Here is a 72,089-nt window from a genome sequence, read left to right as displayed (position 1 = left end):
TTTATAAATAAGTTGATTTCTAAATGGTTCCTCTCCAGCTTCTTTCCTTCTTTTTTTTTTTTTTTTTTTAAGATTGCTGTTGACTCATCCCTTAACACTGGTGCCAATATTAGCTCTTAGACACCCTGGCTGAACTTGAGGAGAAGTTGAATTGTAGATGATTATTTCTCAGCACATGAAGCTAGCAGGGCAGTTAAATGCACATGCAAAGTTAAGTGATAGGAATCCAGTCAATATTTATTCTGCATGAAGTATGCAGTCTTATTCCAAATTTCAGCTGTTGGCTGTAGTTCTTCTCACTGATAATACCTGTAAGCTTAAGAGGAATCGGGGAGCATGCCTCTACCTGTATGGTTGGTCAGGATTTGGCCTTAAGATCACACACAAGACATACCTTTGGTTGTCTGTATGGTATTCTCCAATAACTTTTGGACCTTTTTGTTGTTTACATTTCTTTCTTCTTTCTGATGTCCCTTAATGATGACAAGAACAAAATAAAGGGCAAATATTCTGTAGACTGATTCCTACAGAAAGAGCCTTTTCCAAGCAAGAAGCCTAAAGATGAACCCTAATTATGAGTCTAGACACAGCCATACTGCTGAAGTCAGATGACAATTTTCTAACTACCTGCAGTCATTGAGGAAAATATTTCATCTGTCTTCCGTTAGAAGCAGCACTTTCCATTGCTAACATCTATGACTGTTGCCACCTGACAGACCAACTACTGGCAATGAAAGCAGAAACTACAGCTCATTTGGAAAGCAGTTCTGCAGGAGGAAAATGGTGATTTGTGAACACTTTCTATCAGATACATTTTCAATAAAGCTTTTCAAAAGAATACAACAGAACTGAAAACTTCTAGACTATTAGAGATATTGAATTTGGTGTGCTGGACAGATTACCTCTTTCTTTTAGGTATTGTAATCAGAGGTACTGGTTTTATAATCCTATGATAGGAAGGGGCAGGGATTGCTATTTTAGATTGTTCTTATAAGAGTCTGGTGCTCCTTCCTTGATTCTGTGAAAATCTTTATTGCCTGTGAGTTTTTATACAGCTGATAATACAAACATTATTGGGATCTTTTTAATAGCTAAAAAAGATATGTGGGGTTTTTTTAATACTTTTTTCATAAGATTCAAGTTCTCATGCTGCATTATTGGCTTATTATTTTCCTCATAGAAGTTACAAATCTAGATTATACAGCACATCTAGGGTTCAGTATTTGAAATTTGGGTAAATAATTACACAGGCAGTGCAATTTTTCATTCTTTCTAGTCATGTTGCATGAATGAGCCTGTATTTCTTAGTAATTCAAATGTTAATAAAATAAATAACAAACAGAATTTGAAGAAAATAATTTACTTATATTCTTCCGCTGACAAAGAATAGCAGTCACCTGATCCATGGTCACATAGCAAATGCCGAGTAATCATGAGATGGATTTCTTTTCACCCATTTTTCCTGTGAACTGTTGCAGACAGGGCAAAAGTGATGTTTTTCTAGTGCATGCCCTATGTTTGTGAGAAGACAGAGTATCAGTAGAGTAAGAAACCTGCTTTAAAAAGAAACTAATCTCTGCTTATAATAAAGCTGTCTCTTGCATTCTTTCTTCCTCAAGTTTAAATTAGGGTGGAGGTTTAGATATTACTGAGATTTCATGTTGTCTCAGAAGTTTCTGCAGCAACACAGCTTTGATCCAAATAATATTTCTCATGTGCATGTGCCATGAGGCAATGCCATGCTGACACTATTGAGCTGCTATGTTTTTTTAGTGAACTTTGCTGTGGAATGTAAGGAGATCTATATGAGGTATGTCTAGAGATCTATGTGGAAATCACCTCTGAACATGACTTATTGAAACTGTGGTGTGTGTTGCATGGATGCTTTATTTGGATAAGGACAAATTGTAGGCACAGTCCAGCTGAATAGGTGTTCATGTACATACCTGACTCTTCATCTGCCCTCCAGTCAGCATGATGAGGAGTCTTGCTTTGCCAGCCCAGCCTCACCATCTAGCCGGGAAGGCTACCGAAGGGGCCAGGAGCACACAAGCCTGGCAGGTCTCTCCTATGTCTGCCATCCAGTTCTTTCACAACTGCAGAAGCCCACAACCTGAGCACTGAGGCAGCCGAGCAGGTGGGCTGCCTGCATTTCTAATTCTGTTTGTTTCTAATTAAAAACTGTAGAAAGCACAAATTTGGAATTTAGTGCATGGATGATTCCCTCTTCTACACATTTCTGACTCTTTAACACTATTATCCAATTTCTATACACTATAAGGAGAAGAAAACTGTCTGTTTAAATCTGATAATGGAAATTTCAAATGCTTCCAGCCTCCATCTTTTATGAAAGGTTGGGTTAAAAATTCCAGACTTAAGATTCCTTTATAAGTAAAATCAGGATATTACAGGTATCCCTTTCACCATTAATGAAGGCTGACATGCTATATTTGCAAAACCTCTAGAAATAATTAATAAATCAGAGCTTTTTTTATTTTTAACAGAATATTATGGTACCTGCATACAGCAAGAGGGCTAATATAACTCAGATACTGAATCTGGAATATTGTCTTTCTTCTAGCAGTAAATACTAAAGTATGGTGTGTTTTATGGTCAGATATGTTCACACATATCTGACCATAAATCAGTGCCTCAAGCTTCCCTCAAGGAAAGTTGAAAGAGTGCATCTCACAAGAGAGGAAAATGCATTTAAAATTACTGCAGCTATAAAACAAACTGACATAACCCAAAGCAACAAATATGAGGAAGGAAATCTTCTGGGGCCACATCAGTACTCTGAGAAGATTTCCACTTTTTGGTTTTATTTCCTATCAGTGATCCAGTGTGGTTTACAAATGGAACAAAATCTATTCATTATGCTCTTTAATATTCAAACAGCTGCACCCCTTCTTTGGAGTCATTCTCCTACAGAAGCAGTGTAACACAGAGCTCAAAGAAAGCAATACTTGATCTCTTTCCTTCAAGTTTTTATCTTTTGTAGTCAGAAGTGTGTCCAGTTCAGTTTGCTCTATGGGCACTCTCATTTGCAGGTGTTACACCATTTTGGGGGTCATGAAGGAGGAAGGTGGAGAAGCTAGAAGAGTTTTACTATAAATTAAAATGGGCTTGTAAGACCTGTTTTCAGGTAAAAGAACTGAGAGAGTTTTGTTTAGTTTCTGCTAGAAATCTCTCCCAGCACCATTTTCTCATTTGAGGTTTCATTCTCAATGGTTTGCACTGCTCAGATTACATTATGATACAGCTTATTTTGTTATAACTGCATCTAATTGATGGTACTTACTTAAGATTTTATCACTTGTACTGAAACTCAGTGGCTTTTAGAGAGAAGACTGGACAATTTGAATAGAATTCATTTTTTGAATATATGTTTTAGACCCATTTATCATTTATTATGGATATCAAGGTGGTGATGTACGTAACTGAAGAAAGCTAAATCATAAACTATGGAAGAATGTCCTGAGTTTATGCTGAAATTAAAAAAAAGGTTCTAAAGTCACTTGATGCTAACTCATGGCTGTCCTTAATAGTTTAATGTGATTTTTTAATCATCACTGAATTTTAGAACCCTGGCATTTAACTTTCTGTCTTGAAGATATTGCTTCCTAATAGGATCAATACTCAGCTAACACATTCTCTAGTAGGAGTTAAAAAGAAGAAATGGTTTTGTAAAAAAGTTGTCCTTGAAGACAAGGATTTAGTAGTACTCACAAGAGAGTTAGTTGTACCTAAAGGGGGCCTACAGGAAAGCTGGAGAGAGCATGTAGTGATGGGACAAGGGGTAATCATTTTAAACTTGGAAGAAGGTAGATTTAGATTAGATAGAAGGAAGAAGTTCTTTCCTGTGAGGGTGGTGAGGCCCTGGCACAGGTTGCCCAGAGAAACTGTGGCTGCTCCCTCCCTGGAAGGGTTCAAGGCCAGGTTGGACGGGACTGTGAGCAACCTGGGCTAGTGGAAGGTGTCCCTGCCCATGGCAGGTGGGTGGAACTAGATGATCTTCAAGGTCCCTTCCAACCCAAACCATTCTGTGATTCTATGTATGTGGATAGTGAGAATTTACAAACGATATCTTAGATAATTAAAAGCTTGTGACATTACGGTGCTGGTGATTGAATAAGATTATGGCAAAACTGTATACCATATACTGTGTTGATACTGTATCTTAAAAACTGTCTCTGAAGCATAGGTATTTTAGACTTTAATGAGCCATTGTCACCAGGGTGTACATACTCATACATACAAAGGAGGAACATCACTGAGTAAAGCAGCAGAATTATAGTATGTAGCTGAATTACAGGAGCTTTTTTGTTGTGTTGGTTGTTTTTCTGCTTAAGACATTCAGTTTATTCTGATTACTTCTAAGTGACAGCTGGATCACTCTTCTACGTGAAATTTGAAGTTAGAATTTCTACTTTGTTTTCTAAATTGAAGAGCGCTCTCCTACCAGCCGCCTTCTTGTCTGGGTGGGTTTAAGTTAAGAAAGAATGTCTTGCTTTTCTTTTTCATAATTTGAGCAGACTGGAAGTTCAGGTGATGGGACATCAATTAATTCTAATATTTTTAATCTTTTGTCTCCATTTTAAACATGCTTTTTTGAAGCAGAGTCCAGTAGTGAAAAAAAAACCCAACCTAATTCAGGTCTGTGGTCATGTGTAATGACTACTAACAGAAACATATCTATTAATTAGATATAATCTTCTGCCATATAACAAAATACATATTAATGTCTTTAATACACATAATTGTATTTTCTGAAAACACAGGTAGGAAACAAGCCTTGAATTTCCTAAATTTTGTCCCTCACACTTTGTGAACCTTCCTGAGCTCAAAAGGTCTGTGAGTGCTAACTCATATTGTGTGACCAAGAGAAAGCATGGAAAGAAAACCACCACCTAATCCCAAAGCTTTACTCTTACAGAATCACAGAATCATCTTGGTTGGAAAGGACCTTGAAGATCATCTAGTCCAACCTTGAACCTAACACTGACAGTTCCCAACTACACCATATCCCCCAGTGCTATGTACCCCCCTCCAGGGATGGGGACTCCACCACCTCCCTGGGCAGCCCATTCCAATGCCCAACAACCCCTTCTGTAAAGAAATGCTTCCTAATATACAGTCTAAACCTTCCCTGGTGCAACTTGAGGCCATTCCCTCTTGTCTTATCACTCATTACTTCATTAAAGAGGCTCATCCCTAGCTGTCTGCAACCTCCTTTCAGGTAGTTGTAGAGGGCAATGAGGTCTCCCCTCAGCCTCCTCTTCTCCAAACTAAACACCCCCAGTTCCCTCAGCCGCTCCTCGTACGACATGTGCTCCAGACCCTGCACCAGCTCCGTTGCCCTTCTCTGGACACGCTCGAGTAATTCAATGTCCTTTTTGTAGTGAGGGGCCCAAAACTGAACACAGTAATCGAGGTGCGGCCTCACCAGTGCCGAGTACAGGGGTAAGATCACTTCCCTGTCCCTGCTGGCCACACTATTTCTGACACAAGCCAGGATGCCATTGGCCTTCTTGGCCACCTGGGCACACTGCTGGCTCCTGTTCCGCCGGCTGTCAATCAACACCCCCAGGTCCCTCTCTGACTGGCAGCTCTCCAGCCACTCCTCCCCAAGCCTGTAGCGCTGCTGGGGGTTGTTGTGGCCCAAGTGCAGCACCCGGCATTTGGCCTTATTGAAGCTCATACAGTTGGCCTCAGCCCATCGCTCCAGCCTGTCCAGATCTCTCTGCAAAGCCTCCCTACCCTCGAGCAGATCAACACTCCCACCCAACCTGGTGTCATCTGCAAACGTACTGAGGGTGCACTCGATCCCCTCGTTTAGATCATCAATAAAGATGTTAAACAGGAGTGGGCCCAAAACCGAGCCCTGGGGGACACCACTCGTGACCGGCCGCCAACTGGATTTAACGCTGTTCACCACAACTCTTTGGGCCCGGCCATCCAGCCAGTTTTTTACCCAGCAAAGCGTGAGATCATCCAAGCCTCGAGCAGCCAGTTTTGCCAGGAGAATGCTGTGGGAAATGGTGTCAAAGGCCTTACTGAGGTCAAGGTAAAGAGCACCCACAGCCTTTCCCTCATCCAATAAGCAGGTCACCCTGTCGTAGAAGGAGATCAGGTTTGTCAAGCAGGACCTGCCTTTCATAATCCCCTGCTGATTGGGTCTGATCATCTGGTTGTCCCGCATGTGTTGTATTATGGTACTGAGGATGAGCTGCTCCATCAACTTCCCTCTCTCTGCACCTTACCACTCTTGGCTGCTTCAATCTGACCCGTATGAAAGTTCAATATAGCAGCTGGCCACAAGTTTTCTGGCATCCAGACAACTTCAAAGCTGCTGAGAGAATCTATCCATCATCCATCATCTCCTGAAAATATCAATGGGTTGACTCAGATGAGGCTTGGTGAAGACATTAGAGTTCAGTAATATGTCTTTGTTTCCATGACAGGCTACTTTATATAAGATTAAGTTCATGGTTAAAATTCTGCCCAAAATGGGGAGACACACATCAGTTTTTCTATTCAGCCATTCCTGTTGTTGGTAACTTCTTTCCATCTTAATTGTCATTTTAAAAAATTGGTCATGACTTCAGACAGTACTGAGTCTTTCTGAGATACCTTGTTGCTACACTTAATAGTGAGTTGTTAAGAGTGTAATGGCTTTGGATTGTGACTGAGTTATTCAGCAATGAATGGAGATAACATATGCAGTGAAATAGCTAGCATTGCCTGCTGCTGTAAAAGCTGCCCTTAGAGTGTTTCCTTCTTTTTCCAAAATTTAATATGAATCACTTCAGCACTTAGTAAAAGTGAGTGAATGACACTGACCTGAATCAGGCAAAGCATAAGCACGATTCACAAATTCTCGACTGAAAATCTACTGAAACCTGTACAGTCCTCTGAGTTGCATTATGCTTTCAGGTCGTCAAATAAATACTGGAACACCATATAAATTTCTGTGTAGGGTTTTAAAGATCTTTAGAAATAGAAAACAGTCGCGTTCTGGTTAATTTTTTAACTTAATCTGAAATTGGTTTTCCAAACCAAGAGTTCTATGCAGCGCATACACTCCTGCTACTTAAGCTTGACCCCGTGTGATTTGTCAGTCCTTCTGAATATCCACTTTCCAAGAAAAGGTGTTCTAAAGCTTGAATTTACTCTCATGAACATTGACTACCTTTGAAACTAGACTTTCATAAAGGTAGGGAAAATATTTTGTTACTTCCACTGTAGCTTTACTCAAATCAGCATAATTGGCTCAAAGGAGGGAGCTGCCAGACTTAACAAAGTCCTTGGCAGAAGAAATAAAACTTGCCAAATGAGATAGTATGGAATGAAAAGGACTCTCTCTGAGCAGGAGGCAAAGATGAGAAGGATCATAAAATTGATTGAGGCTTGATGAGAAAATAAGTTGGGAGTTAAGAGGAAAAGAAGGGTCTGGTTGAGAAAGAGACCTGGAAGAAATGAGGTTTAAATGCACCTCAAGGTGTGGCAAAGTTTTGAAGATTTAACCTGAGTGATCATGCTTCCTAAACCTAAGGACACATCTTAGCAGCTCTGTATTCAAGATTTCACAACTTGAAATCACTGTACATAGAAATCAATGACCATAAGTTTTTGTGTTCAGTCAGGGCTATAGCCGTACCAGTGATCCATGAGGCAGAAAATAAACTATTTTCAAAGTTAGTTCAAAACCTAAGAATAGATAACATCTTCACATCAAGATATATTTAACCTGAGCTGGGTCAGTGTAGGAGAGGAGTGAAAAATATTTATCTGTTTCTTTAAAGGGTTATAGTTTTTTTCTGGTGGGATTTTTCAATGACTGAAACGTGTGAGTTCTAATGAAGACATATTTGTTTCTCTTTCAGTTAAGAAAGTTCTTTTAGGTCCAAAATAGAATCTGTGATGAAATTTGATCATTTCTTGGTACAGCTCCATTACTGGGATATTCCAATGTGAATATGTGTGTTTATGTGACCCTTTTTTGCTGTTGTTTTGTTTTGGTGTTTGTTTTTGTTTTTTTTTTTTAATAAGGAACTTTATTAATCTTCCACAGTATGAAAAATCAGTCTTTTCCTTAGACCTGTTTCTAGATGACAGGTTTATGTTGTCTTTAATACAAGGAGTTAAACACAGCAATGAGTATATTTAGCAATATTAGCATTACTAGAAGCAATATGATTTTATCTGGAGTTGTAACTGTGAAGAAATAAGTCCTAATAATGGTAAAACTATGACCCTAACAAGTCAAGAGCTTTTTGTGCCATAGCACACTATTGCTATGGCTCTGTCTGGACCCTGTGCAGCTTTCTACTAAATATCTCTAAATATTTATTTCTGATTTTGAACTGTCACTGCAATATTGGCAAAATAACAGAGAATAAAATGTATTTGATGCTTCTTTTACTTGAGGGTCAATCTCAATGTTTTATTTTGCCAGATAATTCTGAAAAAATGGCATAGTGTATAGGTGTTGTAGAAGATGTTTTTGTAGGCACTTACTGATACTATTGAATTCTTAATCTCCCTTTTCTTTCTGCCTGTGCATATTTGTATAAATATCTATTAATAGACATTTTGGGAAAGGTGTGTAAGTGTTCTTTTTACTAATTAACATCTACAATTTGAGAGCAAGTTTCTTTCTATACTAAAGGAGGAAGAAGATTCACAAAATTAATAAGGATCCTAGCAAAGAAAATTGACATGTCATGAATTAAAACCAATATAAAACCAATAACTCAAACCCTTCGAGTGTATAGGTTTGGTATGTCATCTGCTAAGCAACTATTTGAGCACCTGTGTGAATCATTATGCCTAGCACACCCTTCTAAATCAGACCCTAAATACTTTTGAATCACTATGGTAAACTGAGTTTCCGACTGCTTTACAGTAAATAAGAATGTACAAAACCTCCGATCTGCTGAATATTGTGATAAATTTACAAGATCAAATAATTAAAAATAATTTCATTATCCTTTAAAGTTTATGTTGATTTAAAACTACAAAGTTAATTCATTATGGTCACACCACAAATTGCAAAGAACAGGAACTTTCCTAGTGTAAAGTTACTGTGTGTTGTGTGAAATACAGTGTCAGATTGGTAATGAGGTGAATTCTACTGAAATTTTCCTCTCAAGATTATTGTAATTTTAGATATTCCATCAGAATCTAGTATCTTGAAATATCTTAGTGCTTCTGTGTGTTTTTTTGCAAAGATGAGTTAATAGTGAGTCAGAACAAATACAGAAATAACAGTGCAAGTATTCAGTGAAATGAATTTTCGAGCAGATTTTTTGAAATTAACTAAAGCCTGTTTCAGTCACAGTCTCTTTGGATGAATTCAGCAGTATGGTTCAATGTAGTTGAAATATATAATCTGTTGGATTTACAGAATAAATACAAGAAACTATGAATTACAGGATCGTATTGCCAGAGGTTTTGGCAATATTTCAAATGACAGTGTAAATGGCAAGATGTTTGTTTAGTTACCAGAGCACTGCAAGGCTAGTGGAGCCCTGTAATTTAATAATTGTGCACTTCCTTAAGTGTTCTCAAATGAGATTTTTCAATCTGTTCTTGTTAAAAATTATTTGAAGATAAATTTTGCTTTGCTGCTAAAGAGTCATGGTAGCATTAAGTTCCCTTAACACAACAGCAGAGGAGGCTGATAGTTTAAGACTGCAAACTGCTCCTTTCCCGTCACATTTAAATGTCTCACTCTTAGTGTCATACAATGGCACACAGAAGTGATAGATGTTTGAAAAGCTTCCAGAAATGCTGTACTTAGGGTATCCAAACAAGCTTCTGACAGAATTAGGTTTGGATCTAAGGTTATCAATTCTTGTCCTGATTTTCAGTGTAGTTGTTGAAGTGAACATACAGAAGACTCACAAGTCCCTAAGTGACTTTCTATTCTAGATAACATATAGAGCTGTTGACTTGCTTAAGAGGAGTAAACATGGACCTCCTACACAAAAGAGGGTAAGATGGGCCTGGAGGTAATCCACTTTCTACACTTGTGAAGCACGGTGCAGACCATTGTAGTCATCTCTGCCATCACACTATTCTGAAGAAACCCTGACATTTGTGGCTTGGCTTCTGTATTTGCCACAGTGGGATCGCTCTGATCTACTTGTTTCTTCAGTGTTGATGTGTCCCTGATTTTGGTCAGGAGCACTGAATGGTGGGATGCAGCTACAGTGGAGCAAGTGAAATAGCATCGTCTCCACCTGGCTGCCGTACGAGCTCTCCAGCTGGCTTGCAGGACTCCTTCAGCCTAGAGAGTAGAAAAAAGATAAAACCTGCAAGTTCCAAAGCTGTGCTAGTAATTGCCTCACCTCAGTAAGAGGCAAACTGTCTCTACAAAGCACTTTCTAATTCTGTTTGACTAGGGAATTTCCAAACAAATCTGCAGTGCAAAGAGACTCAGGTAGTAACGCTGTGATTTTGATTTAGTCCCACTGAAATGGGTCAGGAAGGTGTGAATGGAGCTGGGGAGAGGGGTTATGGTCCCCTGCCTGAGCAAGTTGCAAGGCACTATTAAAAAGCTTTTAAGGTATTAGGCTAAATTTAGGTTCAGCCCAGGGCCACTCAGGAACATGAGCTGTATGAGCACTGAGGCTTTGTTATTTCAGGAGAGTTGTCTTACGTGAAGGACACAGGTGAAACATAAAATTATGGGGAGGGCAGTAAGAACATGTCAGAGCCACTGACATTGTGGCCCTGAGGAAAGAAACCAGAGGACTTAAAACTCTGAGGGAAAGTAAACAACAAATCTGTCTCCTTGAAGAATTTTCCCTGTCCCATTACAGGACTTTGCATGTTCTTTTAAAAGAAGCTGGCTTGTGTCAAAGTATTATTATTCTTTGAGATTTTTATCTATCCTAACAATCTCAGCATCCTGAATTTTCGGCTGTTTGAGATGAAACAGGGCAGCAGTATCTATGAGGGCAAAGTGAGTGATCTTTGTCAGACCTGCCAATTCCCAGCTCTACCCTAGATTCCCCCCAGACACTCTAACAGCAGTTTTCCCCTAACATCCCCAGCACGCTGACAAAGTAACCAATTAGTTTGTCCACTAATCTATTGATTCCTTCTAAACCACTGTCTATCACCACAGCTCTGTTTTGGATCGTCTGTAAGAACTTTTGTCTTTTTCTTGTTATCAGCTGAAACTCTGGGGGTCAACAATAGAGTGCACCAAAACCCCAACAGCAGTAAATTCAAGTTAGAAGTACTTAAAATTTTTTGATCAGTTATTTTTGTATCAGGGCATTTTTTGAGGTAAGGTATCATCTGTGCATGTCACTAACTTTATGCTGGATTAAATATTGTCTTCTGTAGGACTTAAATTATTTCCACACTATTTTCACTCTCTAAATGTTTTTCTCCAGTGTACTCATGCCTTCAGAAAGGTGTTGAAAATCCTCTGAATTGCTACTTAATTACTGTTCACTCATCCCCACTTTTTGGTCCCTTACGAATAGCACAGTTTCTGGTGTTGCTTTCAAAGGAGTGAGTTTTCTAAGAAGCACTAAAAAATATATTCTTTGTTTAAATTTAGGCTTATGATCTACTTCAAAATTTGAAGAACAATTTCTTTTTATGATACTAATTTTAGGTTGTCATTTCATGCTTCTTGTTCATATCTAATTTATTAGATCACTTTGTGCAGACTTTTTCTTTCAATCTAAGTCGGTACCTGTGACTAAAGTCGTCTGTAACTAATAATAATTTATTGCACAAAAATGTTTCTGTTTTTTAAAAAACTTAAAATGTGCATAGCGAAGATTTGTGAGTTTCCATATTATTTGCAAATGATTCCTGTATGGACTCATGTATAGACAGATATCCAAAAATAGTTGCTGGTTTTGATGGCAAATTGGTTAATTTAAACAAGCAGTGCTTTGTCAAGGGCTGTTGATGGTGTACTGAAGTGAAGAGTTCAGAGCTTTCAATTATATCAAGTTAGGAAAGTCAAATTTGCTTTTGGCAGCATATAATTTAAAAAAAAAAATCTCTAAATCTCTTTCTTTCTGGAGTGACATTTTACCAATTTATCTTCTGTAGAAATTTAATTTAATTTCAGTCACATTAATAATAATTTGGCAATTCCAATTGTAACAGATGTGTATAAGATAATACAAAACATGAACAGAATTATGATCCAGTTATCAAGTACATTCTCCTAGGTGAGGACTTGTTCAAAGCATGTGTCAAAAATACCACCATTTTTACGGTATGATGGTTGGTTTCTTAATTATATTGAAGGATGAAGAAGATCTTCCAGTGATCACAAAAAGTGTATGTATGTTTCAGTGCAGCATTTTAGCAGTCACATTGCCTTTCCTAGGTGCCTTATATTGGAAGGAAAGTGGTTTGAAGAAAAACAGGGGTACTAGGAAAGGAAAGACGAAAGCTCATGAAAGACTGAAATTATTTGTAAAAGTAATGATTTGTAACAAATAGAGAAAGGGCATAACTAACTCAGTAAAATTATAAAGTGAGAGAGAATTTACAAGGAGCAAAAGATATTAGGGTAGAACAAAATTCTACCCTTGGGTTGAACTGAAGATAGTAAATGTTCAGAAGTGTAGTAACTGTCACAATTGAAAAGAATGCTGTATGCTCTACAGAATTTGAAATCTATTATTATTTAAGGTTTTATTTTTATCAGTAATTTTAATTTTTCTCTGTCCTTAAACAATTACAAAATGTTCAAAAAATTACTGCTTTCCTGTAAGTTATATATACATTTTCTTCTCCAAGTATTTAAGGTATTAACTTATTAGGTGATACGTTTTCTTACTGTTGACTTTCCAACTCAACAAAGTGAAATGAACAAAGTTAGAAAATGGACAAAAAAGTTATTAGCTAACAAAAAAAAAAAATCTATTAATTCATTGAATTATTGTTCTTTAATACCTGTATTCAATATTTGCTTGGTTCTGGCTATAGAATGCATTTGCTTTTATAGGGGGTGTGGATGTGTATATGAATACAAGATTTATGAGAAAGGTGAGCTTGGTTTTTGTAATAGTTGTCTGAATAGAATAAATACTGCAACTGCTTCCACAGAACATAAAGCTTGCTGTATATTTATAATTTAGCAATAGGTTTATGGAAAAAGGCCAGTATTTTTCCTTCTTTGTATGAATGTTAAGGTGTATTGTTGTTTTGAATACAGAACCCTGCAGCTCCTGCATGCTGTGTTACAATTTTAACTGTAAATACAAGATAGTATCCTATTTATGAATTCCAGTCTCAAAAGCTAATTTAATTGGTGTATTCCAACTACTATTGCTTATTTCACAGTTCAATAGGTAAAGATGCATTAATAATCGAAGTTTCAAACTGTAATTAACGTTAGCTTTAGGCTCCTGACAATGAAATGATTACATTTTTATGTATGTCTTGATACACAAAGCTAATCTAACCTGTGAATGAATAACGAAAGGAATGCACATTTACTCTCTAATGCAAATCACTACATGTAATTATGTGTTCTCTGCAACTGCTGAGGAGGAAAAAAGTAAGATACTAGTGACAGTAAAATCTGTATGGATGTCCCTCATTCATCTGCTTCAGCTCTGTAGGTGATTATAGTGAGCTGTAGATGATGTGTTTCATCTCATTTGTTTCCACACTGTTACTTCATATGCTATTCAGTTAAAGAACAGTGCTCGTTTTCTTCATTTACATTAGTTTGGGTAAAAGGTGACAGGGTGGCTGTCTAAAGAAGAAAGGTGTGATTTTTCCATTGCTCCATGCAAGTTTGCTACACAAAGCCCTACCACAATCCCTCCAGTGAAAGAGTCTTTCAGAGTCCATTTTATTACCTTTCCCTTGAAGCTACAAAGTAGTCTTCCAATTACTTTTATGATTCTGAAGTAGTTAGTCATCTCGCTCTCTTTTAATATAGGCCAGGGAACATGCAGCTATAAATCACCAGCAAACAGGATCTAAAAACATGACAGTGAGGCAAAAAATCTGTTTCTAAATCATTGGATCAGCAATTCTGTTTCTTTATTGTGGTCTAGTGTTGATTAAACCAAGCTAAACATTACTAACAGATTTTATTGCCCGTTAGAGTCATTACAAGTAACAAGTTAGCTAAAAGCAAAATATTGTCCTAATGCACTTTGCTACACTAAGTATTTGTAATAAAATTACAGTGGTGATGTTTATAAGTAGGACTGAAGTTTTCAGCAGTAAACCCCAAGAAGGTGGAACTGAAAGGGTGGAGCTGCTGTGAGTCTCCCGTGCCTTGGTAGGCCTGAGGTGGGAGATGCGGACTCTGGGCTCAGCTCCAGGTGCAGATGAGCGCTGCTGATCTCAGTCGAGCGGATTTCACCCTGCCAGCACACCCGCCTCTCCTGGTGCCACCGAGGGCACGCTCTTCATTTTGCAGTTAAAAGTGAGAAGTGTGCGAAGCAGCTGAATATATTTTTTTTATGAGAAATACATTTATCACCACATTGTGAGCAAATATAACCAAAAAATGTTCAGATTAATTGTTACTTGTGACAGAGCTATTGATCTACTTTTTAATAAAAACTGGAAACCAGATTTGTCTATTTCAGTAGGAAGTGGGTAAAAAGTGGTTTGAACTCCATATTCTGTTGAAATGGCATATATGTATAGGAGGGCAGTTAATATTTTTTCTTTCATGAGTAGCCTTTGTTCTTCTTGGTTCCTGCCTGTTTTCATCTATATTCCCACTGATACTTTTTGTTCTCCCTTTAACTCCTCACCCAATCTTTGTACTCCCACAGACTTTCTCCCTTAACATTTTTCTGTAGGGAGCAGTGGACACAAATGCTTTCATTTAGAAATTCCATCTGGGACCTTCTCAGTTCATGACAGGAAGAAAAGGAAAAAATAAAGGGGAAGTCAGGCAGGATAATAAGCTGGGAAATTAGCATATCTCCTGTGCTTCTAAATTCTTTTCACAAATCAAGTGGTGCCTGCCTGAGATACTAAAATGCAACTCGCAAAAGGCTGAGCAGATATTCAAAGTAAGATGATGCTAATATTTGGATTTGGCTCCTTTTTAGTGTAACAGCACTGGATAGACTAGTTTGAGTCACAGATACATCAGATATATGCTTTTTATCCAGGCTCCCCAAACCAAATAATTAGTAGCTGCATAGCAAAAATCTTTTAAGAATGATTTCTGAACTCTATAGTCATGCAGAAAAGTTTGCTGAAGACAGCATGATCTAAGTGCGATGTATGAAGTGGATCTGCAGAAACTTCCCACAGAGAAAAGCTGCCCTACCTGCTGGCCCATGCTGGTGCTGGGGCAGGCTGCCTGGGGAGCTGCATTCCACTGTGGGCTTTGGTTTTCTCAGGAGTCTATTCTCAGTATTTGGCCCATTTTCTTAAATCTACAGTAGGTGTGGATTCAATACGTAAAAGCAGTTACTGCCTAATGCAGAGGTGGCCAAATTTCCTTGCTATACTGGACAAATGCCAAAAACTTCCTAAAGTAAAGAAATCCTCCCATACATATATTACACCAAAGAGAATGATGGCAAGGGGTGAATGGCTCTGGGAACAGATCACTGAGGTGATGATACTCTTCTAGGGGTGCTAGATGTCCTTTCTCAGCATGCAGATGAGTCCGTGAAGTTTCTCAAAGAAATCCCTGTTATCTTGTGTCTTGTTTGCAGTAGCCAGGCCTGCTGATAAAACCCACGGCCTCCACATCAGCACAGTCCTCTTTCAGATATAGGATATAGCCCTGGCATGCTGCATCTGAATTTCTTGAGAGCCATAGAAAATCAAGTCTAGGCCCTCTTGAACTATTGTATGAACAGATCAATACCTTGACATTTATTTAACTGGTGGCAATCTAGATAGATGGTATTTGGTAACATGCATCACTTTATCTCTCATTATTTACTTTGTCAGCTAAAACTCCATTTCACCCTGTTTTGCAGGTTTTCAATTACATCTAATTCAAAACTATGGTACTTTAAATAGGATAAATTAACTGATGCTTATATAAAAGAGAACCCTCTTTTTTCCTTGTATTGGCGGGACTAGTGGAGTACTGATTCTCTGATGGGTTGTGACAACATGCAAATATGTTCTTCCATTAAAGCCCAAGTACAGTAAAAGTTAGACTGGGGAAATGCGCCTGAGGCACTAAAATGGATGCCACTGACAATATATTATATCAATCTCTAGTTTCACTTTCTCCTTTTCCCTTTGCTTTGAAGGATAAGAAAAAAAAAAAAGAATTAATAGAAATATTATCATATGATGTCATACAGATTCTTAATGGATTGTATTCACACCCAGGAGAGACTGTTCTGCGCACTGTGCAAATATAAATCTGGTACCAATGCATCAATCTTTTTTTTTTATTTCTTATTTTTGAAGGATTTTCTTTTTCTCACAAACCTTATGGACTAAAGGCTAGTGAAGGTGAAGAGTAGAAAATAGTGTATAAATAAAAGGAAAAGAGACCATGTTTGCTGTGTCTGGTATGCAAGGGTAGCATTTGGTCCTTGTGTTACAATAATTATTGAGGTACACTCTTTACATCTTGTTATATTTTAAGGTGTGTATATGTATTTTAAGACATGATATTTATGGTTATTCCAAGTGATATTTTTATTTTGTTAGCTTATGATATTTACCACTTCAAAATTAAAGAGATTTCTTAATCAGTAGGAATTTGGGGAAGCATACAATACATTTTCACTATGAGACTAGCCACATCTACCTGTGTTTGGGAGAATTCTTCTCTCTTTGAGGGATCAATCATATAGGTAAGTTCCCTAGACTTAAATTTTCCCAAGACTATTATGATTTGCAAGTTGCTGATTTCTGCCCATTTTGAAAAATGACCTAGTTTGTGACCCAGCCAGTGTCATATTTCATTAAAAAAAAAAAAGGATTTAGGCTGGGATGGACTAAAAGTAAATGTTGCTATATTTTCACATCCTATATATATGTAGACGTTCATGAGAAATAATGGTAATTATTATTGTCAGTCTGATTTTACTTACTTTCATTTGAATCAACAGGAAAGAGTTTTTACAAATTGAATCTGGTTCTGTCAGTGTGACCTGAGCCACTTTTGATGAAAAATAGATAAATACAATTAATATGTCTCTCCTTCATCTGTTGACCTGGTCATGGACTTTCATAATGTAAGGCCCATTTGTAGAACTAGAGAAACTGTTTTTGATGGAAATTAAATTGATACTGAAAAATGCATTACAAAATTACGGTAAAATTTAATGGGAAAGAAGACGTACATCTCAAAATGATGCTGCTATTTTCAAATTTACTGGTATTTAAAAAGGAAAGAGAGAAGACTTGTAAAAACTACGCCAAATTTTGTTTTTTCCCCCACTTTCTGCCATTTTTTCTCCCGAAGAAATTGAGTAATAATTGCCTGGTTACTTATTCACTGCAGATGTAAAATATTTTATTTCCTGACATTTTTATGTCTTCAGATTTAAGTCCAGATCTGACAAGTGACAGACACTCCATGCCTCATTTGTACATTGAGCTCTTTTTTTCTAAGCATGCCATTGTCTTAAAATACAAATATGGAAATCAATATACAGATGCTTTTAACAAAGAGAGCATTGTAAAGTATCTGCTGAATTAGCTTCTGTGGAATCATCTGTCACTTTACTGACAGCTCAGCTTTTAACAATGATGGTATAATCTAAAGTGTTCAGTCTAAAGTTGTGTTAGATTTATAATGTTTTAATTGTGATCTACTTTGTTACATTTTGAGTGAGTCAGACCAGATGGTATGAGGAATATATTAACAAAATTAGGGGGATATTATAAAGATACATGAGTCCTTTCCATCTTCAGAAAGGTTGAACATTCCTTTTTATTCTTGCATTTATTTTTAATCATTCCAAATGTCATAAATAATTGCACTGTATTAACAACAGTAAACCACCTTGTTCTTTTGAAGAATGTATGGGGATGTGCTTTTTTTTTAATTAATATTGTTTATTTTGAATCAGATACTTTTCACTTGCTTTGTTTAATGAAGATATTTGCAAAATGGACTTCAAATGACAGATTAAGTTAATCTGTATAGTCCTATGAAATGCTAATAATATATTCCTAGTCAAATAATTAAAGCTTGTATCAATGAATATTTTGGTAGTGGGAGCCTTCTATTTTAAGTTTAATATGTGATGGAGGCTCATTATAACAAACTGTTGCTTCTGTGGCGGTAAAATCACCACAGCTGTTGGGATTAATTAGCACTATCTCTCTGTCCTTTACACTCAGTGAAGATTGTAGCACAGACACATTCTAGGAGATTACATAGCTAAATTGTTCGAGGATTTTCCTAATGTTGGCATGGTTGGCTTTATAGTCCCAGTAGGAGCTCTATGTCCATGTATAAACAGTATGCTTAACTTGACATATAGCAACAGTCACATCAGAGTCATCAGGATGGTTTAGATCCATGGAATACGTGTGTTTTGCTATTTTTAGATCCTTCTCAAAGAATGGATCTCTATGAACCTTCGCTTCTGCGGTATCTGTGTAGCTCTGAAACGACTGCTGTTTTTCCAGTACTGTGATCCTAGTGCATTTTGCAGATGCTTCTTTCCCAGCTGTATTGTTATGGTGAGATTTTGTACAGCTCCTTTGAGCCAGTACCAGGAGGCAAGGAGATAAGCAAAAGGATAAGGGAAAAATGTTCCGTAGCGAGCATGAGAAGTTTAGTGTTAATATTTTCCCTCTTTCTTACAGTAGCTTCTCTTTTTCACTGTTAAAAGAAAGTGATTTTTTCTGTGCCCTTTCTGCATTGTTAGCAGGGACATTTCTGGGCCTGTGTTGCTGCTTGTGTATACTGGCATAACAATATATTTATAAATTGCATAATTCCGAACCAAGTTACAAACTGGAAGGTCAAAAAGCTAAAATGGAATTGAGAAAGGGGAATGGGATATTTAGTGTCATGTTTGTTTGCATTTGACTTGTGATAATTAGCCTATCTAAATTAGCCTGTGTTTGGAGGATACACCTTTTTTTTTTTTCCCCCGCCAAGAGTTTTACAGCTATTTTGAGACTGGTCACCCATACTATAACATTATGTCAACATTTCTGTTCCTTATGACTGAAAAGTAGTCCTCTGGATTAGACACTTGTCCTGTTTAAATACCCAACCCCCCCAAATGCTACATTTTTATTCTTGTACCATGGAGAATGTGTTTATGGCTTCACTTAATCAAAAGTAACACATGTATACAATCCAGAATAATAGATTTCTGAGATGATAAATATTATATGAACATCATAAATCTGTCCTCTTAAAAAAAAAAAAAAAAAAGAGAGACTAGAAAATGGCACAAAAGATACCCATTTTCATTATGGCTTTTAGACCATAATCATCTTAGCATATTCTAAAGCCACAGTATGGATGATGAGCAGTTGAAATCCAATTTGAATTCATAATACCACATTTAATTTACACTACCACCTGTCAATAGCAAATAGACTGAGACATATCTCCTGAGATATCCATAGGGAATGTTCATTTATAATTAACCTTCCTTTTTTTTTTTTTTTTAAATTAAATCTTTGTCATTGCAATGGATTGTTTGTTCTTTTTTCCATTTTTGTAACAGTCCCTCACTAAAAAGTAGTTGAATTTTTATCTAATATTTTCTATGAAATGTGACAGAAGATGTTTCCTGTAATGTTTTCTGTTGTTTACCATCCATCCCTTTTTCCCTTTTGTCTGTGCCCATATTAACAGCTAACACACAGTACAAGTGGAATAGCCTTGCCAAATTTTTGAAAGATCTAAGTAATATCATACACGTTTAGGTCAGAATATCTAGTATAAAATGTAACTAGTGCTGCTCTGTTTCTTGAAAGAGGATTTGACAAACAGATGAAATGATGATAAAAGTGGGCATTGGCACAGATTTAACCTAGTCATTATTCTCATTAGACTGTAATTTTGGGTTCCTCTTTAGATGACAGCACATGATGGTAGCTGACATCTACTTTGAATTCATATTATCATGCTTAACATGTTCAACTAATATTTTCCAACAGCTGAAATTGCAAATGCATGTCTTCTAAGATGTTCATATAAACACTGCTCATATTTATCTATCCACAAATACTGTGGATAATACAGATGGCTGGTACTTAAAATCTGGGAGACAAAATAAGAGTTCCTCTGAATACGAACATTTGAGATTGAGGGGAAAAAGAACACAGAAAATCAAACCATTTAATGATTTTTTTCCCCATTCAGCTTTATACTTCTTAATTCCAGAAGCAATAAAGTTTATTCCAGTGTTGGCACATCTAAGAGGATTATACTAGTTTGACAAAGCTCCTGAGTCTTTCAAAATCTTTCTTGAAAAGACATATTCCACCAATGTTTTTTCACTTAATAACATATGGCAAGGAAATAATGCAGCTTCATCAATAATTTCTTATGGCTTCTGGGATGTTTTCCCCTTAACATGAGACTCAAAAAATAATGCTAAATAAAAACACTCTCTAGGGGAAATTACTTCCCTTTTTTCCTGTAAAGCTTGGGAAAGAAATGATATGCAAACTATCTTGGCATTGGTCTCAGTTTGCAAGCTCCTTCTCAGCCTTTACTCTGAAGCAAACTACATTTTGCTCCTTTTTGTCTTTTCATTTGAAATGCAATGTGACTCTTGAAAAGGAGCATGATTTAGATACACCAGCTTCTTTTTTCTTGTTTGTTTTTCTTTTTTGTTTTTTTTTTTTTTTTTTTCCAAAATCCATAAATTGTTCCAGTTAAGACTCACTGTTATGCTAACCACTATCACTAGATATTTTTGGACTGAGTTTTAGAATTGCAGCAAAAGCTCCATGCAGTCCTTCTGATCTTTGAGATGGTATGATTATAACCAGTGAACATTGATTGTGGTTTTGTGATTTATTTTTTTTCTGTTCAACAGTGATTTTTTTGTCTGTGAATTGAGATTAGTGGCTAATAAAATGGGTTTGGTGATGTCTTGTGATCTTAAGTGAGTTTTCTCACTACATTGTAATTACCCTTTATGTGTAAAATAGTGATAATATATACTCTTCATGGTATATAGTTTTGAAAGCAAAGGGGAACATGTCTATGTTGGGCATCTGTATTATTTATTGTATATGTATTTAGGATAATCTGATATCCATACTGTTTTAAAAATTCAAAATGGAAGCATACATCCTACAGAAATATTTCCATCTCAGAATCCAGCTGGTAACCAAAACACTAGAGGAACTAGTCTCTTCCCTCTGTTCTCACACATCTGCTTTGCACTCAGCAAATCAGAGGGAAATGAAATTGTATTAGAACAGCACAGAAATTAAGCCAAAAGTAAACTGTTCTCCCCCTCCACACCTCATCCTAAAATCTGGAATTTCTGGCACTTGCGTTATTTAAAAAGGCCTTGAAAACTGTAAACCTGTTAGCACTGCAGTCTATATAATGCAAAACATCTAGCCAAAGGCAGTACCTCCTTAAATTTTCCGATGTGGGAAATTATCTTCGTAGCAGGAAATTATAATAATGTCATTTTTTAGGACTTGAAAAGTATAGATTTGAAAATTATAGATTGTCTTTCTAAAATATAATAGCTCATCTACTTGCATAGTTGATCTTCTTGCATTGAACAATGGTCAGTTATCAGATACATGTCCAAATTCAACTATTCTTAATTTTGAAAATAATTTTCACTCAAGTATTCTTCCTTCCACCTCCTGGTACTGACAGTGTTGTTTGAAGGAGAACTATCCCACACCAACTTTGCTACCTATTGTGGCACATTGCTTTCATCTTTGGATTTGATGAATGAAGCTATTATTCTCAGATAAATCCACATTCATCTGTGGGAGTAGCTGAGCACGTATTCAGTGTCCTAATTATCTGCCTCTCCAAAGTTCCAAAAATGCTTATACCACTTACTTTGAACTAAGCCACCAAAGTAACAGGAAACATACTTGTTTATATATGTTTGCATTAAATCACAGCAGCCTTAAGCACTGCTTATGGTGTTAAGCTGTACAGGAAAAAGCAGAAACAAGGAAACTCAGAAAAGGTAAATGATATTTTGTGTGAAAGTAAAGGTGTGTTGTTTTACAACTTCTTTGCCAAAAATATAGCTTTAACTTCACTACCTGGTTATTAAATGGCTAGAGATGAGATTGCCATGTTTTACCAGCAACTATTAGAATTTTCTTGTGAAATCTGAGTAGTTATGTACACAGATGCATAGTTACACTCCTATTTCAAGTATTTAGCTTATTTCCTACTACTGTTATCTCTTTGTAATATGATAAACCTGAAAAACAGTAAACTGCAGCTCACTTTCACCATGTGATGGGTTTTGCTAGTACACCTCTTAAAGCAGAACTTCTCTCTTGGCTCGACCAAGAAAGAGTGTGCTGTTTCTATGCACTGTTTCATAATTAATGTATAAGTATGATTTTCTGCTGGCGGAAGAAAGCACAAACCACTTTACTAGATGATCAATAAGTGTATTTCCCTCTTGACGTTTGTTATTATGGAAGAGAGAAAACATGCCCATCTTGTGTAGGATGAGATCAGCAAATCTGCTCTGACCAAGAAGTTGATTTTCCTCAGTAACTGCTTTTACCCTGAAATATCACATTTATTATGATTAAATAAGAGGTGACTTTCTCTCCTTGATATCAGCACTATCAAGGATATAGCTCACAGTAGTGAGGACACAGATCGCTGTGAATATGTAATAGACCTAATGCATCGAATGTAATGGTGTGAGTGATCTCATACAATTATTTCCAAGGGGTGTTGAGTCCACATGCTATCAACATTAGGGTGCAGATGCCACAAGAAACCTGAGACTATAATTTCCACATCCAATTCACATAATGGATGTGGAAATAGAAGTAATTTCAGATAGTAGATAGATATCCCAAGCCAATAAAAAACATATATAGGTCAATTTTCTCTTCAGCACTATAATAGAAGGTAAACAGCCATTCAGATACAGTATAATACTCACATTGCTCTGGACATGTGCATTGTTATATCTTTGAAAGTATTAGTGATTGTGCAGTGTGAAAAGTATCTTCCTAAACTAAAAAAAACCCACGCTGGCATTTTATGTCCTGTTATGATCTTAAATTTCACTGTGTACCCGGGGAGAGGGGCAATCTTGACTTTGACACACCCAGTGATATCCTAACACAGTTTTCAACAGAAGCAGAACAGAAGCAATGGAAAGAAAGCAAAAAGGTCTTGTTCTTCAACCAAAAAGATCTTGTTTATTAAGGCAAACAAGTTTCTATGTATATTTTTTTACTTGATCAAAGAACATAAAGTTTTATTTCAGAACGATATAAAATATTGTCTCCAGTTTACTTGTTACTGTTGAGTGCAGTTCTGTATCTTTTCAACATAAGGGTTTTTGGTTTTTTGTGTATGTGTAGAGGAATGTTAAAAGCTGGGTGTTTCCTCTATGCTGGGATATGGGGATACTGATGAAGTTCCACACCTATGGACAAAATGTAATGAGTTAGTACAGTGAACAGTAGAGATTTGGTTTCCATATACTCTGTAAGCACAAAAGGATTGAAGTTTCCTGACTATATTTATCTTTCTACTACTGTTTTTTTTCCATTGGCCAAACTTTTTAGACTGTAAATTGCTCAGGCCAGGAATGGCACAGGGAGGTACAATTTTTGGTCTGTCAGTATGTCCACAATAAATATAGTTAATGACAACAGCACAAATGTTCAAAGACTTCAATATTTGTTTCAAATGAATATATATAATGAACATGAGTCATGTACTTAGCAAGGCCCTATGATTTTAAGATATTAAATAACTGTTTACAAAATTAAGAAGTATCATTTTACAACAAGCTAGTGAGTTCTTAGTGAGATTTGAATAGTAATTGAAAATGTGACGATAGTTTCCTTTGGAAAAATGTGATAATTTGTAGTGATAATGATAGTGTTTCTTTTATAATAATGGATATTGCATTTGTAAAATTATAATAATTTCAACTGTGCAATTCCTCTGTATTCACATGCATTTGGTATAGACATAGTTACTGGTTTATGTTACTGGTAATTTGAACATACAATTTGGATGAAAACCCTTTGATTAGAAAACTGAAATTTTCATAAGTTTATGAGAAAATCATGACACTTGAGTTTGGTCGCTGATATCTTCAGCTTTGTGTACAAATGCAGAGTAGGTTGTGTGACTAAAGAGTACACAGTGGAGTTTGTAACTCCCTCTGAAATTCTGCAACTTGTTGCTTTCTTGTTGACTGACTGCCAATTGGATTTTCATAAAGATGAGAAAATAGAGAAATTTTTCATGAATGTTTGTTTCTTTGAAAAACAGCAATCAAAAGTGAAACTTTTCATACAAATCTGTTATTTTTGGTAAAACTTTTAAGTCTAGGGTGGAATATTTATTTAAAATGCAAGAGGCAAAAAGGAAGACAAAGAAAGTAGAGCCAAATATTTCTGACACTTGGCTTGAGAGTGAGTAGCTACGTTAATGATTATCCTCTTCCTCTGTAGCCATCATCTTTTAGGTCTGTTTCTTGTTCAGAAATATTTGATTACTTCTCTAAATTCTAGAAGAGCAACTCAAAATACCCACTCTTCAATTGATAAATTTCCTAAAGTTCATACTATATGGGACATTCTCCCTCTCTTCTGTATTTTTTAAAAAATTCTTTCCTTGTAAAAGGTTAGAAATGTTGAAATACTGGCAAACTCCAAGGGGAAAAAATATCAAATTTTCTAGCCATGTGTCATGATGCATTAACCCTTGAGAAATTTGGTTTAAAGAAAACTAAGAAGATTCTCAGTTTTTAAAACTGGAGAAATCTTAGAACAGATTACCAACATATTCTTCTTCCAGAAAGTCTGTGTAAAAAGATATTCTGATGATATTTCAGAAATTTGAGTTCTGAAAATCAGAAATTATTAAGCCTTTAAGTATTGGCATTCAGATTAGTTGGGTTGAAAGTTTAATTATTTTTTTTCCCTGTGTTCCTTGAGTTTGTGGCCTAGAATCAAAGTCTGTGTCTTCTGGATGTTTACAATTTGCGTGGGGGATGAGCAAGTTAAAAAGACATATTTTATTAACTTGGTCTGATGCTGAGACACTTTGTTCTACTTTAATGGAGATATAGAGCATAAATCCCTTAATATTTTTAAAATACAGTTTGGAAGTTCACACATACAGTTTTATTTATATCAAGTCTTTGAAATTTAAAACCTTGCTTAAAATATTAAGTCAAGAAACAAGACAGCTTTTCTCTCATCCATCTCTGTGGACCAATGCAATAGAGAAGTAGATTTCCTTCTGATTGTCATAGCTGTTTATTTTGGATCAAGGAAAAGCATACACGGTATGACAGCTTCATTATAAACAGTACCAATGAATAATAAGACTTAATTCTGTATTACGCAAAGCTAAAGTCTGCTTGATCACGCTAATATAAATCACTTCTTAAAACTGTATTCCAGTTCAAAACAGGTGTAACTGATTGAATGCTGACTGGTTTAGGTCCATTGACTGCGTAAAGTTATACAAAAATATTTTGATACGGTTCATGCGTACTGATGTTCATGTCATCCTATTTGTATCCAGTGTATGAAATATGTACTGTTAATGCAGTACCAGTTATTTTACTAAAGTGAACGTACATTTTCCATTGCTTGAAAAGGAACTATGCTGAAGAAAGGAGCCAAAATGCTTTCCTTCTGTCTTTAACTTACTACTTAGTGGCTAAAAATAAGTATTTTTGCCATTGTGAAATAAAGTCTTCCTCATTGCAGAAGTACACTACTTGATCTTATGGGCGTTTAGTATTTTATGACTTCATCTCAGATTCTTCATTACTTATAAATCACTGACACTTCATAGTTAAGCAATTAAAACAAGTAACAATTAGCGTATTACCCCCATGATCCACTGCACAATAATTGCACTAGAGAATTCATTTAACATAATAAAATGAAGAACATTAGAAATCATTTTGTGCAGAGCCAGCACTAGTTTGACAATAAGCTTTATGGTGGTTGAGTACCTTATGCTCTAATAAAAGCAAATACATTTTCTATTATTGCGAGACACTCGTATAAATCCAGCAGGGTAAGTGGTGTTTCTAAGTAATGAGTAAATAATCACACTGGCAGAATGTCTCCTTTCAATTTAAAAAAGTAAAACCAGTTATGTTTCTTTCTTCCTTTCCCATCTCATGGAGGCAGAGATTTGTTTATTAGATGTACTTGAAGTTATGTTAAATAATTAAAAACTTTTAAAAGTAGATCTACAGTTTGTGAAATTCATTATGGGTCAGTCATATACACAATAGTAAATTGAAGGTCATGAAAATGAGAAGCTGGCATTGTATCAGTGATTTCAAAAAGACATTGAAGCTTTTCTTATGTCTTCAGTGTACTGCAAAACATGTAGATGAAAACTTGCCATATTTCTGCTGAATTAAGACCTGAATCAAAGCCTAGTGAAGTGATTAATATATTTCTCAGTGACTTTGGTGGACAATATCTTTTCCCCTCTTGAATATAATGCTTGCTCAATATTGTGTCATGGGAAACCATTAGTCAGGTGTCTTAATAAATAGCGTTAATAGCCTGTAGTGCCTGTCAGTTCTACTGACCTCCACCATCTACATTCTCATAAGTACTTTCTACCCTGTGATAACTAATGCCTTTTATCTCTTCAAATATTACTACAATAGCATTTTCTATGTCCTTCCCGATACTTCACTAAGTCTATAATCTCCATTTCTTCTCCCATAATTTTATTTACTACTTTTTCATACCAATGACAGTGTATTTTATTCCAGAGCTGACACTTGCATATTAATTTTTAGAGACAATATATTCAGAGACCTCAAGAACTGGCAATCCATTTTTAAACCTATGATTTTACTTACCTACTTCCATGGGTGTGGCACAATTGGAAGCAGAATCCAAAGTCCTGGATTGCAGATTCATATTCCAGACCTGCTTTCAGATCCTCCCCAAAACTTTGTGCATCTTGGAACTGATTGCCTTGTTAAATTATTTATTTAACATTAAAGCTGCTTGCTATGGAATTTATGATGTTATTACAAGGCATATGGGAACTGTTTCTGCCAGCTCCTTCAGGGAAGTATCATATCAGATGCCCTTTGCTTCTATTCACATGAACTGACTTGTTTGGGACCGAGACTGCTGCTATTTTACTTCCAACAAAAGTGCACAGAATAGTGCAGTAAGAAAAGGCAAGTGTGTGACTGAGCTAATATGGAGACAAAAATAAACTACTACAAGGCAAATGCCAGGTAGACTTCACTGCTTTTTCTGGTGACTAGCAAGGATTCAGAGGCTTAATTGTGATTCTCTTTCAGAAAAAGTACAACAGTTTAGGAGTAAAGGAGACTTCCATGTGACATGGACCATGTCTAGTGTAGAATTCTCTTCCGATGTATCCCTCCCTTCCTAAACACACAGTTCCCAGAATGTTTGTTTGCTGTCCATAAATTTTGTTTCAAATCTCTTAATTTCTTTCAGTTTCTGTTGTTTTATTCCACTCACCAGACAACTAAAATGAGTTTGAGGGAAAATCTAAATCGGTGCTCTACCCTACACTGTCCTACTATATGAAGTGATATTACAGGTGCAGAAGTGACAATAAAAAGAATTATAAAAGCATGATTGGAATTAGTTGAGGATTTATTGTATTAAAGCATGTTGTGGAAAGTGTGTTTTCAATGGTTGCGTTCTGAATGTTTTTATCTTGAAGAAAAAAACATCAAACTATTATTCAATAAGCAAGACATAAATTAATTTAGTTATTATTACTGACATTGGGACAAAAGAATGGAAATGCAGAAGTTGAATACTTTATTCCTGTTAGAATCATTGGTTCATCTTATTAGAAAAATAAGTTACGCAACAATACTGGGAAGTCAAAACCATATTAAAGGGAAGTAATGCTCTTTCCTCTGCCCTTTATTGTTCTGCCTATTTGGAAGAAAGAGCATTTAACCTCTGTGTTAGCAGTGATAATAATGGTGGGTAGTACATCATAATCTTTCAGAGGAAGCCTACAAAAAGCTTTTTAAAAATATGACAAGTAAATAATACATAATTAGTCAAGTTTTCTGCATTCACTGACATAAAAAATTAATGAACCTTTCTCTCAGTTTGAAGAAAGAGTTGAACAATTATTCTAGTCCTTTCTACAATGTATTAGTTTAAGAATAATTAATATCTTCTGTTAAGAGTGTATGGAAAAGTTGCATTTTTTTTCCTGGCATATTTTCCAGACTCTGTGCCTTTATTTCTGGTATTCTTCCAAAAAATTCTTTGTGAGGATAAATTACAATATGTTACTTAAATACTTGCTGTTTTATGAAAGTCTGGTGGTAGCACTGAATCTTTAATGACATACCTATCATTGGGGTGAGCCCTGATCTAATTTTTTTCCATCGCCTGAGCAGGTGTTTGCACATTGGCAAAAAAGCTGCAGGTGGTTTCCCTCTCCCATTTATCAGTCAGGTCTCAGAGCACTATTCATCAGTAGGCTGTCAATGGACTTGTATCCTATACCTTAGATTACCTAATCTATTTTGATTTTAGATGAAACACTGATGTTCTTTTCCCTCTGGGCAATGACAGTAATGGGAATTGGTTACCAAACAGTCTTTTAAAAACAGAAGTGGTTTGGGGTCCTTTTTTGCTTTTTGTTTGTTGGAGGGTTTTTTTAATGAAAAAGTATCACAGAAACCATGAGAACACATTTTCTAGCTTTCTTCTAAAACTTATCCTTCCCTGCCCATGGGAAGACTCACTTCTGAAGAATCACAGCCAGACTATCTTTCTTTGTCAGAGTGTCTCCCTGCATAATTTCAGAAAAATAATTCCATCTTTGATCCAGTCAAAAATAATTCAATTCCTTTATTTTCTCCTAATCTTTCCCCCTTCCACATGTACATGGACCTTTATTTAGTGGCCTACTGAAAAGTCAGATCCTGTAATTTTTGTTTGCTAAAATTTTGATTTATTATACTTCCATTTTGACACTTTTCTCCATTCTGTTCAGGATAAACTCAAATTTCTGGTAAATATTGTTTGTGTTTAGTTATCATGTAAACAGCTGAAAATGTCCTCATTACATAGATCATTATGTTTACTATTTTATAAATCTCCAGTTATTCCACTAATAAATTGTGGGGGCTTCATGTTTATCTTTAAAAAGTCATGCAAAACACAGATTATTCTTTTAGGTGTTTTGCTTCTGCATGCACAGAAAATTCAACATAACATTAGAAGAGACTATGCAGAATTAGAACAAATGTCTGGACAGCCAAGTATCTATCTGGTACCTGTGAGTTGTATCTGTACCTGATTCTGGTACTCACTGATAGTGGCCAACAGCAGCACTTAGGGAAGAGCATACACACAGAGCAAGCATGTGCCTGTACACATTCTCTCCAGGAGTGTTCCAGACTCCTGCCTTTCCCTTGAAGATGCTTTGTTTTCTCCCAAAGAAAAATCACATAACTTCCCAAAAGAATTTACTAGTTATTATTTGAGTTAGAGGAAGTATCTGAAATTATTCCTTTAGATTGAATTGTACTTTGAACTGTGACATTTCTGCCTTCTAACACACATCAAACTTTAATGAACAATTATACCTTTCCTCTGAAATATTTCTAGGTTTTGAAGTTAATAGGTATGTACAACTGTCAGCATATGAGTTCTACTGGCAACATTTTCACTAAGTAAGTTTTTTGAAATGTTGCTTTTGATTGTCCATTGATTCGAAGTGTGTTAAAGGTTTAATCCTCATTGGTTCTTTACAGCAGTAGACATTCCAGGAACATATATATCGTTGGTTTGTTTTATAGTTTTGTGAATAATGTGGATGAGTCAGCAACATATATCAGGTCCTTGAATTAGGCATTTATTCTGAATGTGTATATAACTGCATTAATCGAACCCACTAATTTGCACTGAACCTTTTCAATTCCCTAGTATAGATTTTAGTGAAAAAACTTCCTATTTTTGCATTTGTCTTGCAAAAGTGATGATTGAGCATATGCTGACAAAACCAGTTTTAAATACCAGCCTGTCTCCATGTATTAATAGATAATATTTGAAGACATGGATTTCCAAGCAGAAGGTGCTCATTAGAAACATTTTAAATACCCATAATAATTTATTATTTGATAGTGAAAGACGTAAGTGGTCATATTTAATACAGGAAGTATAATCAGTTACTTATTCTACAGAATGTATATGTAGGGAAGACGACCAATCATATAATTCCTTCTTTTATGTGTTTTTAACAATAAGACTTCCTCAATCAATTCTATAAAAAGCTCCCAAAACAGCTGGAAAGTGTTGTCCAGGTTGTAAATAAGGACATTAAACAGTATTGGCACTAGTATCTCTGAGTGACACTGGCCACCAGTTGTGTTTTCTACTACTGACCAAAATCTGACCCTTCCAGCCTGATAGTCCAGCCAATTTTCCATCTGTCTTATCCAGTCCACATTTCACCAGTGTGGCTGCAATGAGCCTCTGGGACGCTTTGTCAAAAGCCTTGCTGAAGTCAAACTGCATAGCATCCACTGTCCTCTCCTTGACCACAGTGTCAGTCGGGCTGGCTGGGTCCAATTACTCCTTGGGTCAACTGCCCAGCTCCTCTCACCTCACTGTTCCCTGTCTCCTTCAGTGCTTCTCACAGCAATAGTTTGGTGGCAGTTTGTGGTTCCAATTGCCTGTCTAAAGAGAAGTTCAGTAGGAAGTTTCCGGATATTTTGAGGCTTCCTAGGCTACCCAAGGAACTGTGCTCAGATCTGTAGAGGCAAAAGTATCAGACAAGATGGATCATTCTGAATGAAGATTCAGAGCTCTAGGTGAAATCTGAATACCACCCTCTCAGACCACTATGTGGCATAGGCGTTAGAATCCTTAAGAATAAACATGCAGAATTTAAAAAGCTTGTTCAAACAGATATGCCTCAATTAACAGAGCAGGGCTTTTTCCCATACATTTTTCAATTTTCTAAGTAATCTCCTATTTTACTCTGAAGCATCAAAATTTCTACAAATGTTCTCTTTTCACAAAAAAGCATAAAGATAACTTTAATTATACCTGCATATATTATGAGCCTTCCTCTTCAAACTAGTTATGGAAGAATTTGGATGCAGTTCCAAAGTTAGAAAAGTTTTTCTGTTCTTTTTAGAAGATCTGCCACTGCACTGATGTTCTGCATTCTCGTTTTCCCAAGTTACATGGTTATGAATATTTAAAAAATAAAGCAATATTTTAAACCTTTTAGTCCACACAGCACTGTAAACTGTAGGATGGTTTTTAGTATGAGCTCTCTACTTCATGCTTCAGCAGCATATATTTTAGCAAGAATCTAATAATGTATAACAATGTTATACAAAATTAATGTAATAAAACCTTGGAGCAAATTGTCCTGCCTATGTACAATTAAGAAGGAGCAGTCTTCAGAATTTTAATGCTGTTGGAGATGAGGGATTTGTAAATGGGTTGTTAGCTTTACCTAAAGTTGCCTATAAGCCTCCTGATTTGTAATATGTATATTTAAAAAAACCCACCAACAACTATACATTTAACCAGACTATAACAGGAGTAACTAATATAATAAAGTATGATAAAGGCAATTATGGACTCTGTCATAATTTCTGTCTTAGATGGTTCTTTTATTTTTATTTGTTTATTTGTTAAGGTTACTGAAATGTGGTCTGTGTAGATCTTTCAGTAAGGACATTCAGTGTTTTGTCCTGCTGATATTTACCATGGAGAGCCATGCACTGAACTCAGGGTTATTAATGTTATCCATCTCGTTGTGAAACAAATTACAAATATGTTCATGGAGGGTGGCATATGTTCTTTTATATCTTCTTTATCAATGAAGCATTCTGAATCAATCATTATGCAGCCACTCAAGCAAATCCAATACGCTTAAATGTCAACATGATCATAAAGAACAAAATCAAGAGTGAACCCTGAAAAAAAACAAACCTGTAACTATACATATATAATAATATCTTTCAGAGACTGAGGATATACTTTTAAATATGAGATTTATAGTTCACATTGAATGTTTGTAATTAGTTTGTAAAGTTTCTTTTAAAATCAGATTTTTTCTCCTGCACTAATAAACATTTTACTCTTTACTATCACATATTAACATTTATTCTCATTGTGTTTGATCTATGCAGAATGCATAAACATGGCTTTACATTTTCTTCTGAGGATTTTATATCCTAATAATATCTCAGAAAATTCTTTATAAGAAAAGGTGAGAATTGGCAAAAAAATATATGTTTGTCTAATAATTTTAAATTGTCCTGCACATCTTCTGATGTTTGTGTCCTGCTTCTCAAAGAAAAGGATCTGTAAGATCCTTTTAAGATCATTTGTCTTCTTTTGAGGATTTAGAGAAAGCAGAACAGACCCCCTCACTCCCCTATGCGTTCACTTACCTGAATGACTTTTGGACATACCAACTTTTTAAAAATTGGCAATTACCACCTATCCTGCCACCTTTGAACAACCTTGACCTTTGTGATGGTTATTAGGAAGCATCGTGATACCATATGACTGGAATCAATTTTCCTGAGAAATACTTTGCACAGGAAAAAATGTTAGAAAAGATCCTAAGTGGGATGGGATGGCCACTTTAAAAGTCAGAATGAGAAAACATATCTTAATCATGGCTTGTTTATATTTCTACCGCAGTAACTCTTGCACGTTCTCATATGAAAATCTGACGGTATTGTTCATATCAGAAATACTGATGAATAGATTTATATCACAGTCTGTTAAATATTCTATTATTCTAAATAATGAATCTCAGACCACTTTGCAATTTACTCCTTTGGAGTCTGTCAATGACCAAGCTCAGTAAGGACTCCCATACTCAAAGCCTGTAATGAAAGCTCCTCAGCAGAACTCACTCCCAGAGGAAAATTCAGTAGTGAGCAACTGTAGCAAATGTCAACATATAGTTTTTCAGATAAGAAATTTTTCTTCTCTTTTATTTTTTCTTCTTACAGCAATAAACAAGCAAAAATATGCTAGTAAAAATTATATATTGACTGCATAAACAGCTGAAAATGTGTGTGTTCTGTTAAATATTAGAACAGAACACTCCAGTATAATTAATCTACATGAATGCACTTCAGCTGGAAATAGTAAATAGTAAGCTACCTCAGCATTTTTCTCTAGTTTTTAAAATGCCATGTTCATTGTGGAATGTTAGGAAATTAATAAGAAATGTTACAAATAGTACTTTGAGGCTGGTATTTCCATTACGTATGATTTTTTGCTTATCCTAAAAAAAATAGAGTAAATGACTTCCTCAGGGGTGAAGACCAGTTGTGCTTCTTTCCGTTTAATGAAGTTTAAATGACAGGCCTTTGAGAAACCCTTGTTCCTCCAGTTCAGTACAGTGCTGAACTGCACTTAGAGCTTTGCAGTGTACAGTAGCTTCATTTGACCAGTGTGGAGTTTGTATTATTTAACATAGGGGGCAAAGGAAAAGGGATGTGAAGGAGCAGAATTTGTTTTGCTTTGATTTTTCTCCTCCTCTCAACCATGTGAATGCAGTGTGACAAAGATATTATTCTGCTCAAGACTCAAGTAGATGTTACTTTTCATGACTGGGAGTGTTGATTGACAGCCGGCTGAACATGAGCCAGCAGTGTGCCCACGTGGCCAAGAAGGCCAGTGGTATCCTGGCTTGTGTCAGAAATAGTGTGGCCAGCAGGGACAGGGAAGGGATCTTACCCCTGTACTCGGCACTGGTGAGGCCGCCCCTCGATTACTGTGTTCAGTTTTGGGCCCCTCACTACAAAAAGGACATTGAATTACTCGAGCGTGTCCAGAGAAGGGCAACGAAGCTGGTGCAGGGTCTGGAGCACATGTCGTACGAGGAGCGGCTGAGGGAACTGGGGTTGTGTAGTCTGGAGAAGAGGAGGCTGAGGGGAGACCTCATCGCCCTCTACAGCTACCTGAAAGGAGGTTGCAGAGAGCTGGGGATGAGTCTCTTTAACCAAGTAATAAGCGATAGGACAAGAGGTAATGGCCTCAAGTTGCACCAGGGAAGGTTTAGACTGGATATGAGGAAGTATTTCTTTCCAGAAGGGGTTGCTGGGCGTTGGAATGGGCTGCCCAGGGAGGTGGTGGAGTCCCCATCCCTGGAGGTGTTTAAGAGTCAGGTCGACATAGCGCTGAGGGATGTGGTGTAGTTGGGAACTGTTAACATTGGGTTGATGGTTGGACTGGATGATCTTCAGAGTGTTTTCCAACCTCGACAATTCTGTGATTCTGTGACTGCATAGCATGAGAAGTAGTTCTAGCGCTACAAACTTTAATGTTGACAGTGACAGTGATAAGTCAGTGGATCCTGGCTGTATGCAAGCATAAACCATGACTTTTATGTGTTGATATAGCCAGAGTAAAGCCATATCTGTGGATACTGCCACAACAAAGCACTGTTATAATTGTAGATTAATAAAATCTAACTACTTTTGTAAATCCTGTTGTAGATGATTAGGGGGAAAGATACAGTGCAATTTTAAAATACTGTAATTTCTTATGAAACTATGTGAGAAACCATGAGGCACGGGATGCAGCCAAGAAACTGGGATGGACAAAGTTCTGAGGCTGAAATTATGACTTCCATAATTTCTTTCTATATTGATCAAGTAATTGAAGTTATGAAGGCTTTTTTTGACACACCTAAGGACCTGTAATATTTTGGTCATAAAAATGGGAGTGAGAGATTTTCACTTAAGTGCAACTGTGAAGCAACAAGATATTGCAGAACAATGTTGTAATAAAATTTTAGTCATGTGAAAAAGCACATTACAACAGTTTAATTTGATAATTTGTATGTGGGCTTGCTCTCGCTTTTACAAATACTACACTGTTTTGATAATTTTCAAGACACAACTGTGTAATAATTGCATGTCTGGAATGGTTGAAAGCATGAGGCAAATATAATCTAAGCAAGTTTTCGTAGAATAATTGTATACTGTCATGTGTGACTGGCTAAGTGTTATACAAAGTATGTAAAACATAAGCAAGCAGGCATCTTTAATTAAAAACACTACTGTGCTGAAATTCCTCTTTTTCCATGAACTTCTGGAGTGCATTTTTATGATTCAGTCCATTGTGAATGTTTCTTCCTCTCAAAGATAGCCTTAGAACTAGAAGCAGTGAATATCATGCTGTGCAGATATTTAACCCAATTCCAGAAGTACAGCTGTTTCCCCATCACATTGTGCCTATGCTTTGTGTGACTATAGCTATGCTGTTCCTAGACCAGAGCTGCTATGTCCTGTAATGTCCTGTACCTCTGCTTATTAGGTCAGGAAGCTCTGTGATGCATGGCATTGCTGAGTGTCACCCATGTATGCCAGGTCTCAGTGGGAGAGATGCATGGTGTCCATCGCCACTCCCTATGCCCATCTGAGCAGAGCAGAATTGGCTAACTGAAAATTCTTGTTCCCTCAAGAAGTTTCAGGAGGGTCAAAGTCAGATTTTGTAAATAAATGGAAATTTCCACTTAAAATTAAGCTAAAACTGATTCAGGACAGTTGTGAAAACTCCTGGGTATACTTTTGTATAGTATGGTTTTGTTTCAGGAACTTTACACGTTAGAGTTGTAAGTAGTTTGCAATTTGGCTGTCTGTAATATTGAACATAGGCCTGAATCCATGCTTAAACTGAACTGACTGTCTCCACTTCATGAAGGCAAGCCTGTATTCAGATTCTTGATTATGGGAGAAAGTAGAATGAAAAATCAGACATTGCTTTATCATGAGTCTAAACACATGTCTGTCTGTCACATAGATGGAATTAGGTGTGCCGTGCCTCCAAGTACCCCCTGCCCCCCATCTTCCTTGTATAAGACAATGACATACAGAGTAAGGGTGTGTGATGTTTCGGTTCCCAGCTGGCATAAGAACACTTTGGAATAGATTCACTTCTTTATTTCTTCCTCAGTGTGTCATTTACCTTCTAAGGGTATTGTGAAGATAAATTCACTAAGGGTTTTAGGTGCTCAGAAAATGTAATGGAGGAGGTTGTATAAATACTCAGGAAAAAATCAGTGAAACCAATCTATTAGGATGTACTTAACAGTAGCTTACAATGGATAATTATCAATTGCTTCACTGCTACTGGGCAATTACGTTGCCAGTAAACTAAATTAGTCCATCTGTGGGTTATGTGTCTCTAGGATATTCAGTTAATTACATTACAGTATATTTTTACTCATGTGAAGCAGAAATATCTAGTGGTTGAAAGACTGAATAATGAATTTGGAGGTGTGGTATAGATGCAGCTCATTGCATAACGTTCTCATTCATCACACTGTCTTGTCTCCCTCAGCTGAGGCTCTGAATGAGTTAAACACTGTTCTGTGAACTTCATTACACACTTTGCGATTAACAGAGAGAGTTGGCATTGCCTCCTTGTAGATGAATGCTCTGGATTATTTTGTACGTGTCTGTAACCTAGTTGAGCAATCAGCATGTGATACGGAGCTTTATGCAGCAGGAAGAAGTGGGTACTATATCAGCATTCTGAGGAAGAAAACCTGAAATCCTTTTAATTTGTCTTAAAATTTTCAGAAGTGGGTACTTAACAACATAGTTGCATAACCCGAAGCTGAGACTTCTAAAATGTTTATTGTGGCTTAAATGTGCATCAGTGTAGCAGTAATTAAAACAGTCAGAAGAAAATTCCTGACAAGCTGACATTTTCAAAGCAAATAAAGATTCTCCAGATATTTATAACTTTGTGTCAAGGACAATTTATACTCCATGTCATATTACAATATTTAATTTGTTTTTGTTGTCATACTATATTAGCTTTAAAAGACTTTTAATATTTCAGCAGCTGCTGCATTGCCCCAATCAGTACTGAAAAAACATTCAGTACTGAGTGTACACAATATGCCGAGCATGTTCTTTGGATTACTCACCGCTTAACCCTAGGTGAGTATCTTTCTTGTGCACAAGGTTAGTTTCTGGAAGCAACAGAACCTGTATCAGTGAAATTTGGAGGAACAGAGCAGGAAACCAGCAGCTTTGATTGCTGCTAGTAATCATATCCAGTAATGACCTTATGCCCATGTCCCTGCTGACAGACATTGTGGTATGTATTGTTAGATGTATCATGCTGTTCTGAATGAGTAAAGGGGCAGAACTTGTCCCTCTCAGAAAAATCAGATTGTTCCCTAAATCACCATGAATCAACCCTGAATCATGGTCTTGAAGAGGGATATCAGAGAGATCATTTTGCTTTTTATCTAGTAGACTTCTGTATGCCCACTCTAAGAATGGTACACTGTATATTTAATTTGAAATTCTTACTGGTATCAAGAATCTGGAGAAAGTAATATTGCTATCTCTACCTTGCTTCTAATGTATATTTGTGTGAGAGTTACTCATTAAAACAGATGCTTCAGGGTCAGATTTTTTAAATTATATCTGTCCTGGTCATTACAGATTTCTCAATTATTTAGAGAACTCAATGAGAATATATCTAATTTCTGTTCTAAATTAGATCTCCTTGTGATGGTTATGAAGTATTCTACTTTATTGAACAATAGAAATGTATAGCATTCCAGGATAAGAATAGGATAATAAATATTATAAGAAAGGTCTGATTATGATAGTATTGCTAATCCTTTGGGTTTTTTCAGTCCTCTAATTATCAAAATTCTGCAGCAGTACTGAAAATATGACACCACCACTTGGATTGATAAATCGGAAATGACACAATTCAGAACAGTGCTTTGAACCTGTACCAGAGGTTAAAACTATTAACAGTGAAGTAGCTTACTGAAATTAGACTACTTGAAGCAAATTGATGTCACTGATTTGTATGACAGGCTGTAGTACTCAGCCTTTAGTGAATGTGAGTGTATCTGTGTTAAGCAGAGGGTACTGTCACCTTCATATTTTTAATGTCTATCCCAGACCATTCCCACTGTTAAATTTCAATTAAACAAATTTGGTTGGAAAAAATGTTCTATATGTCTTTTATCTATCCTGAGCTGCTGGCAAAACAAACTGTCTTTTCCATATTTGGCATTTATTAATAATATTTTGAATACCACTGCGCTTTTAAAGCTGAGTGTGGTGGAATTCTCATGTGGGATTATTAAATGAGTCGATTTGCATTCTAATGAGAACAAATGTTTGGGATTGCATTGTTAAAATGCTAAAGCGGTGTGTGTATAATTATTTTGCAGCTTAGATTCGCAGAACTCATTTCCCCAAACTCTTTTTTTTAAATAACTAAAGAGACAGAGCATACTGACGGCTGGAGGGGAGGTGATTAGGGTAATTTAAACTGTTCACAAATGACTTTGCTACTGAATGAAAGCATTTCTTTGGCTTTGCTGTGCTCCTTTCATTATCTTTAAGCGGCTGCAGTGTTGAGTCCCATAAGAAGTCTCACCAAGCTCTCTTTCCTTGTACAATTTCTCATTTATATTGATTAATCATTTTGTAATTCCATTCTAGGTTGCCTTGCTCATCTTTAAGGCATGTGCTGCTTTTTCTTTGCTTGTCTATCCTGTAACGGTTATGTTGTCTCTTCTAATACCTTAGCTTTATCACTGCAAGTCAAGCTTTAAAACATTAATCCCTTCATGCTTTAATTTCATATTCTATTACTAGAATGAATGCAAATACTGTTTCCTTTTTGCTCCTTTTTAATCATCTTCACTACAGCTTTTGCAAATGGTCCAAGAGTAAAGTAAGCTTTTTATTACAGTCAAAGTCAAAGATTTGTTCGGCTACTCTTTTCATATATTTTTTGCACAACTATTGCCAAACAAGAATTGTTTACTGCAGGCTTCTGAGATGTTCTTTGCCTTTCTATTCCCCATCTCGTGCACTGCAAAGCATCATTGTTTAAAATACTGCTTTCCTAAGAAAAGCTGTGTGTTGCTCAGGATAAATTACCATGAGATACTGTAGGGAGGTTTTAATAAACCCTTGTCTTCCCCCTGACTGTATTGTCTTGTCATAAGCACTTGTGGTTGTGAGGTGTGGGTAAGGGCTGTTCTTTAACTTGTTGTGTGAACCACCAGGCACCATTCTGGCATTGTAAACTTATGTAAAATTTATATAGAGAGACCTTAACAACTCCATAGTTAAGCTTAAATTATACTCTTCAAGCAGGTTTTAAATCCCTGAGATTGACACAAACTTTGTTCAAAGATCCCATCAGAAAATCTGTACCATTTTCAGTAGGCAGAATACATGTGGAAGTTTCTAGCTAAAAAACATACAGTCTGGCTACAGTTCAGAATTTTAAGTAACAGTTTTTCTGTTTTTTTCAGGTCCTGGTCCTTGGTAATGGTGACAATTGCAGGATCCTCATTTCTTTTAGAGCATAATTCTAGTGTTATCTGAATGAATATTCCTGTTTTTCATTAGCAGTAGCATCTTTTGCCAAAGAACCCAAAAGTCTCATTCTCTCCATTTTTCCTAGAGGAGAAGGAAGGATCTGCATCATGGGAGACAATTCTAAGCGTCACATCAGAGGGCAAAGGGCTGCAGATCAGTTCCTGCTAACACTTGGGAAGGGCAAAAACATTTGTTTTCCTTCTCACTTGTTGGTTGTGTAAAAAGCAGTCCTTTGAGTTAGATTAATTACGTTGTATCAGACATTTTTCTTGCAAAACTTTGTTGTGTTTCCAATTCTCCTCTTTCCAACAAACTTGCCGTCAATAATTGTGTATAGGCTGGATAGAAGACTTGTTGGAACTGAGGAACCTGTGTTTATATTGACATAACTCTGTAAAAGCAGGAGGCTCCACTGCCTCTTTTGCTGAAGACTTGAGAATATACCCTGCATACTGTCTTTGAAGCTGCATGATCTGTTTGTCTGTGTAATCAAAAACACAGACAACATTAAGGTATGCTAGTCCTCCTTTCTAAAAATACCTCCACCAAAACAAGAGTTTCTGTTGTTGCAGAAGTCTGGTTTCTTTCAGCCCAAACAGTAAACTTCTGAAGAGAATTAAAAACAAAATAACAGACATGCCATCTCAGTGCAACTTCATGCACATTGTAGCCCTCAGAAACACTTTGGTTTTCCCCTCCACAACTTGCTCACCATTTTCAGCCACTCACAAAGTACGTGATCCATGCAAAGTCTTCATGTTCAAGTTCACAGCCTTTATGTTTACAGAACGAGACTATGTGTTCCTATGAAATTATTGAGAAAAATTAGGAATGTATCTGCTAAATTATGGAAGATCTAACTCCATTTTGTATGTTCTTATGGTAACATGATAAAGCCATTAATCATTATTAAATCACAATGCTTATCAACATGTATTTACATCTTAATTAAGAACTGTGCTCTCTAAAACTGCCAATTAATTATCAGAAGCACAAACACCTCTCCACCCACAATCTGTTAGATCATTGGTTGTCACGACCTTTTATTCGTTCCATAACTTCACAACATCCTTTAAAATATCATATGCTCCAATCTTTCCTTAGACACTTTTGAGTTCATGTATGCAGCAAAAAAGTTATAATACTTCAGAAGCTTTTGGTTTGTGAAATTTATTAGCAGTTAGGTTGACTTTAGACCCCCAGTGATTTGGGCTGGGGCAATGCTATTGCCTGATGGAGGATGAAACTCAGCATTCATAGCACAGTGTTTCACCCCATTTATTTCAGCAGTCTCTAGTTTAATTATGGCTATTCAGAAATGAGTGTTCTCTTATTTATTCTTCCATTTTCAGGAACTGGCAAACAATATGCTAAATTTTGTAATTTTTTTTACCACAGCAAAATTTGGAAAAAATTCTGTTGTCATTGGTCAGCTCACTAAATACCTGCAGCAAGCCTGCCTGCCTGCTTGCGTGCTCACACCTCTGCTTCAGACCACACTTACTGCCCAAGAGTGATGTGTGATCTAGATGAGAAGTAGAAAAGCATTTATATTTAAATCCTTTCAAATGTTATGTCTGGCACTAGACTGGCATTCATGGAACGTTTCAGAGTTTAATACACTCAGCGGCAGCTGTTGGATGTCTCCTTCTAGAAGGTTCCTTCTAGAACCGTGGTAGCTTGAATCCCACCTGCTGGCTGAGGGAACTCACAGAACTTTTTACGTTGGAAAAGACCTTTAAGATCATTGAGTCGTGTTTAATGTCTACATGAATTGCATTTAATGTTGCATTTAGTGTTAACTTGCAGCAGTCATAACACAGTACCACTAAACATTGCTGTGGCCATGGAGGATTGTATCTTTTTCAGTGGAGGTGGCCGGAGGCTCAGGCCATGCGGGGCAGGGGCGGCAGGGCCGGGCAGCGGCAGGAGGGGCCCTCCCCAGGGGCAGTGAGCACAGCTGAGCTCTGGCCGCCATTACGGCTGGGGCTGCTGTGGCCACTGGGAGCGAGTGGGGAAACAGAGAGGCAGAAGAGCTAAAGAGAGAAGGTGGGAGAGCGGTGTGGAAGTAAGTTAAACCATTTCTTGCTCTTTACATGGAAGTTTTTTAAGTGAGGGCATGGGAGAGAAAGGGAGTTTGTGTGGGGGTGTCCAGGGTGGGGCAGCCCTGAGGTAAAATGGCTGTGGGGAAGGAGAGGGAGGTCTTTGGCAGTGGTGGTCTCCTGAGTGGGCTTGCTCTACTCCTGAGGAGGTGTGCTCATGGCGTGCCCATGGTGTGCTGTAGTGGGAGGCGATAGCAAGGGAGTGGTGCTTGACACGGCTGGGACAGAGTCTGTGTTGTGCTGGCGCTCACTGGGAGCCCTTTTGCCGATGGGGCGGCCATTGGAAGTGCTGTGGGGGCAGAGCAGGTTTTGGCAGCTTCTGGAAAGATGAGGTACTGTAGTCTAAGCATGAATGTTTTAAAATGCTCTTTTCAGTTATGTACTTAGTGAGCATGTTAATGACTTGGTACAGAACTGGTAAAAGTAGCAACCACTGCTAGTAAATACAGACACAGTTTTGCAGACTGCCATTATCAGGTCTGTATATCTTGTTTGCATATTTGTATGGAAATGTGCTATTTAGGTGCAGTTGTACGTATCTACCTGTTCCTGCCAAATAATCATGTGCCTGTCATATTACTGAAGGGGGAGGCTGTCATGTTATTTCAGATCTATGCCAGAAGGGAGTTAAGGAGTTGTCTAACTCTGTGTGTCTCTTTTATGTGTGTGTTTTATTTCTCTAAGTAGCCCTCAGTACTGTCAGTAACAAGAATATCACTTCTACTTTAAAGTTAACATGGCTCTACTGGCTATGCAGAAATGCTTTGGGATATGACCAGTATATAGACTAATGCCTCTGGAGACAATTGTATTTGTAGGCTTGTTTCATGACTGCATGACTTAAGCTTTGGCAGTATTATTGATACTTGCATGCCTGAGGAAAAAAATTAAGCTTGTGTCCTTGCATTTTCACATTTATGAAACAATATTAATTCCATCACAAGTTTGTTTAAAAAGAAAAACAGAAAAAAAACAACCTTGAAAAACAAACATCTAATTTGCTTCAGGGTGCTGTTTAAAGGAGGCTTTCATAAATAGTACATTCAAACGGGATCTTTTCCTGCCCTGCTTTTCCAGAAATACCAAAAAGCATATGTTGCATCCTGGTTCTTCCAGTTGTCAGACAGCACTTCAAAGCCTGGAAGACCTACAGTCTGTACATCCATCATGCTCTGATGGGAAATTTTTCCTATAAACATATTTTAGTCTTTCAGATGTTTAAAATATTTGTTTTTATGTAAGATTATGGCACAAAACTGAAGATAAAGCTGTCTTTTTGATAGAAAACCTGTTGATATTAGACTTCTATCTGACTCTTAGCCAGTATGCTCCATACACGTACATGGTAAAATATTGAGGATGACCAACAGGTCTTAAAAATTATCAAGCTTCTAATAACCACTTGTTTTATTTATAGTGTAATTTGCCGAATGATGTTTCATTTTTATGTCCAAACCTTTCAGTGATGGAGAAATCTTCTGAACAAGAAAAGGGTGTTTCCCTCTTGCTCCCTCTCTTCTCTTCTAACTTCTGTCAGAATAATAGCTGAATGAAGAAAGAATGAAATGTATATTGTGACTTATTTGTATTTGTTTTCTAACAACATAATAATAGCTTATGCAGTCTTGATGTCCACAAGGTAAGGTTTTCAGGTCTGTGAGCTTGAAAAGGAATACTGATACATATAAAATGTGCATGTGATTACTTAATTTTTAAATAGAGGCTAGGCAGAGTGACACACTCACAAAGCTGTAAATTTGAGAAAAGGCTGAAAATTAGTCAAGCAATGTGGGTATCTAGATAGTGGATAATCTTAAGAGATGCAAAACTCTATAAAGTTTTTGCCACTAGATGCATGATTTTTGCAGGGATAAAGAGATGGACAGATTGTTTTAATTTTAATCTTACTAACATGATGGAAAAACATTGTAGGAACCTGCTCATCATGTTAACTAGGTGAAATTACATCTATTTGCATGTTTCCATGTAGATGCATTTTAATTTCTTGATGTGTAGACCAGGACAGACTCTGTTTTCTCTTGCGCAAGAGTATGAAGTCTGTTAGACACTTCAAAAGGATCATATCCTGTTTATATAAAACCAAATAAATAAGCTCACTAACTGTTGGATTTGATGTTATTAATTGACAAAACTAAATAGTTTCTCTGTATCTTTACTCCTGTTATGTTCACCAACCCTTTGTCTCTCTTATGTTTTGCCTGCCTGTCATTTTCTCTCTTGCTTCCAACTGCTGTTTCTTTAAGAATTGGGAATGGAGAGGGAAAAAGAAATAAATAAATGAAAGGTTCTAAGGAGAAAGTTCCTATGGTAATAGCCTGAAAAAAAGAGACAAGATTTCCATAGCTTGCATCTGAAGATTAATTAAATCACCATAAAGAGCAGAGATGCCAAGGAAAATGCTAAAAAGAATTTTAGGAACCTAGGAGCTGAATTTACCAAACAGGCCTCAGTTATCCATGAAAAACTTTCAGAGTCTTTGCATGCTTCTAGTCATGCTATGTGCCAGGGCAAAGCTGTAATTCCAGTTGTACTGCACTTGTGTACTCTTTGGTATTGTGTCTGATGTAGGCACAAATTTCCTGAGTGACACCTATGAACCTGAAAGTCAGTTGACAGATCTTTAATCTGCCTTGTGTTTTGGCATATTAGGTCTCTTTTCATGTAGTTGACTTGTGCCTCTTCTGAACGGTTATACTTTAGCAGCAAAAATAAAGGAGATGATCTGTTAGCATGCATAGCAAATGCTAATGCTATTAATAGCTTTAAAAGTGTTCTTTATCCTTATGAAGAACAGTTCAAGATTATCTTCTCCACTATCATTAAATTGTATATTATGTGAGCTGAATATTGAAGTTAAATTAGAAAATATGCTCTGACAATATCCAGATGCCTAGAATTATAATATTTCATGGCCAATTTGAAGTTAGTGATACAAGGATTACTTCATGAAAATATTAAGTCATTCTCCAGCATCCTAGCTGAAAGCACATTTTGCCAATATCAAGTAATGATCTATGCATGACAGTAACTGATACTGGGTTTTTTTTCACAACTGGGGTGACTGAAGTGGAGGGGAGAAAACAAAACAATTTTTTGCTTTCCTAACATGAAGACTGCTCAGGGACTCCTGTCATGTTTCAATACTGGACTATGCTTCTGCAACTGAAGCTCTGCCAGGACATAGAAATAAAGCTGATCTGTAAACCCAAATTAGAATGTTCTTTTTGGTGCTTTAAAAAATACCCAAACCAATCTTTATAGGTCATGACAATACTCAGTGACAAAGTTCACGTTAGGAGGCAGTGCAGGCTAATAAGTGAAGGTCCAAAGTGAAAAAGATAGTATCTTGGACATGGCATTTACACTAATAGATATTTTGCAGAGATTATATTCTGCAGTAATTTTAGCCTGGTTTTCTAAATGGAACACTCATTCAGGATGGGAAGGATTTATGTGTAAATCTGAAGCACATCTTCTAGCTTCCTTTCAGATGAAAGGCATCTTGTTTGTGCACTCTGTCCTCTTATTGTACTTTGGTTCATATAATACAGCAGATTTAATTGTGAAATTTGCATTAAAACCAAAACAAACCACACTCCTGACCCAAAATAGAGTCCTAATGTAGGTACACCCAGAGATGATTATACACCACCAGTATTGAAAGTCTGTGTGTGTTGCACATTCTAATTGCCTTTCATTATGAGGGATATGGCTCATTACATTTAGACCCAAAAGTGCGAACAGGTTTGTTTGGGGTGGAAAGAGCTCACTTTTGTCATTAAAAATTAATTTGATTAGGTATGTGGAATCATAACACTAAGGTTAGAGAGAAAGTGCTCTGCGTTACATTAAATGGGAATAAATGCCAGTATAATTTTCAAGCTACCTGCAGTGAGTGTGCGCCCCATATTTGAACACTGGCAGGCTGGGAGGTGTGTTGTTCTGCAGAAGCTAAACCTGTCAGAGTACATAGAGTGCCCCAGATCTACCACAGATGTAATGAGACAAGCTGATCTAAAATTCCGATCTGTCAGTACATATAAGGTGGTATTGTTTTATTCACCATGTATATATGTAGAATAGATAACGCTATTAATTTAAACTCAGAATAGAAGACGAACGCAAGTGCTATTAAGCAAAATATTAGTGATATTTGTTATCTTGAAAAACTGTCAGTTACAAGAAGCCGAAGAGAAATGTTGAAGAACAGAAGTTCCAATGCAGATGTGTTGTTAAGAGAAAGTAGAGAAAAAAATTATTAAGAAAATCCATAGTAACTTTGACATTGTTTTTCAAACTATAGCTAGTATAACTATCTCAGCATCTTCTGGTATGTGTAAGTATGTTGATAGTCTCATGAGCACCCATCAAAAATAGAATCATTCCTGTCATTTTAATTCCCCAATCCTGCCTGCAAAAATGTGGAGGTATCTCTTGGGTTGTGATGATCCTCTTTCCTTCCACTTCTTTGAAGGAAAAGTGTCACTTTTTCAGCTTGGAATGCCATGATCGCTGGCATGAAATGCCTGCTCCTCTGAATGACTGAGATTTCCACATCCTGCTCTTAACTCTTGAATTTCACGTTACTACTAAAGTCATCCTGAATTGCAGTCTCTTACAAAGAATGACAAGAACTTAAATTAAAAATTATGTGATATGCTAGTGTATAACAGAAAACCTTTGTAGTAGGATACAGGGACTGCAGAAGTATGCCCTGTTTTAAAACTATAATAAGAAGGGAGTGTATGGGAAGTTAGAAAGTGTCCTATGATAAATAGCATAGAGCAGTAGGAGTGTTTGTGGCAGAGTATGCCTTTTAAGAGCTCTGTTAAGATGTAGGATATTGATAATATCCAGATGATCAGGCCCAGTCAGCAGGGGTTTATGAAGGGCAGGTCCTGCCTGACAAACCTCATCTCCTTCTACGACAGGGTGACCTGCTTATTGGATGAGGGAAAGGCTGTGGGTGCTCTTTACCTTGACCTCAGTAAGGCCTTTGACACCATTTCCCACAGCATTCTCCTGGCAAAACTGGCTGCTCATGGCTTGGATGGGCACACGCTTTGCTGGGTAAAAAACTGGCTGGATGGCCGGGCCCAAAGAGTTGTGGTGAACAGCGTTAAATCCAGTTGGCGGCCGGTCACGAGTGGTGTCCCCCAGGGCTCGGTTTTGGGCCCACTCCTGTTTAACATCTTTATTGATGATCTAAACGAGGGGATCGAGTGCACCCTCAGTACGTTTGCAGATGACACCAAGTTGGGTGGGAGGGTTGATCTGCTCGAGGGTAGGGAGGCTCTGCAGAGAGATCTGGACAGGCTGGAGGGATGGGCTAAGGCCAACTGGAGGAGTTTCAATAAGGCCAAATGCCGGGTGCTGCACTTGGGCCACAACAACCCCCAGCAGCGCTACAGGCTTGGGGAGGAGTGGCTGGAGAGCTGCCAGTCAGAGAGGGACCTGGGGGTGTTGATTGACAGCCGGCTGAACAGGAGCCAGCAGTGTGCCCAGGTGGCCAAGAAGGCCAATGGCATCCTGGCTTGTATCAGAAATAGAGTGGCCAGCAGGGACAGGGAAATGATCTTGCCCCTGTACTCGGCACTGGTGAGGCCGCCCCTCGATTACTGTGTTCAGTTTTGGGCCCCTCACTACAAAAAGGACATTGAATTACTCGAGCGTGTCCAGAGAAGGGCAACGAAGCTGGTGCAGGGTCTGGAGCACATGTCGTACGAGGAGCGGCTGAGGGAACTGGGGGTGTTTAGTCTGGAGAAGAGGAGGCTGAGGGGAGACCTCATCGCCCTCTACAGCTACCTGAAAGGAGGTTGCAGAGAGCTGGGGATGAGTCTCTTTAACCAAGTAATAAGCGATAGGACAAGAGGTAATGGCCTCAAGTTGCACCAGGGAAGGTTTAGACTGGATATTAGGAAGTATTTCCTTCCAGAAGGGGTTGTTGGGCATTGGAATGGGCTGCCCAGGGAGGTGGTGGAGTCCCCATCCCTGGAGGTGTTTAAGAGTCGGGTCGACATAGCGCTGAGGGATATGGTGTAGTTGGAAACTGTCACTGTTGGGTTAATGGTTGGACTGGATGATCTTCAAGGTCTTTTCCAACCAAGATGATTCTGTGATTCTGTGAATATGTATCATGAAAATATGATCAGCTTGATAATTGTGAGGTTTTGTGTTAATACAGTATATTAAAGGAAATCCTTACATTTCAGTGGACTTAAGGAGTTTTCACCTGAGTTCAGTGTATACAAAACAAATCCATGACTGAGGCTACAGATAGCACAACATGATCTTACACTCCAAATCTTGTTACAGACAAACAGGAAACATACCCATATGTAAAGACAAGAGTATATTGTTAGTATATTCAAAGTATAACAGTCAAATCAAAGGGTTATTATTACTGATGTGGATTTGTTACAGAAAATAGAAAAAATGAGTACTACTACACAGAAAGTGTGTCTGTAATATAGTTAAAATTGTTCCACACCACACACGTCCTATTATGTACCTCTTTTTCTTGTGATGTGCTCACCCTTTCTGTTCTCATCAGGGCCCTTAGGCTGATGGCTTCAGTCTGGGGTGCTTGTGGCAGGGAATGGGCTGTCAAGTTGTCAGCATTTTGAGCCCTTTACTAGGAAGAAAATGATCATAATTTTGTTCTCCTCACTTTTATCATTTACATGCATTCCTTCTTGTAAGTTTGCTAAATGATTTTACACCTTGCTTTTCTTTCATCTGCAACTCCATGTTACACATGATTCTTAGTATTTTTATGAAGCCTTTCTTTGTTACCCCAAAACCCATTTCTGTCCAGCTCCAGTTTTGTGTTTATTTAACTGGCCACTGGTGAATTTGTAGCCTTGGGGTCTCCAGTGCAAACCCTGGTCCTTATCTCTTTATTTTATGTTTGTACTCCACAGTATCCTGCGTCTCCACTTCTCACAGTCTCTGCTGCCTTTCAGGGTCTGTATTTCTCTCCACTGTATCACTGTGCTGGCTGTAAATATCGCATTCTACACAGAGTAACTACTTCTTAATATTATCTGTGGACAAATCTTAGTTGTACCATACAAAGATAACTACAGCCATTTGGTCATTAGAAGAATTGTTGTTATAGCTACACCAAGTAAAAATAATTCAGACAGGTGCATCCTGAGGCTTTGCAAACTCAGCACAACACCTGTGACCTCTTATTAACATTGGCAATAAGATATTGCTGGGCTACAGGACTACAATGTCTGTGTGAGACCCAGTGCAGCTGGGAAGTTTGGGAAACTAAATAACTGAAGGGTAAACTAGGAATGTTGAGGAAGACTTTTTTTAATATTTGGTTGGAAAGGAATAGTGTCAATTAAGTACTAAAAAAAAAGTTACAGAATGTTGCTATCATTGGACACTTTAAAAATCAGAGTGGCTTTGACAGAGGTAATTTACTTATTTGATGTTTCCATGTCTACAGAAGAAACAGTTTAGGCTTAGTTGATATTAGTGACTGCAAGCAGAGGGGTTCCTAACAGGGGCTGTGTAGCCTGGAAGATTTTAGTCCATGAGTTAGTACTGATAGTATCTGCCCATTTGTTATGGAGCTGGGACTGTAATTTGCTACTTGATACAAGGAGGAGGAGCATGGACTCCGGGATCCAGTAGAGATGGGGTTTGTATCGTCTGGGTTCACCTCCTGCTTGGCTGATTCTCCGAGGTGGAGCTGGGTGAGGGCAGTGAAGGGCTTTCATAGAAGTTCTTCCAAGCAAAACCCAGAAACAGTATCTGGCTTTTATTCTGCTCAGTGCTCTTGTTGAGTACGGCTCTCAGGGTCTTCAGTCTCCTCAGTGGCCATTTACTCATGGCCGTTCATTCAATCCCAAGTCATTAACAAGTGTCCAAGTAACTCTAGAGACTGATTGGAGATAAACGTATAAACGTAACTGCATAAAAAGATATTATGTGCACTTCACCCCAAATGATGAAGATCTTTAGTGTTCTGTTTCTTTTATGTTCATCTGACTGAAATTTCAAGGTTTTTCATTTATCACCCTCCCTTTTCCCTGTCAGAAAGATGTGGAATCTTAGCTTGCACTTAAATAGGAAAGGACAATTATCAGAACTTCCATTTATTAAAAAACAATGGTGTTAAGCTAGTAAAATAGTAGCCTTTAATATTGATTTTATTTTACTTGGTGGTAGGAAGAAATAAATGGGGGGGAGAATGAAACAGATTACAGACTTTGGGTTGGTTTTTTTTTTTCTAAGGCCTAAATTTCATTATTGTTAGTTGTGAACACCATATTTTTCTGAATATGCATCACATTCATTTTGGATTATTTAATTTAACTTCTTTCCAGATGAACTAGCTTTATTAAATGCTTGCCATGGATGAGCAAACAAAGTTTGTGCAGACTATAAATATCTATGATTAGTCTTATACAGTATTTTGTAATCTAAGGTTTAACAATTATGTGTAATGTTTTTATCCAAGTTTGGTAAGCCACTGTGGGGAGAAGAGTGGGCTGGGGCAGGGGGATGGAACAGTTTAAAATCCATTAGTGAAACAGAATCAAGACACCAACTACTCAAAAAAAAAATTTACAGTCAGACCTGGTATATGCCACACCTAAGGCATGAACTTCCAGGGAACCCTATCAGACTATTAGTGTGGGCAGTTTAAGTTATTAATAGCATCACTTGTTCATGGAAGGGTAGGTATACTCTACGGTATGTGACTGCAGTCTGGGTAGCACAGATGAGACACTTCTGATTTGCTGGCCAGTTCATGTTAGTTTACCTGAGGTAGCGCAGAAGCAAACCTCATTTAAAGCCAACCTGATAAAGTCTGGGCAGAAGTCACGTGGCTGCATGCATGTGGCCATGTTCATCGAAGATTGCTTTGGAACCTATTGCAGCTTCAGTCTTTACAGCAGAATTTATATCTGATTTTGTTCTCTTTATTGGAAAAATGAGTTATTTGATTTATTCTGGATTCTTTTGTGTTTTCTTTTTTACTTGCCTTGCTGTTTTAAAGCAATGAATATGTAATTATTTTCCTTGAAGCTGTCTTCATTCTAAGAATAAGTGAATAATGTCAAAGAGCCATTTATAATTGATGATCATTTTCTACCTATGGTTTTGTTGACTTGTGAGGTTCACAGTCAGTTGTCTTTGTAAATAGGTTTCCTTTGTTTATTAAATTTAAAAAAATTATTTACAGGGCCTTCCCAAAGAGTTTGTCTTCAACTTCCAAATTGTATACTAGTGATTACATTCTCCATGAACCGTTATGAATTCCCCTTATACTTCACCAGTGTACCCATAAGTATTAAGCACCAAAAAAATTGCCAGGCTGGCACAGTATTTTTTTCTGTGTTCTTCCTACTGAAGGTTCAAAATGTCAGTTGACATTGTTAACTGATCTAAACTAATAAAGACCAATCTAAAGGCCATGTATAATACATAACAGTAAGAATGCTGACAGAAGAAAAAAAAAAATCATTTTTGGTTCATTTTGCTTCTTGCACTGTGTTCATGGCCTATGCAGACTGAATTAAGTGTCTTGTATTGGCATATTTGAGCTGAGCTGACCTAGTGTGAATTACATGAGGAACCTTTAAAAGTTCAGAGGCTTGCCTAAAAGTCTTAAATATATAATTTGTCACAAAGTTTTTCATTCGCATATTTAATTTATACGCAATTAATCCCTAAATTATTACTTGGCCATTAACTTGAATTTAGCTTGTCATGTTATTTATCAGTGTGTTACTGCTACAGAGGTGCAATAATATTGATGCATTTTTGGGTTGGCTTGCACTCCAGTTTTCTTACCAGCTCAGTTCAGTTATTTAGTGCTGAAGTAGCTTGATCTTGTAATCAGCAAATCATTTGTTTGTTTTACTCTAACTGATCTTTTTCCATAGTGTAAATTATTATAGCCAGGTTGATTATAGGTTTATTGAGACATACAGTGAACTTCCCAGCAGAGCAAGAGTGAGGGCTTGTCTCATGCCAAATGTGCAACAACTACAGTGTCCTTTGGCTGCCATCACATGATGCTTCGCATCAGCCTGGTGTCTGTATGCCTTTGCATCCCAGGTGCTCTAGGTGGTTAAAAATTGTCATAGAACCAAGGTGCAGATATGTGTTTTATGTCTCTGTGTGTTTGCATGATGCCCAAAAAGAAAAATGTTGCATTGTGAATTATATGAAGTGATCGGGCAAATTTACAAGAAGTGAGAAAATTGGCTATGCACAAACATAAGAGTTGATTCCTGAAAAATATTGATCAGATCAATAGCAAAGCACATCATTTTTGTTCTAAGCCTCTGGAATACTTGCCACAGCCCTCTAACAGCTGTAGGTGACTTGTATTATTGTTCTTATGTTTCAGGAATAAAATTAATGTAACAGTGTTAGCAGTTCATTAAATTGGAACAAAACCTTCAAATAATGCTATGAAATATTTCATAGAATTGAGTAATCAAAACTAATTTATGGGTGTAAACCTTACACTAGTCAGGAAGAGGGGAATATGAGATTTCTGTTACAGTCCTTGTTCTGAGGTTTAATATCACATACACATCTAGCAAGTAGATCTACTGCACTTTGTTTTCTCATGGCCAACTTCTAGGAGTACCCAGATTAAAAGGTTTAAAGATTAAAACGTTTAAGTGGGCAAAATGTAATTAAAAGTGTGAGCTGATGCTATATACAAATAGAACTCAACTCTGCTAAAAGTAATGTAGAGATTCTAAGTATACCTTGATGAATATAACAATCAAAAAACATCTGGCATGCTTTGGTGGACAAATAGGAAGTTAGTGAATGAGTAACTTCAAGGTTCCCATTTTTGTGACTGACATTTCTGAAACAGTTTATTCACCAGAGGACTTCAGTAATAGGACATTTCTTAATTATGGTTTACTTTCTTTTTGTGTATTTTGGTCCTGGAATGAAGTGTTACATTGTGTGATTTTTGTGATGGTTGTAAGGAAATTTGTTTAAATTACTTAACAAATTTATGTATGTAGGTTAAGCTAACTATCCATTGATTTGCTTCAGTTGTAAGAAAAAATACAGATTTCACAATGATAACTAGTCACAGATCATAAAATGAAAATACAGAATAAGGTATTTGCTTTTCTGAAGGAATGGGCAAGAACAAAAATAGTATAAAGTGATATCTTCGTCTTTCAAAGAGGCGTAGTATTATATTGGAAGAATAAATTAGGAGCTCTATATCTACCCTAGTCTAATAGTCTAACTTTTGTGTAACTCTCAGAGGTGTGATCTAAGTGTTAATGAAGATGTCATTGCTATGGATTGATTTATACCATTTCAATCAGATCATTAAGGGAATAGATTTGGGGAAAAAAAAAAAAAAAAGTGTTCAAAAGAGTCTGGTGTGGTGACACAAGACAGGAGGTTGAGTAGGCATTTTTTGGAGCTGGTTGTACTCTTCCTGTGGAATCTTACATGGTGTTCCATATACAACCCCAAATAAAGGAATTAATTCTGAGGACTATGGGATGTCTTCAGTTTTCAATAGTTTTTTGTTGTTTTGAAAATTTGCCAGAAAGCTTGTAAGTGTTTGCAGAAGTGGCACACAATTTAAATTGCATGTTAAGAAGACAAATACTTGGATAAACTACTACTGGTGATGTCACTTCACAGATAAGTTAACACATCTGTGTTCATAGTCAACAGTGAACCTTACCACCTAAAAGTCTGATGGTAAAGCTGCAAGCTTTATTCATCTTTTTGGGGATTTTCTAGGGCAAAAGACATTGACAGTGATGACAGGAAAAAAAATGAGGCTTCATCCTCTTAAGAGGAACTTCAGCAAAAAGGTCTGTGGTAAAGTGTACTGTTAGGTTTTGAATTAAGGATTCCGTTTACAACTTTGCATCGTTGGAAAGCTCCCTTCAGTATCTCCAAGTACTTGGAGAAGCACTTAGTAAACACCTATTGCTCACATTCTGTAGCATTATAATTCAGCAGAGTAAAAGATACTTTTCATTTTGATACAGTTTAGATACAAGTCACTGATCTGGAGATGAAAGACTCTGCTCTGAGCTGTGTGGTTTGCCCTCTTCTTTCAACTCTCTACAAGTGAAATAGGTTCTTCACCCCTTCTGTCCCAGTTGTAGATACTGACAAAATGGATCTTTCTTAAGTGAATATTAATGTGTCTTGAATGACTGTAACACTGAATCAAGGAGTGAATGATCCCAAAGAGACTTAATGTTTCTTTTACCGTGAACTGAAACAGGCAAAACATCAGCCTTTTGGAAAGTCTACCTCTGATAAGTCCAAAAGGGATAGTGAGCAGAGCCAGAAGATACTTATAAAGTTAAGGAAGATTACTAAACTAGTAAGTGTGCTGTAACATTGGTTCTTTGTGCAGATTGAATTCTTACTGTCTTTCCTCTCAAGTGCTAGGTTTTTAAGGTGATTTCCAGACCTTTACAGACATATTCCAAGAGTTTTAAGTTCATTGAATACTGCTTTATTAATATGTTGAAATAACAAATTCCTAAGTTAAACACCAACAAACAGGTTGGGGTTCATTTGTGCAGTTAAATGGTATCTCTCTTAATCAATTGTAGTCATGAGTCTTACACACTCTGAAAGCTTCTTAATTTGATTTAAATGATCAGTGTTGATTATTTCATTTTGAGATGTTTTTATCTGGGATTTTTATTTAGATGTTGAACTGAATGCCACAAATATTACAGCAGCTATATTGATTACCTTGTTTTGATTTATGTATTGGTATTTTTTTATCTGAGACTCAAACATGCATTTTGAAGCTCTAATTAACATTTGTGTTCTGACAAACTGGAACTGGCTTTTCTATTAAAGGGATGCAATTTCAAGTGTGCAATGAGAAGACTTGCAAGCTGAGTATGATGCAAGGCTTAGACTTAAAAAAAATTGTTTAAGATTTAATTACAATAAATGTTTCCTGAGGAGAACCTAAGGTTAATGTTTGACTCCATACATATCATCTTTGTATTTTTAATATACTTCAAGTGTATAGCTAAAACAGTTCACTTTTGTTTTAAAATACATAAATTAGGAAACTGTCTAAAAAATATAGTATAAAATGAACTATAGGTCTTTGAACCAACACTGGATGAAATCACTGTCACTTATTACCCGGCACTGACTGGTGCTAAAAAAAGCTATCTGTTCTTTAAAAACAAAACCAGCAAGAGCAGTAGCACTATTCTTTTCAGGTAGACTGGGGGTGAACTGCAAAATGGCATCTATATCATAGTCTGAGATGGAGTAGCCCATTACCATGCATCTTGTGGAATTTTGACTAAGATAAAGATAGGGGTGGTTGTCTTTTTTTAGTCTTTTAATTTTGTTTTTTAACCCAACTGCTTTTAAAAACACAAATAAAGCCAATTACATATCTTATGATTCTGCTACAATTCCGTCTGTATTTCTGCACTTTTCAGAGTGACACTAGCCATATGAACTCTTAATAGTCATAGCTCCCTGAATCCTGTAATCCATATGCATCTCTTAATTTGTATAGATAGAGTTCTTGCACAGTTTCCTGTCACTGTTTATTACTAAGAAAGCAACTATACTTGGAGGGTAGTAACTGAAGGTCATTCCTACAGTATTTTAAGGAGTGGCTATGATCAGAAAGGAGAGGAATTGATTTCAAATTGCTAATGTGTGGAGTAGTAAGAGTGGCCTTCTGAATTTTGAAGGAGGCCCTTGTATAACCAAGTTTTGCTAGTGTGTCAGGTACACTAGCTATCTTGGGGAAAGTGCCTTTTTCAGATCTACGTCTGTGTTGTACCCTGTGCACCTGTGGCAAGCAAGAGCGCACTAGTGTGTCAGAGCTACAGGATGCCTGGGTACAAACAGGCAGTGGCTTCAGGTGGCAGCTGTCTTCAGTGGCTCCCTTTCTCTGAGAACCAGAATAAAACTGGCTCATCTTTCCCCCAAGCTCCTTTGTGCGTCATTGGTTTTCATAAACATTTTTTCCATGGATCATCTTACACATCTGAACCAGTCTGTTCTGGCTTGTTGAAAAATGTAATGGTCCATTTCACCTCTTCACATAGATGTTTCTTATTTGCAGACTGGATGCTGATCATCTTATTCCTTCAAATACTTGCAGAATGGGTACCATTATTGTAATTTTACTATTTTCATCCAGCTGTTCCAAACAAGCAAACCAATAAGTATTTCACTTTGTGCTGTATACCAAACAGTCCTGTAATATACCTGGAAGCAAAGCAAACAAAGGAAAAGCAAAAGCAAAGACCTCCTTTAAGTCACGCAGACTAGTGATAGATCTATGTACAGGGCAAACAGAACAGTTGCAAATAAGCCTGTAACCTACAGGAGGAAGTGTTAGGGAGAGGCTTCAACTAGGACATGTAAACTGTCTTGACTTCATTATGGGCGGTAGTTGTAGTATGTCAGCTATGTACTAGTGAAGCTGTGTGTTTAGAGGAATTGCTATGAAGAAGCAATTGAAGGACAACAACCCAAATCTATTGGTGTTACACCTAGTGAATGATACGGTAGCTGCATGAAGAATCTGCTGTGTAGCATGTGTCTTCGGGACCTGATCAGAATCTTCATTCCAGTCCTGCATAAATGTCAGACTCGATATGGACTCTTTAAAAGCAAAGACACCAGTCATTTACATATCTTCAGCTGTGTCAGAAACAAATTGGGGGGGATAAGTAAATATCTGATGTAGTTTAATTTTAAGAATGAGAAATTTCTTTTTGTAGACCCTCCTAATGCATCCTCCAAAATCTCTTCCTGTTGCCTCTCATAGAAAGATAATACCTTTCCCAAACCTTTCTTACCCATAATTCTAACCCTATAATTGCACTCTCTGATCTCATCACTGAGTGAGGCTGGTGTCCTGTGGGGCAATTTTGAGTAATCATGTAATTAAAACCACATAATAAAACACATAAACAAGGGAACAGAATTAAGGCTGCTCTGAAATGTCTAATCCAATTCCTTCCTCACCACCCTGCACATCTTGGACATTGTCACAAATAAGGTTTCAGCTCTTTCTTTCCTAAACTTTATGTCATATATCAGCAGAAGAGTTTAAACCTTTTGTAGTATATCATGATTCTGTAATGTGGTAGAGTCATTAACTACATTCTAAAGCAGCAGGAGAAAACTGATATCTCTGTCTTGTACCCTGTCAAAAATATATAATAAATAAATGATCTAATAGTTTATGTCTGCAGATGCAACTCCTTCTATAAGCCAGGGCAAATACTTAACGGATGTTTTGAGAGACAATATTATTAAATCTGAGATTCAAGTATGTAATATTTAGAATATTCAACTCTGTTGTCAGACTCCATAAACTTTAGCCCCATTTAGTAATAAAGTTCTAGGAGTACAAAATTGTTGTTTGTTAGTAGTAATGAAATGCAAGTGAACACCAAACTTTTTTTTTTTTTTTTTTTTAACAAAATAAATATTCATGCGGGGAATGTGGTGGGAGACAAAACTATGACCTGGCTCAAGGGAATTCCTTTGGATTCCTCACTTCAAGACAGATGAGTGGATCAAGAGCAGTACCACCACTGTGCTGCATTTTGAATGCTAACCAAAATAAGTTTTACCTTTGTTGCTGGAAGTGCTCCTCATACGTTTTTGCGGCCAAGCAAAAGGGAGCACAGAAAGCCTCTGCTAAATCTCCGAAGACTGTTCCAGACAATGAAAATGCTCTTAAAGAATTGTAATATCCTTGTTATAGTGGAAACTGTTAGGCAGGATAGAAATGTATAATATACATTCATAAATGGACAGAGACATGCACATACTTAATTTATCATAGGGAAGTTAGTGGCCAAACTTGTTTGGCACAGTGCAGTGTCCCAATGTGTAGACTACAGCAGCTCATTTTGGCCTATTGCGCCATTTTATATTTGGAAAATGATAGCTCATGTCAAGAGGGTGATGTGGATAAACAAGAATGTGCCAATGCTAGAAGGTTATTTCTGCAATGGCAGTAAGGGCAGATGGAGAATCCATGGCATTTAATTGCATGGTATATAATTGCAGTACTGCACCAGATCACTATCCATCAGCAAGTTTCAATAGTTTTTGCCAGGTACCAAAACCCAGGATATTCTTGTACTTGAGAATAGAAGCTGTTTTTTCACCCCTTCATAAATATAGCCCTTATTTGCATTATCATCTAGTTCTCTAAATGTCATTTTTTAAATATGAATTTATTAAATGTCAGTTGAGCAGGGTAATTTGAATAGTTATTTTCTCCTACCATTATTCTGTTGCCACTATCCTATTATTAAGGACATTTTAACTGTTGATTGCTTATATTACTGATTGGAACCTTTGTTTGTCTGTGTTAAAAACAAGCTTCTTTTTATGTGGCCTGATTTTTCTTTTCCTCCATTAGAAGCCAATGCAGACAATGGAATATAATTGCAAAATCATAGTGCAAATTCTGCTTTGTTGAGACGCGTTTTGTCTCTGCTGAAGATAATTCCTGCCTTCTTTCCACCTCAAGCTGGATCTTGGCATCCTTGTGATTTCTCTTCATTTTGTCTCATCAGAAGATTTCCAGAAAAGACTCAATTAATTGCAGCTACAATTGTCACTATCAAATTATCAATCTTCTGCAAAATCTGATTCTCTAATTAATGTTGTAGCATATGTGCATTAATCTGGCTGCTACTTCTGCTCTGTAATGACACAGATACTTACAATGCTTTCTTAAGAAATAATACTAAGCTGACTGGCTGTGAATGATGTTATCAGCTAATAAATAAGGTAGTGGTAACTTTTGTAATCATCACCATCCTTCAACTCATACTGTCAATGTTTTCACTCATAACTTTAGATCCAAATACTAGGGATTCAATATATATTTGTAATTTTGGCAATTACTCATCTTAGACTAAGCAAACGTGTTAATATGACTTGAAAATACCTTTTCTTTAATTATTTTTAAAAAGGTAGTAATAAAGCAGGCTACTCTGTAAATTCAGTATCAGGAATGTGCAATTCGCAATGTTCTGTTTATAGTGACATCTAGTGGTGTAGGGTTCTTCTGACTGAATGGGAGAACCCAATACAAACGTGCTAAAACATGTTAAGAATAAAATGTTACATGAAAATTAATAAAGTAACTCTCTGATAATAGGAGATAGTACTGACCTTAGATCTATGCATTAATTTACAGCAGACATATCTTGAAAGTCCTTTGTAAAAGAGTACTTGTATGATGTATGTTACATAAAAATCATGCACATACTTTACCAGTAATCTTTCTCTTCTTTTTTTTTTTTTTCCCCCACTAAACGAAACATAAGACAGTAGTAGCACTGCTTGAGAATCAAGGTAAAAAACATGCTATTTTTGAAAGAATAACAGTGTTAGACAAGTATGTAATTACCTCTCATATGGGCAAATGGGATTAAATGAAACTGTACCAAAAAATGAGTTACTCTCCTTTCCCTCCTCACAGTTACAAAGATGCTCTGATGTCGTATTCAAGCTTGATTTTTAAATGCACTACTCTAAAAAAAGGATAAATACTTATGTAGGGATAAACTGACGGCAGTAGCCTAATCCCAGCCACCTAAAGACCACAGGTCATCACCACGATAGGTTGGCTGTTTTTTGAAAGAACTGTTTTGTTATGTGAGGATCACGTTTTGGCAATGAGGATGATTTCGTTTGTTTAGCTTGAGTTTTGGCTGGTGGAGATCTGATTGGAAGTGAACACTCAAGGAAATGCCACACATTCAAGAATTTTCCCTTGACTTAGACAGGCAAACAGGCTGTTTTAAACAATGCAGCCAGCTTTCTCTATGGGCTTTTATTTATTCCTTTGAAAGATCTTTTTGTCCCTTCCCCTCTCCTCCCCCCACCTTTTGATTTTTTTTTTTGGTGTGCTGAAACCTGATGCATGTTTCTCTATGCAGATTAAAGAAATGGGAACCAACATTATGAATAACATGTTCTTTTCTGTCACCCCAAAAAGCTAAAATGCCTTTCCAGAAAATTAAGTATGCGCTTGGATCCCTTTCCCAATATTACTCACTATTGATTGGGTTTGCTTTTCCCAAAACTTGCTTTTTCTATATGAAACTCATGTAGATGAAGAGGGAATATTCCTTGTATGCAGTTTTGTTGGTTATCCAAAAGAACTTTTTCAGCTATCCAAAGTGCCTGGAATAATCTATGATTTGTTTTACAGGTCACTGATAGTTTTCTTATAATTGCTTCTCTGTGTATCTAGCCACTGAAATATTGTTGTTGTGTGGAACAGTGTCGGTGAAAGACAGGACGTTGAACTCTACATTTGACAGAATCATAACTGGGAATTAAGAAATAAAATTTAATTTAAAAAAGCCTAAATCAAACATATGCTGTATCTTAAGCCTGCAGAAAGGTATAGGCAAGTTGGAAGTGAATATTTAGATACAAAAGAGAAATTTAACTCATGAAAATCTTTCATTTTTGCGCACAACTAAATTTTCACTTTGTGAGAAGTTATGCTTTCTTGCCCTTATTTCTGTTCTACATGCCTAATGTTGTGCTCCTTCTGATATAGCTCTGACTACTTTGAAGGATTTGGCTAAGCAAAACTACAGTTGGAGACAGAAAAACATAACTGCCATTCTGGGGTTTTGTGGTTTTGCTGTGATGGTGGGAAGAGCAAGGAAAGACCTGAGGAATATATGTGAATTTGTATCCTTTATCCTGGGACAAGTATTGATACCATTAACTCTGTACTATGAGGTGTTTGAAAATTGGTCTGTTGGTGAAAACAGAAATTTAGTCTTTTAGAAGTGCCTGGACAATTTCTATTAAGTAAATATGTATGTATTTGGGAATGACTGTGAGAGAATTCCCTCTTCCCATTTTGTAAACAGCTTTAATTATTTTTCAGAATTAACCATTTGCTCCTGCTGTGCATGCCTGAAAGTGATACTCTCTTTGAGCTTTGTGCTGTGTACTACTGAGCTTAATGATTGAGTTCATGACTGGCCTCTCAGTATAACAAGGAAGGGGAAATATTTTTCTTATAAGCAGGGAAAAAAGCAGAACTTCTTGTAAACATAAAAACTATTTAGAAATGGCTCTGCATTATATGGCTGGTTATCAATGATTAAACAGAAACCTTTCCACACACAGGCAAGTGGAAGTTAAGGAGAATGTGTGTAAACTGGTCCCCAAACTCATGAAAATTAGGTAGTGGTCAAGACTCATTAACGTGTTGCTAAGGCTTGTTTCTCTGGAGCTGTGCACTGATAAACAAGCTTGGCTCAGACCTTCCAAGAAGCTTGGAAAAAAAATAGTATAAATCTTAAAAATAATAGTCTGCTGGGCTTTGACTTACCCTTTCAATCCACATTCACAGCTGGACTCCAGTAGATATCAAAGTATCCCAGCTGCTCAGTAGAGCCACCAAACACCATCTCTTCATACAAGACTCCTTTGAAAAGTGTGGAGCGAAGAGAAGGGAAAAAAACCCCTAAGTCCTAACCTGACGTGCCAGAAATTTAAAGTAAAAGAGGTGGAAAAGAAGCAATGCAGTTCTGGTAACTGAAATCTATGGGAACTGCATGTTTGATTCCAAAAGCACAGCTGTGCTTTAGGAGTCTGGGTTACTAGCAACTCATTAAAGTAATATACAAATATTGACTTCATTTGAGAGCAACAGCTGTGAAGTCACACTTGTAAATTCAAAAAAAGTAAATTTGTGCTCTAAGGCTTACGCAATAAGTATCATTGAAAAAGGCATTTTAACCAAAATATAGTTTTTGTTGCTTTTGATATTTAAACAACTTGGTATGTTTTATCAGTCTCACTGATGTTACAACATTACTTTTAGAAACGATCAAGGCACGGGACAGGAAATTGTCAGTTATAAGTGAAATTCTGTTTCTGTATATGAATTGTAATGAATAGCAGAGCCAGAAGTTGTAGGACAGGTCTTCTACTGCTGTCCAAGATAGATAAAACTTGATCAGACACACTGAATAGCCCAGTGCTGTCTACAAAGCTGCCCAGGACATTGAGTATATACTGGAGTAGCTTACCTGAATTGCAAATTGTACTGCTGTGGTTACTCTGCTGTCAATACTGAAGTTAGGTAAGAGCTAGCTGAGAAGCATTTATGCTACTTTGGACTAAATCTATTGTAATTTTTCCTGTTTTCCTTAGTTCTCTTTCTGTAAAATGGGGAAATAGCTGTGTACTGAGTTTATAAGCTCTTTTACATTTTCTGGGATCCTTTTCTTGTTTGAGGGTGTCTTTCTATAACTTCAATATAAAAATTAACATCCACAGATCAGAATTTGTTTGATCATTGGGAATTCACTTCAATAGTGCAAAATCCCTAATGCTACTGATAATGGATCACATCTCTACCTGGTGCACATGTGGTTGTTCAAATTTCAATTAAATACTTTATTGTCAGGTAGACAGTGTTAAGGCTACTGATTTAATTTGTTCAGTGTTTTTCAGCTACTTTACCTCCAAGGCCTTGTTCTGTGTTTCAGTGTCTAAATGTTTACTTACCTTAGAAAAGTGTAAAGTACTTGCATGTCTTTCAGTTGTACCCTCAGCAGAACAGCAGCAGGAAAATCAATAGGGAGTCATTCTATCTGACACTTCAAGAAGCAATATTGAACAATTTATCTTCTTTCTTTTTTCAGTGATATAGAAATAAGCGGTATCAAAAATAAAAGGTAATATATTTGCACATTCAGGAATTCGCTGAAATTTTTTTCATTTTGTGATATACTTGGAACAAACTCTGCTTTGATAACACTTGTGCAAATCTACCAAAATTAACTAATTGCATTATGTTGTTTGCTTTCACATATGTTTTGCATCTTGACAACAGCTGATACTGTTGTAAAAAGTGTAAGGTTTACCTTTGAACTGTGAAGTGATTAGCACCGTGAATTTGTGTGGTTTGTGCTCCATCATTTGCTAAATGCAAAAGCTTACCATTGAAATTGTTGGGTTAAAATAACTTAATACAGTTGTAGTTTAATAGTGCATTATATTTCCTTAGGGTCATATTCTTCTACTCTCACACCAAGTGCAGCTTCTTTGAGTTGAATTTTTAAAAGTTCTGCTTGAACAGTATCTCTGCGTGAGCTAACTGAGGCTCATTCTGATTCCCACTCTTCATTTGATGATAAAGTGAAAAGAGAACTGATGTCAATGGCAGACTCTTGTCATTACACTGTTAGTTTATTTTAAAGATGTAAACAGCTGTTAAAGCTATTTTTATGATGATCTTTCGCTCCCCTCCCTAAATAATTACTGAGACTGTCACAGTGGGAATTACTAGTTTAGGATGCTAAGATGTTCCTAATGTGGTGCTGCCTAGAAAGGTAATATGCAATTTTTTGTAATTTTTGATTAGTATTATCCAAGCATTTGAACTCTACTGTTAATAGTTAACATATTTTGAAAAAACTTTCTAGCTAAACGGCTATGAGAAAACAGAGTTTGAGTTATGAAAGATAACAGGGGTTAATCACTTTTTTCAAAAAAACCCCAAAACAACAAAATGCCCCCAAACCCCAAGACACTCCATTCCTGATCATCAAGTTAACCCACATTACATTTTTCAGTAATATAAACTTATGTTAATATGGATATATTTTAAAATAAATAATTGAGCATTAAATTAGAATATTTTAAAATAGAAGTTCTCAGGGAAAGGTCTCATGATTTAAACAAGCATAAATAGGTAAGTGCAAATCAAGGTTGGAATAAAAGATGTTTCTAGTGCATGGCTATATATTATTATTTGCTTTGTTATATTTTTGGAGTGTTTTCCTTTGGTTTCTGAAATTAGTTAACAGTGTGCACTGTCCTAACTATGCTATATAAGTGTTCATGCCCCTGCCTTTCATGGTGCCTTTCCTTATCAAAAGAACGTGAAGCTACATATGCTCAACTTGAGTGAACGGTTCTGATGTATTAACACATAACAATGAATTTCAGTGGTATTTCCACCTGCCTTGGTGTACTGATTTTCATTGTCATGTCTTTAGTGTATGTCTTGGTCCCATTTTTTTCTTTGCATGTTTTGATAACATAGTAACAAGTTTTCTCCTAAAGAAAAGGAGAAAGCATTAAGAAAACAGATGTTAGCTGTTTCCAAGGCACTCTGAAAACTTGAAAGAGTTCTTTGAGCTAGCTTGTGATCTGTTTGCTGAAGTGTTTAAAGTTTTTCTTTTACTTTATCTGATCTGTCTGTAGTCCTAATGAGTCAAGAATGTACCATATAATAATGAAACGTGAAGGTCAAGAATGAAGAATAGCATAAATAACATCATCCTTTCAGAAAAGACAAAAGCAATAAACTGATACTTTATTTATAGAATATATCTCCCCTTATGTTTGTGCTACAAAGACAGGGAAAGGCACTTCCATGATCTAGCTATCATCTCGATTCCTTGGCATGTCTTCTGCTTCTCTTCTTCCCCGACTTTGCCTTTTTACTGTCATATCTAGACAGAAGTAACGAATGTGTAAAATAAATACAAGAATACACAGGAGCTTACCTACTTAATTGCATGTTTTCCTGGACAATTTGCCAAAGCAGTTTGCCATATTTTCTGAAATAATGGTTCTTAATACGAATGGTCCATGGTACTTGGTCCATGGTTTCTCAGGTGATGGGAAGTACTGTGACATTCATAAGAATAAATATTCCTCAAGTATATAGTGATACAAAACCGGCAGCCTTTTACTTGCCAAATCCCATGTGCTTAGTTAGAAGCTCAAATATTTTCTAAGGCACTCCAGTATAAATTAGACTGTCTCCAGATGTTTTGGTACAGTGAATGCTGAGGCTCAAATTCACTTTTAATGAACTGTATTTTAATGTCAGTTTCTCCTGTCTACTTAAATGACAAAGAGCTCATCTGACTTTGTAATGAATCCCACAACTGTATCATTTATTGAGCCTCTGTCTCAGCATTGTGCTGGTCCATGATAACATAGGTTGGCAGTCTAAGTAAACTGCATTGAAGGTTTATTACCAAAGCTGCAGATCTGAAATGACATCCAACACAGCAGGAGGCGCTGGAATTTCTACCGAGGAGAAATGTAGCTGTAGGTAGGAGATAGGTTAAAAGGGCTTAAAAATGATAAAGTAGGGCATGGCAATTCATGAGGAGATATACAGCAGAAAAACTAATCATAAACGAACTGTGCAGTGCCTGATTCAGACAGTAATCAAGTCTGATCAGACTATATACATGTGCTTCTTGGTAGTGTGTAAAAGACCAGTATTGGTGATCAAGAAGGTGTATAAATCAATTTGCTTTAAAAAAAAAGGCATGTGAAAATTGAAGAAAGATGATACTAGTAGTTTTGCTACATAAAATGTCTAAGATATGTTTTTTTATATATGTAAGAAATAACAACATAGTAGATGAGAGTGCTGGGCATACTCAGGCACACATAAAAAATTAAATGCTGTCAGTACATTGTCTTACATAGCAACATATGCCATGTAAGAGAAAGAGGCAACTTAGAAGTAAGTCATAAAAAGATGGAGGTATAGAGTGAAGACTGACAAATTAGAAAATGAGGCAGAATCTACCTTGTATTTTCAAAAGAAGTGTCAAACAAAAAATCAGTACCAGAGTATCTTTTGGAAATAAGGAGGTATTGGAGCAGGCTAATCAATGGTCAATATTTATGAAAGATTTGAAGGAAAAAGTACGAAGTTTTGCCTCTATCCTTATGCTCATTAATGAAGCAGATACTGGAAGTAAATGCTAATTGAGGAACCTATCTGAAATGAACAAGTAGTGAGATGTACTTTTTCATCTGGCTCTGTTTTCTTTTAATTACAGAAGATTTAAAACAAAATCTTTCCACTTTCTTCTAGTGATATTTTTAGTGATCATTAACTCACCTCTTTCAGATGCTGCAAGTAATCATGGTCCTGACTGTGAAGGAGTCCCCTCTTACGGTGTTAGACATTTAGTTTCTGGGTTTGCTTTTGTTTCTTTTAGGTGAAATGTTGCTCCTCTTCTATCTGGATACTGGACTCTGATTTCTCACTGTAGTTCTCTCGAAATAATTTAAATTTCTCTTGGAGATTTAATATTTTGGGGTATATGTAGTGACAGGTCTTTACAGTGATGTAGGACACATCAAAATGTGTTTCATTTTATTCATCAGGTAGAATATGAAACAGTGGCATCCATGAAAGGAGGTGAAGTGTTTTTCCCATTTGGCATTGCTATTGAAAACTGCATTGATTGAAATGGTCTGAGTGACAATTCGCACCAACCTTACCACCAAACATTTCAAGAACTTATTTTCTCTCCCAAGTCCTGCAAGACCTGACTAATAACAGATTTATCTTTCTTTTCTCTGTGTGTACAGTAAGTGTTTTAAAGGCTATGGGAACTCTGCTGGCTATGGCTGGTTAAAGCCTTGTTTGATTCTGTTTAACAGAATGTTGCTGGATCTTATACAGAGAAAACTTCCAAAGTACAGTGAAGGTTTCAACATTTAAAAATAAGTCATCCTTCTACTGATTAGTAGATCCCTCGCAACATTTGAAAGGAAAATCTTTGTAGCTTGTGGGCACTTAAGAGTATCTGAGAATATAAACTGACTCAAATGTTGGAGTATTACGGAAAAAAAAAATCTATCCAGGGAAGTTTCTGTCAAATTTGAGACAAAGTGCCATCAACTGTAACATGAGCCCTTCCTGGGGAGTCCTGTTTGACACCTTGTTGGTTCAAAGGAATGTCAAATTAGGATGCATTTTCTATGCAGAGTACTAGATAATCTAATATGTGACCTTAGAGTAAGTATTGGGATTCCGTTTGAACTTCAAGAGGATTGCTTTTAGGGCTTAATCTTCTTATATAATAATTCTTGTTTTAAGACTCTGCACAGATAGCTCGTTCCAAAGGAGTCTTCAGCTGCCAGTAGACTTACTTTTGGAGACTGCAAGCAGGCCTGGACTTTGAGGGCTGGAAGCTGGTATACATTCAGAGCTGTGAGCAGAGTTGCTGTGGGATCATGTTCTCTGCCATATCGGAAGTGTTGAAAGTTGTGATGCTTTTTATGTGGCTGTGATTCATATGAGATTTGGATGCTGTACAGAGGATGCCTCTGTCAGCTGGAGAATTTGCAGAGGCATCACGTGTCTTCTTGGGGAGAGGTAGCGTATCCTAAAATGTTCTTTTAATTTCCTCAGTGGGAAAGGGTCCATTGCACCAGCTTGGCAAGTATTTTGGACTGACTAGGTACACATGCCAACAACTATCTAGAGTACAGAAGGAGGAATGGCTACTCAACAATATCTTTCAGGGATGTTCTTGTTCAGCTAAGAATTTTGTGTTTTTAGCTGTGAAATAGAATACTGAGTTGAAGAACAGTAAAAATATTGCACAAAATCTTGGTGTCCATTGGCAGGGGGGAGTCACGGGGGAGAGAGAGAAAGGCATGCTAGGCAAAGGATGTGTACAGCAGTAGCAGCATTTTGGCAGATTTCTTAAATGAGAGAGTGATAGCATCCACAAATATTGGCTGTCTGGAGGCTTGACTGGCTATTTCACAGAATCACAGAATCATCTAGGCTGGAAAGGACCTTGAAGATCATCCAGTCCAACCGTTAACCTAGCACTGACAGTTCCCAACTACACCGTATCCCTAAGCGCTACGTCGAAACATCCACTGAGGTTGACTTTCCCATACATACTATGGCACAGTTGTCTTTGAATACAATAGGCTTGAATAACATGAATGATGAAAACTACAGTATGTTGAGGCCCTTTAGTTTAAATAGTTGATCCAAATCTCCAGACCCCACATGTCTTTCTTTGCTTACTAGCTTCTGCTTTTTTATGTAAGTCATTTCCTAGCTGGTTATACCTGCACATATTTGCCTTATGCTTGTAAATGTTCTGAGGGGAAAAGTAATAAATGGTGATTAAGTTTTGAACAGTAACATCCTAGAGAACACAGAGCATCTACCACCACTTAAAAATCTATCTCTTGGTTGCAGAAGCCTAAAGGAAATAGAAATAGCTTTTGTTTATCCTGTGTTATTACCTGTCTTGTGTTACTTTTATTAAATTTGTATCTAAAATTCAGTTGTCTATTCAGTAAATGCTAGTATTAGTCGTATTTCTTAGATGGTATAAATCTTGATTTACTCTGACAGAGAATAGAATCAGTTTCTCCAACATATGTAAAAATTCTCAGTTGAAGATTTTATTCTGTAAGCTTCTGCTTGTGTGCTGTGTGTGCCTTTGAAATGTGCTATACATGATAAGTGAACAGGAATGTTTAAGCAGTGAAAGCAGTTACTTTGTCTCAACACTTAGTATCTTCTAGAGTATCCTATGTACCAACGTCAGGAAATATGTCATGCTGAATGCAAACTCCCCAGCTATATTCAATTGAATAAACAAAAGTTGAGTAAATAAGGCCATGAAAAACAGTAGTCTGTTTTGTTCTTGGAATGTCCTGGTGTATTCATTAGATGTAAAGAGAAGATAAAAATGTCATTTCTATTGTCATAGGGGAAAAATAAAACTACAAAAGGATACAGTGCTCTGTATTGTATTCCATTCACATTCCAATTAACCTTGGAGATTGTTTTTGAGGACCGTACTCTTTAGCTTATATAGCCAGTAACATAAGATAAAGAAAGTGAATAAGGACTACTGTGTAGCTATACTGTTTCTTCTGTCAAGCTGTACTTTTATTTTCACAAGATTTAATGCAAGGTCTTCTCCTTCAATGGAGGACTACATTTGCTGCAGCAGCAAGGAAAGTTTTATTCTTACCCAGGCAGGATGCCTCACGGAGAGAGGCCATATGGGGAGTGTGTATTTTTAGTGGGCTCTGAGCATATTCCAAACTTGGGGAAATCAGATGTTGAGGGAGTGGCTCCTTGACTTAGAATTGAGGGCCTCTTTACTGCTCAATCAGAGATTAAGCACTTACTGGCATCAGTAGTTTGCTGCAATCTCACAGTTAAGTAAAACTTTGTGTTGTTAGTTTGGAGTTGGTTTTAGTTGTTTTAGGTTTTTAAGGGGGAGGGGTTTTAGAGACATATTTTGACAGGACTGTGTGTGTCAAGTGATGAACGCAGCTGATGACTTTAAGGAACTTGTTTCTTAAGGAAACAAGGCTTGGGAGAGAATGGTGTCTCCGAATGCCTCATGGTATACTCCATCCCTTCTCAGCAGCTTATCAACAGGTGACTTGATTCCAACCAAACTTTGCATGAGTATTAAGATAGGGTCCATGTGGGAATTTTGGAAACGTAGACCCTAGCTCCTTAGAGGTGAAAGACTTTGCTGGTACATGGACTGCATATGCAGAAACCACAAATGTCCTAACTGGGGGATGAGTCTGTGAGATTTTGCACTTTGACTAAACACAATATCCAACCAGGACAGGCAGAAAAATAGTAGAACATTACTCATCTTGCTATGGAACTAATACTTCCCACTTCAAAATCTAATGGGAATAAGCGTTGGATTGTTTAGCTGCTTAGATAAATGACTGTTACTCACATTTACCTGTATGCATTTAACAGCTTGATTCAGGCCACAGAGACCTTAGTTGGCAGTAGGACCTGACTACATGGTCAGAATGATGAGCAATACCTATCTTGTGTTAGGCATGAAGTGGTCTTTCTGTACCAGAGACCAGCCTTACTCCTTTTTCTGTAATATGTTCCTTCAAGGAAAATATATTTCATCAGGAGCACTGCAAACAAAATGTTCCAGCTGTGTTCCACATTGTCCACCTATAAATCAGATGAGAAGGTAGAATTCGTTATTTTGTGGTTTACCTATTGATTTTAATGTTTATTCTGGTTTGTGAGTTCTTTACAAAGTAGCTGTAGTTATGTTCTTTTCCTTGTACACAAAGTAGATCTCTCTTACCGGCACTGTCCTATACTATGGCCTTGCATAGTGCCTTCAGGTGTGTTTGTGCTAACCCAGTTTCCAACACAAGCAGCTGTAATTGAGTTTGTAGTTATAATGACAATTTTCCTCTCTAGCTTGTCTTTACACTAAGATTGTGGAGCTGGCAAATTAGAGCTTGAAACCTTATATAGCAGGCCTGAACGGGCTGCTTTGTTGCAAGCCTGTGTTCTCTTTTATGGGCCTGTTGTAGAACTGGAGCTGAAATTAATTTGGACCTATTAGTTATCACCAGGATCAGTGGTTTTCCCAGCTGTGTCAGATGCCTAAATCTCTATTTCTGATATACTATATAGGTAAGACTGAATCAGAATTTCTGGGCAGAGCAGGAGTATATAATCTTTCTGGCTATTCAGCTTTTAATGTGACAGAACATTTTCTATAAATATTAATATAGTTGTTTGACATCATTAAGTAGTGACTTTTTCTTCTGAATGTTTTAAGTCCATCAAACTTACTGTAATCCTCTGTCCATTCTCCCTTCCCACGAGATAATAACGGGCTCACTGTAATGGCTTCAGCATCCTGCTCTGCAGCGTCATCCCTGCAAGGTCATTGCACGCACACAGTCTGGGGAGAGGTGAGCTTCAGCTCTCACCTGCTCCAGCTTCTAATTTTTTTTTGTTCTTTAATTCCTTTTTCGTACTTTGCCCAATTATCCATGTTGCATGTCACAGGTTAACACTCTATTCGTGATTTTGTATACTTCAATCAAATCTCTTGTCCTTCATGTCTGATACTTTATATTTGCCAGTGTTATGTTTTACCTAGGGTTTTCTGTAACCTGTTTTAACACATTGCATTCAGGTTTGCTGTTATTTTTGTGTGCTGTTTGATCTCCAGTTACTTCCAATTTAGTTTGCTAACAAATGCAGCTTAGTTTGTCAGGGCTGTTTTTCCTCTGTTGTACTTGTTATCTATATTGACTTTGACCTGTAAGTGTAGAGATGAGCCTGACTCCAGTTCAGTCTCTACTCAAAAGAAAACATTGCTGAATTCATGGCTAACAGTACTTGTGGTTATCCTCTTGTTGCGTATGGCTCCCTCCCCTTAGTTTTGTTACCTTCCTGTAGATTTTTTCTGAGATCTTCAGATAGAAACACACATTTTAAAACCTGTAACATGCTAGACAGACTTTATTGTAAATACCCAAAGAGCTTAGTTTCCCCAATGCTTCTTTAATTTTCCATGTATAACTGTTGGTCTAATTAAAGATACTATTTCTATGTACAAGTCTGATTTGCCTACTTAGAGAACATCATGGCAATAGCACAGTATCATAAAAATGTACAGTATTAGGTGCAATTTTAATAGTGTTAACAAATATGTTTAGGGGAATGTAATAGTCCTTATTTTTAACTTTTTTACATCAAATTTGTAAACCTTTTGAAAACAAATTCTGCATTTTCAATGCAGTAAGTGGCATATAGTCTATGAAAAGCAATGTGTCACTTGATGTATTTTACATACATTTACTGGGGGAAGCTAATGTATGAACGAGTTTGTTTGCCACAACTTGTGAAAGCAGAGTTATGCAGCAGAAAAAAGGAAATCGTCTTATCTAGCAAGATAATTTGAAGGGATTACGTTTTTAAGAGGCAAATATATAATATAATACAGAAGAAATAAAAAATATTGCATGAAGATACTTATGTATTCCTACCTCCAAAAGGACTATATGGTTGTATAAGGAGAACTAATTTAAAGTTAACGCTGTGCTACAAACCAGTTAATTTCTGAAGAAATTGGAAAATACTATCTGTGTTCAAATTCATAAATTGGTGAGTGGTATGCAAAGCTTAGAGCTTCCAGAAGAGAAGTCACATTTTAAATATTCTTGTATAAGATACAGACCTTAAATGGATGTCCACACATGCATGTGTGTGCAAACTATAGTGTATGGATGCACATGTATTTGTTGGAAACCTCAAGAAAGAATTGACTAGGCACAGTTCAAAGCAGTTCATATGTAGGACCTTGTACAAATAACTTAGCCTGTTTAAAATAATAACATTATTTTATTGTGAAGAGGATACAAAATTAATGTCTATGTGGCTGTCAAGCCTGACGTAATTCTGATACATGTTTTCATGGGAAAATATTGAAGAATATACTTTATTGGTCTGTGCTTGTTTCTTATTCTTGTTTCTGTGCTTTGCTTTTTCAGAAAAAAAGTTATTTTGAAAGTGTCAATGATATCTAATGGTATTTAATCAGGAAGTAATCAGCAATCTTCATGATCCTGACTTCTGATGAAAACTTAAGTTTTGCTTTCAGGTTTTCTGTAGAAGCTTAGATATCACTAAGTGAAGCCACATTCAATGGAGCTTTGAGATAACCTGTTCAAGTGCTTGTTTACAAGTTATTGCTGACCAGGGAGCTTCTCTTCCTATCAGCACCTTCACAATTTTTTGTTTCTTGTTTTTCTTTGCATTATTTCTCTCTCACTAAAAAATAAATTAAAAAAAAAATGTTGTATG

The sequence above is a fragment of the Strix uralensis genome, chromosome 14 (assembly GCF_047716275.1).
Source record: "Strix uralensis isolate ZFMK-TIS-50842 chromosome 14, bStrUra1, whole genome shotgun sequence".
Classification (NCBI taxonomy): Eukaryota; Metazoa; Chordata; class Aves; order Strigiformes; family Strigidae; genus Strix; species Strix uralensis.
The sequence above is the reverse complement of the archived record's forward strand: the minus strand, read 5'-3'. Positions refer to the sequence as shown.